The sequence below is a fragment of the Lepus europaeus genome, chromosome 7, assembly GCF_033115175.1.
Source record: "Lepus europaeus isolate LE1 chromosome 7, mLepTim1.pri, whole genome shotgun sequence".
Classification (NCBI taxonomy): domain Eukaryota; kingdom Metazoa; phylum Chordata; class Mammalia; order Lagomorpha; family Leporidae; genus Lepus; species Lepus europaeus.
The window spans coordinates 91,304,653-91,376,741 of record NC_084833.1 but is presented as its reverse complement, the minus strand read 5'-3'; the positions used below and the strand labels follow the sequence as shown (position 1 = coordinate 91,376,741).

Here is a 72,089-nt window from a genome sequence, read left to right as displayed (position 1 = left end):
CTGTTTTAACACAGAAAGAATATAAATACTTTACATATATTATCTTATTTAATTCTCACTTATGAAGTAGATATTGTTAAATCCACTTTAGAAGTATAGGAGTTGCAGCTATTCTAAGAGGTATAATTCCTTAAGGTCATGCAGAGTGTAAACGGCAGAGCCAGAAATCTGATCCATCTTGTCTGACATCAAGCTTATGTTGTGTCCACTCTGCTGCCTCCCTATTCTTTGTACTGATGTGAATTGACCTATTAATGTGATTATTAGTAAAAGAGACAGAGCATAGAAAAGATTGTCTGAAAAGGCAGGGCATGGCTGACACTTTGTATCAGGTTGAGTCAAAAAGAATAGATTGAAGTGGTTTAGGAATACATACATGATACAGACTTTGATAATACCCTATAACTGCCATTTTATATTATTTTTCCTTTTATAAAAGAAATTTTAAGGCAAGTAAAAATATTTCATGTGTGTCTAAGTTATTGCTAATAAGCAATAATTTCATAATTCAAAAATAGTTATTAATTTCTCAGTTAAGAAAAGTCCATTAAGAAATTGCTGAAAACTCTGATACTAAAGAAAAGGCATGAATTATCAATAAAACAGCAACGTAGAGAGCCTCCATGTTCCTGGAGTGAGTTTTTCATCTGAAAATAACAATTTAATCCTTAAATTTTTCTGCATGTGATCTTCTTTTCCCACAATGTTATAATATATTACTCTTTCACTTTGAGGTAGTTATGTGGTTTTTGTCTTAATGCTCTCAGCCCACATCACTCTTGTGACTAATTAGATTCAAATTACATCCTTGTGAATGAGTGGACCAACTTAGGAGGAGAGTTGTACCCACAAAGCTACACTTTGCAGAGGTTTAGGTCAAAATTCTGCCATGCTATACAGGAACAGAAATGCTTTCTACCCTTTGGACACTCACAATTTTGGAGTGATATCACTGGTATGGAGGCAAACATAAAGGTCAGGAAAGGTAAGAGATATTCACTTGTTTCTTCATCCATTTCTTCCCTTGGGTATACTAAGTACTCAGCCTATACAAGCACACTGCTGGCAGCTTGGAAAAGTCGGTCAAGAAAATAAAGTTCTTCGCCTTCTTAGAGCTTACATTCAAGCAAGGTATGTGGACAATAAGCAAGAAATATAGCCAATAAACACATTTTAACATGTATTAGTAGGACATAGTACTTTGGAACAAATTAGAAATGTAGCATGAGTTAAAGTTGTAAGTGAAGGAAGGACAGTCAAGGTGAGCCTCACTGAGAAGGTGACTTGGAGGAGGTGAGAGAGCTCACCCAGTAAAGGAGAATTCCAGCAGATTGAATACCTAGAAGGAAAAGTCCTGGGCTGTCATGTGCTCAGGGTGTTCAAGGAACAACAAGAGGACTACTTGCAGCAGGAAGTAAGTGGACGAGGGTGGGAGTACTAGAGTACAAAGTCCGAGATGAAAATTGAAGGCGGGAGCAATTCATGGGGGATTATTGATTAGAAGTGAAATGGGGAACCAGTGGAAAGAATAGAACAGATGAGCCCCCAGTGCTGTGCTAGGTTCCTTAGTACAGGAGTAAGAGCAGAAGCACAGAGACATTAGGAGGCCGTTGTCGTATTCGGGCCAAAGTAGATGGTGGCTCAAACCAAGAAGGTAGCAGTGGAAGCTATGAGAAGCTTGTACGAAGAGGAAGAATTAGCAGAATTTAATGATGAACTGGCTGTGAAATATGAGACAATGAGGATGGTTTAGGTTGACTTCAAGTCTTTTGGACTCAGCAATTGGTAGGATGAAGCTGCCAAGTTGTCATCACCACAGATGTGGAGGCCAGAGGGTGAAGCATGGTTTGAGGAGAGGATCAGAGTTCAGATCTGGACATATTGTATATTTGAGACGTCCACATGAATCCAACAGTGACGCCCAATATATGAGTCTACAGTTTAAGGAAAAGGCTGGATTGCAGAGAAATATTTTGGAGTTATGGGCACATATATAGTTTTAATGTCTTGAAATTGGATAAATTTAACAATGAAGCAAGAATATGGAAAAGAAGAAGTCCACAGATTAAGCAATGGGGCACTATAGTACTGAACTAAATGACACATGTGAAATATATATATATATATATATATATATATGTATATGTATATATATATATATATATATATATATAAAACCAGCCTTCCACCGTACTAGAATGTAGCATCTAAATCGTTAAATAAAAGGAGGATAACGGCCGGTGCCGTGGCTTAACAGGCTAATCCTCCGCCTTGCGGCGCCGGCACACCGGGTTCTAGTCCTGGTTGGGGCGCGGAGTCTATCCCGGTTGCCCCTCTTCCAGGCCAGCTCTCTGCTATGGCCCGGGAAGGCAGTGGAGGATGGCCCAAGTGCTTGGGCCCTGCACCCGCATGGGAGACCAGGAGAAGCACCTGGCTCCTGGCTTCGGATCAGCGAGATGCGCCGGCCGCAGCAGCCATTGGAGGGTGAACCAGCGGCAAAAAGGAAGACCTTTCTCTCTGTCTCTCTCTCTCTCACTATCCACTCTGCCTGTCAAAAAAATAAAATAAAATTAAAATAAAAGGAGGATAACAGGTATATTATAATCTGTAAATATAGATTGCCTCTCTTGCTATTGGTGAGAGTTAACAGTGTGAGTTATTATATTACATAAATGTGTCTGAATGAGGGAAAGGAAGAGGTGATGTTCTGGTGTTCTGGAGGCATGGGCAGTTTGGGACAGGAATGTGTGAGCCCTGGAGATGATCCAAGGATGAGCAGGTGATGAGTGGAGGAGGGTTTCAGCAGGACAAGGAAGGAAATAGGGGAGAAACAAGAGGAGAAGGGAAAAGATTCAGGTGACAAACCATAGAATCACATTAGCAAAGTCATCTGGATTGATCATGTAGGACATGGGCAGGGAATATGGAGGAGATAGGTGTCTGGAGAGAATGATTATCCAGTGTCCCAGTATTGAGACTAGTGAACTTGCAGGAAGGCCTACCTTCTGTGAGGCCAAAGAGCCAGGAAAACCTTGTTCAGTCTGTCTACAAAGCAGAACCATACTTAACCTTCAAATGCTGACAGAGGTACTTGGTAGTGATCTGGTTTGTATCTATGTCATTTATTCATTGATTTATTCATTTCTTAAACAGATATTTACTGAATGTCTATGATTGCCATGTCCTGTGCTACAAATAAAGATACATTTAGATGAGGCATCTGCTTAGACCCTATTGGAAAAGACACAAAAGTGAACATTAAGTCAGAACATAGATGGAAAATGAGCACTGCCCAGGGCAATCACACAGAGCTTGGGAAACACAAAGCAACTAATTCACTTTGGGGAGAACAGGAAAAGATTTCAGAGGAGGCACATTTCAGCTGAGCCCCAAAGGGCACCTCCTCAGTGAGTCAATGAGAGGAGCAATGATAGTGAATGTGTGAAGGGTGAGAAGGGAGACAGCTTGGCTTTTTATCTTGCAACTCTTTATCAAAATATCAAGGCTCTTCTTAGTGTCTGCCCTGGTCACTGCTCTATCTCATCTCTCAACATGTCCTACCCAAAATACTATACTCCAATCATTCTGAATCACTTGAAACTCCCTGAATGTCTCAAGCTTTCTTCCTCAGCCAGCTCTCAAATTTCCTGTGCCCATGCCTAGAACACTATAGGTGACATACCTAGTATGTTTGCATGGTTTCCCTTCTCTAGACATGTCCTCCTAAAGTCATCATGGAGTTGGCAGGCCTAAGCATCTGAATTTGCATCAGTAATCACATGGTTATAAACATAACTGACAAAATAATAATATAGAGCTTATCAAGTGCTCACTCCCAGAATTAGAAACAACAACAGGGCTGGTGTTGTGGTGCAGTGGGTTAACGCCCTGGTCTGAAGCGCCAGCATCCCATATGGGCACCAGTTCTAGTCCCAGCTGCTCCTCTTCTGATCCAGCTTTCTGCTGTGGCCTGGGAAAGCAGTAGAAGATGGCCCAAGTGCTTGGGCCCCTGCACCCACGTGGGAGACCTGGAAGAAGCTCCAGGCTCCTGGCTTTGGATCGGCACAGCTCTGGCTGTTGCGGCCATCTGGGGAGTGAACCATTGGATGGAAGACCTCTCTCTCTCTCTCTCTCTCTCTCTCTCTGCCTCTCCTCTCTCTGTGTAACTCTTTCAAAAAAATAAATAAATCTTTAAAAAAAAAAAGAAACAACAGACCCAGAATATATGGTCAGACAGTATTAGGGACTATTTGTGATATCATCTAGGATTGGAGCCATAATTAGTACTACAGCATGCACAGGCTGATATGGGGGAGCATCAGCTTTGAAGAGGAGGTGGTCTACAAAAAGAGGAAAAAACCACAGTTACTCAGGGGGAAGGCTAAGAATATGTAGCAGAGAGAGAGAGAGCACGCCTATACTCTTCCCATTTCTCAGGAAAGATGTCCTGATATTGAACTCCATGGAATTTCTCAAGTTCTTTATCATAAATCCACTGCAAATAATTTCCCAACTAACCTCCTGGTTTTAATAATATGCCTGCAAGAGCTACTCATCCAGTTCAGACATAAATTACTAGTGGTTGACAAGCCTTGGGCCTTCAGAGAATATGTTGAACTGGCTGTAGGGTTCCAGTATGGCAGGGGACAATGTCAGGTTAAAGTGAAGCCACTGGTCTTAGGGAGAGGAGTAAGCTTCTGACTTAATGGCCATTCATATCAAACTAGCTCCTGGATCTCAAGCCATGGGCCTCCTGAAGTTGAAGTTTGAGGGTGTTTAGATGAAGAGTAAATGTCTAAAAGTGTTGAATATTTTTCTTCATTTAAGTCTATACATAAAGTGGCATATGAGGGGTCTTCAGGAAGCTCACAGAAAATGCGTATTATGAAAAACCTATTATAAATTTCAAAGTTTTTACCAAAACAAATTTGTCCTCTAATTCTGTTTTTTTAAAAGGTTTATTTATTTTACTTGAAAGTCACAGTTACACAGAGAGAAGGAGAGGCAGAGAGAGAGAGTTCTTCCATCTGCTGGTTCGCTCCCCAGGTGGCCGCAACAGTGGGAGCTGCGCCAATCCGAAGCCAGGAGCTTCTTCTGGGTCTCCCACGTGGGTGCAGGGGCCCAAGGACTTGGGCCATCTTCTGCTGCTTTCCCAGGCCATAGCAGAAAGCTGTATTGGAAGTGGAGCAGCTGGGTCTCGAACCAGCACCCATATGGGATGCCAGCACTGCAAGCAGAGGCTTTACCTGCTATGCCACAGTGCCGGCCCCTCCGTTTTTCAAAGAACTTTGTAAAATACATGTGTATTACAACTCATATTTCCTTGCAGAAAATAAGTAAACTAGAAAAATATGTAAAAACTGCTAAGAAGCCCTTGCAGTCTGTTACACATTATCAGACTGCCCAAGACACATTCAGAAGTTATTCATGCACCTGGCTAACTTGTACCGCTTGACTGCTCGTGCCACCCAGACACTAACTGGAATAGCAGTGTTCGGAGTGATGAGAAATGGGATGGAGGTCATTGAAAAAGTTGATGGAGGTGTTTACAAAAAACTAACTCTACCTGCCCAACCCCATCTTGCAAAGTAGTTCTTATCATGGGTTCCATGAGATTCCTCTGATTCTTTTAAACAAACCTTCTTTTCATTTTTCATTCAGCTTTTCATTCCTTCTATTCAAATGATTCTTTAATTTTTTTTATTTCTTAATTAAAACAAACCTGACATTCTCACAGTTCACATGTATTTGATGACCCAGGAGTCACCATCTGCATACACTGCTCTCTGGCTGTGTTCAAGCTTCCTCTAAGGTACATCCGTTAGAGCCCAGTGCATTGTAACTTTCCATTCAACTATATTCCCACAGGGCCCATTAGATGGTGCTCAGCACCATGCTTGTGATGTAGTGTTCATTACACTTCCAGTGAATGACCGAGTAACATTGTGAAAGAAGTAATGCTTGATTCTAGTTGTGAAAAACTCAAGAATCGACTAGGCAGAGTGGAGAAGGAGAGGACAGCACAGGCAATGGCATGAAAATATGAGAGAACATAACTTACCTAGTGGACCACAAAGAGACTGAGTAGAGTGAAGGGAGAGATGATCTTTATTCAGTTATACTGCGGAGGCATGGATACACTGTTATACTGTAGGGAGAAGGATACCAAGTAATTTACTAATTATTTGATGAAGAACATTAACCTTCTTTTTTAAATTAAGTTTTTAAAATATTTTGATGTATTTGAAAGGTAGAGTGAGACAGAGAGAAGAGAGAGATATTCCAACTGCTGGTTCACTCCACGAATGCTCCCCATCCCCCACCATCACCAGGCAGAGCTAGACCAGGATGAATGAAGCCAGGAACACAGAACTCAATCCAAGTTTCTCAAGTGTGGGGAGATCCAACTCATTGAGCCATCACCTACTGCCTCCCAGGGTATACATTAGCAGGAAGCTGGATTGAAAACAGAACAGGGGCTCAAACTCAGGCACTCTGGTTTCTTAACCATGCAGCCAAATGCCCACACCTAAATTTCATTTAATAAATACAACAACTGATAAAATTCTCCCAAAGCACATCAATTCATTATTAAGTGAGCAATTATTCAGTTACAGCAGGACATCCCTTCTGAAAGTATTCACACTATAAATAACAAGGTAAGCTATTAATTTATTAGTCAACCCACTCTGCATACAAAGTAAATTTCAAAAGCATCTCTGAAATAGTGTTTCAGAAAGGGCCACAAAATGCTGAGGGGTAAGCACCTGGTGTTCCAAGGATTTACAAGGAGAATCCACGCAAGTCATGTAATCCCTGTAGGTCTGGAGGTTATGATCCTGATAAATGACAGATCACAGAATAAGAGGAAGCTAATTCTTAATGTATAAATATTAGTCCAGAAAACCTGCTTAGCCTGATTAAGGGAAAATTTTCACTTTTCTAAGATTAAAAGTGGACACATGTTTAACATGACTTCCGGGCCATGATTTATACAGCCAAGGAATATGTTATCTTTGCATTAACTCTTAGGCTCACATTTAGCTCATTATAATGAAAATAATGGTGATCATGATGATGATATAACACCTTACAACATGTTAGCTTTGCTGGTAAGATTCCAAAATTAATTAAGTCGGTAACTCGTTGTATTGGTTTATGATGTGTGTTTAACAAGAAATTGTGTTCCAGTTGGGTTGATTTAATCCACTGCATAAATATAATTTCCTCAAGAATTATGTTTAGTTCACATTACAGATAATCCTCTAGTAACAATATTGAGTGTATTGAAGCATTTTTACCAAGACACTTGAACCACAGTTCTAGCAGTTTTGCTTCTAACTCAATAAAAACAAATGAGAATTCAGGGGTTCACATTGCCCATGTCCAATGTAAGAGGGTTATAGTAGGTGGCTTTAAGTATCTTTTCTCAGTAGGTGGAATTAATATCCATTGAGCATATATTTTGTGATAAGCATTATACACATTGCATTTGGAGATTTAACTATCCTCAAACCGTTATGGAAGATCTTAATATTACTCTTTCCACCAAATATACGAAAAAACAGAATATGAGAGAGGTTGAGAAACCTAAGAATACAGGTCTAAATAAGTTACAAAATACATTTTGAATCCAAGTCTTCCTTACATAAAAAAATCAGATTTCTTCTTCACACCAGAATGTTGTTTCCAATTCTATATTCTGTTTCTGTGTTCATTTGATAATTCTACATTTTCAGCCAATTTACATATTGAATATAAATAAGAATATGTAGAATTTGTAATATATGTATAGAATTTTGGTTAGTAGTCTAAGGAAATAGTTCTTCAATTAGCTCAAGAAAACACTTAACTGTAGGCTAAGAAAATAGGCTATCAGTGAATCCCTCCATTTAACTTCTATTGCTACATAGTGCCTGATCACGCAGACTGTCTTAAAGGTTAGAAGGTAACAACTGTAATGTGTAGTCATCCAATCCACAAGTACCTGTAAGTTCCATTATGTCATAAAGGAATGGATGAGGCATTATTTCCTTTCTGCATGTAACATCCAAGATCGCAGATAAGATCAAGTCAGTGAATATGTGCAAATTCTTCCTGTGATAATTTAAATAATTTTAGACCTCAGAGAGTGGAAGAAATAAAAGCCTAACCATAGACATAGGACTTCTGCAGACAACTGAGCCTAATAAGAAACAGTTCTTTTATTTAAGTATCAATTTATTCATTTGGTCATTCAAGAATCATCTCCCAAAAGCTACTAAATTGAGGTAGTAAGAATAATTACAATTTCAAGAACTTTGTAAAGGGAATAAGGGAAATTGAGTGGTACTTTGAAAGGGAAGATTCTTTCAGACCTGAGGGACAAGGTGGTGGTACGAAGACTTCACTGCAGACAAGAGCAAGTTAATATAATAATCCTAAGGTCCGGAGACATTGTCTTTCTGTTCGGGAAGCAACATTTCCATACCATGTGTGTGTGTGTGTGTGTGTGTAAGAGAGAGAGATGCCTGGACTGGAGTCTCAATGACCTGTAATTCAACAAGTGACTCTACCACTTATCTGCCATATGACCAAGGACTCAAGACTGATGGGCCAATCATTTCTACCTGGAGGGTAACCATGAGGACTAAAATAACAGTGTGTATCAGGTATCTGTTTAATTGTCTCACACACAGCATTATCCATAAAAGTGCCACGTGCCCATATATGGGGAGAATATGGAGAGTGGGATTAATTTTTCTCCCTTAACTCTCAAGACAAAACGCCATTAAACATTTATAAAGTTTCTGGCTAAAGATCACTTAAAACTTGAAGGACAAAAAAAAAAAAAAAAAGAAGAAAAGAAAAAAAAGGTGCTCAAATGAAGCTATAAAGTTAGAAAAGCTGAATTTCCAAGAGAGGCAAGACTGAAATTCCAAGACAGAATTGGATATGGAAAAACACCAACATAGTTGAGGCCTCTTACACAGCAGCAGCATGAAGCAACCAAGAAAATCACGGAAATAATTTGCCTGCTTGGAAATAGTCAGGAGTCAGTTGACACAGCCACACTCACAAGAGCTCTCTTAAGCCTGACATTCTCTCAGGGAAACGCAATAGAGGAATAATTTCCACAAAATCCCATTCAAAAGGGAATTATCGGGGGAAAAGGTACTTCCATATTTTGAAAATTCATCTGGACATGAAGAGTAAATACAATTCTAGCATCTTTTTAGCTCCTTGGGAGCTACACTAAGTCCAGGCATTGTAAGGGTCTGGTTGGGCTTAATCTCCAATTTCTGTTTCGGATTTTTGTTTTCTTTTTTTACTTCCAAATAAGTTACACCCTAGCACTAGCTCAGAAGTTACATGTATTATATTAGAAGTTTTGCTATGAATAGCTAAGTGGAAATTTCAAGGTTAGGGCCATGTGAATCTACGAGACTGACAGCTTCACAAACATTTAATTTTAAATTCTCTGTTGGGGCAGATGTTTGGCACAGCTGTTGAGATGCCCACATCCTGTACTAAAGTGCTTGGGTTCAAGTCCCAGCTCTGCTTCCAATTCTAGCGTCATGCTAAAGCACACTCTGAGAGACAGAAGTTGATCATTCAAGTACTTGAGTCCCCACCACCAACATGAAAGACTAAGATTGAGTTTTGGGCTGCTGGCTTTGACCTGGTCTGGCCCCAGCTGTTGGTAGGCATTTGAAGAGTGAACCAGTAGATGGAAGATCTCTTTGTTTGCCTCTCTTTTTTAAAAATTTTTTTTCTTAAAGATTTATTTACTTACTTGAAAGTCAGAGTTACACATAGAGAGAAAGAGAGGCAGAGAGAGAGGAGTGAGAGAGAGGTCTTCCATCCGCTGGTTCACTCCCCAAATGGCTGCAATGGCCAGAGCTGGGCCGATCTGAAGCTAGGAGTGAGGAGCTTCTTCTAGGTCTCCCATGTGAGGAAGAGATTTAATGAAAAGTTGTTTTAAGCAACTGATTTTCAAGCCATGTCAGCAATCCTTTTATAATTAAACACTTTGAGCAAATAAGGTAATAGCTTGGGACTCAGATAAGCAGAAAATGGTGGGTTCTGCAAGAGAAGAAAGCCCATATGGGCCTGGTGTGAATGGGAGTCAAAACCCCCCTTCCAATTGCCACTAGAGAACTTCCATTTTAATCTGATTTACAAACTGGTTTCTCCAATGGGATTTTGTTTAAGTCAAGAATACAACAGTTTATAAAAGCTTGGAGAGTTCTAGAACAGAAGATGTAAATTCTTCCCGGATCAGACATTCTAAGAGACTCTTTCAGAGTGATAACTGCAATTTCTTGCGCAATCCCAGATGGTCATCTGCTGCTGTCTTGAGTTAACCTAGTGACCTGTTCCCCAGGCCCCAGCTGGCTGGGGGCAACCTCTTCACACTGACCAGGCTCCCCAGTAGTCAGAGTATATCTGCCACCTCCTGACTTTGTTGTGTTCAGCCTCTAACAGAAAGAGCTCCTGTCACTATTTTCCTTGCCTGCATAGAGTCCCTTCAATCTTTGTGTTCTTCAGTTTCCCCCCTGCTGTCCCTCTGATTCCCCTGAGAAGAAGCAACTTTGGTTTTCGTGAGAGCTTCTGCCAATTCCTCTTACCCTCTCACACACATATCACTCCATATAGAGAAGGAAGCTGTGGTTAAATTAGAGAAAATAAGTTCTTTAAACACAATCTAGGATATGCAGAAACATTACTTATGCATAAGATATGGCTCTTGGCATGGTAGGGAAAGCAGAAATCCATAAGGGAAGAAACATCCGGAGAAAGCAAACCTGATTCCCGGGAAAGCACCATAAGGTGCTAGACTGGAAGAATGGAGGTCAGTGCTCCTCAACATTATGTCTGATTTAAGCACTTCCAAGGAAGGAGTGTGAGGCCTGTTAAAGGAAGCTATGGAGACAGACTAACTGTTCTTGCCAAGGGTGGTATGGATAACACCGGTGGCACCCAAGACAATTTGGTGTGGAGCACAATTACACGAGTATACATCTTCCATTCCATCGGAGGAGATGTTTAGAACTTTTGAATGAAGGCATGCACAAAGAAATGAATGGATTGCATGCGTGAAAGAACAAATATGAGAATGCATCAAGAAGTTCATGGAAATCCACGCACTGATTTTTCATAATATGCATTTTCATGTATCTTTCAACGACCTCTCATACATTTCACCTAGTCCCGAAAAGCAAAGATGTATTCTTATCAAAGGGAACAAGATGATTAAAAATAAGACTCCAGAGTCAACTTGGTCCCTCGGCACCCTCTGCTGCACCTCCTACATTCTGACAGGCTTCAGAGAAGGATCCTATTGGTCCCATGATGCTGATGGGCAGGGTCAGCACAGACAGGGAGCCGTCTCATACCTCATTCAAATCCTAAGTCTGAATAACAATTAGGGGAAGCATGGCACTCTTGCAGTAAGCTATCCTGTACCTTGGCGAAAACAGAAGGGAACCTCAGAGAACCCCCAGGGGCCACTTTACAGGGAGTGTTTGAGGGACTGAATTTCTGTCAGGACAAGTGCTAAACAGCCAAAGGCACACAAGGTTCATAAGTTTACCCTCTGCCCTGGGTGCCAGGTGTGTGCAGACCACAGGAGCACTTGACAACCAGCAGAATCAAGCAAGGAAATCCATTTTTTTAAAAGGCCATGGAGTACTCTGTGCCGGTATATGTAAGGGGAGCATTTCTCAAATAGGATGGAAATGAAATAGAGAAAACAACTGTTTACATGGTGGAGCTTGTCTCCTACACCACGTCCTGTTTGATATTAATCATGAAATTGCAACACCAAGCTAACCCAAAAAAATCTGCTGGGAGTCACCGTGTCTGATGATTGCTCAGGCTATTCATTGTTAATCAAGAGGATGTTGTAAAGCATGAGTCACACAGCCTTCAGCTTTGTAAAAGTGCAAGGACTCGTATATAAAGGAGGAGGTTCCTAGAGGATGCACTGAGGCTGCAAGCAGGTAGGGAGCCCGTGGTTGCCCTGCACTGAGAAGGAAGACAAACACCAGCATGCCCGGCTTGCCTCTGCTGCTGCTACTGCTCTGGGGAGTGGGGTCCCACGGCTTCCCAGCAGCTTCAGAAACACGAGAGCAAGATGTGGAGATGGTCCAGGTAAATACTGCACTACACATGCCAGAAATGCATGTCTTTGCTTTGCATTTTACACAGTAGTATAGCGAAACTTGTGTAAGGATGGATTTCCTAGAAAAAGATTTTTGCCAGAAACAGTAGTCTTCCAAAATATGTATCTAGACATAGATAGGCTCTCCTTGTCGAATTGAACATAAGAGGGAACTAACGGAGCAGTATTCAAATCCAGCTCTACAAGTTATAGATTGGCAGCAGTTTGCCAATCTCCCTCTACAAATCTGGCTCTACTATGATGTTCTGACTTCATAGTAACAAACAGTAGGAAAATTTCCACTCTGAAGCTGCATTTTTCCACCAATGATAAAGACAATAAGAAATACAAAATTTAAACAAAAGTATAGTTCTCTGAATGGGAAGTTAGCCTAGTGATTAAGACACCCACTCTCCACATCGGATTCCCAGTTCTAGTTCCTAACTCCACCTTCCGGCCAACGCTTACCCTAGGAGGCAGCAGGTGATGGCTCAAGTAACAGAGTCCCTAACCCCATGTGGGAGACCTGGATGTAGTTTGCAGCTCCTGGCTTTGGCCCCAGCTAAGATCTGGCCATTGCAGGCATTTGGGGAGTGAAGCAGTAGACAGGAGTATGTGCACTCTTGTCTCAAATAAATAAATTTAAAATAAGAAAAAATATTTGTGAGAAAACACTTTAAAGATAGTCCTCTATTTTGCCTAAAACTTCATGTGTCAATTTTTAGGAAACGAGAAAGATTTCCTATCCAGCGTTTCACGTCATTTTGTCTTTTATCAGAAATACCTGGAAAACTACTACAATCTGAAGGATGATTGGAGGAAAATTCCAAAGCAGAGAGGCAATGGCCTAGTAGTTGAAAAGCTGAAGCAAATGCAGGAATTCTTTGGGCTGAAAGTGACTGGGAAGCCAGATGCTGAAACCCTGAAGATGATGAAGCAACCCAGGTGTGGCGTGCCTGATGTGGCTCAGTTCGTCCTCACTCCGGGGAACCCTCGTTGGGAACAAACACATCTGACTTACAGGTAATCGGGCTGAGCACCAGGAGAGGGCTGCTGCTTCCCACAGCCTAAGAAAAAAGGTCTAATGTGTTTCTGTTTTCTTTCATTGTAAGGATTGAAAATTACACACCAGACCTGTCAAGGGCAGAGGTGGACAATGCCATTGAGAAAGCTTTTCAACTCTGGAGTAATGTCACACCCCTGACATTCACCAAAGTCTCCAAGGGTCAAGCAGACATCATGATATCCTTTGTCAGGGGAGGTAAGCTCTTTCTCTAGAAGGATGGTTTTCTCACACGAACTTCAGCTTCTTCCTAATTCTCTCCAGTCTCACAGCTGGAATTCCTTGTTTAAGAGGACTGTTAATTTTATGAGCTCCAGGAGGGAGCTGTATCACATTTGATGGAAGTCCGTTGGCTTTCTAACAAAGCTGCTGCTTGCCCTCCTGGATTAGCCAAAGTAGGAACCAAGAGAGACCTTTGTTGCACCCTCTTTCTTGTAGATCATCGTGACAATTCTCCCTTCGATGGACCTGAAGGACAGCTCGCTCATGCTTTTCAACCAGGCCCAGGCATTGGAGGGGATGTTCATTTTGATGAAGATGACAGGTGGACCAACAATTTCAGAAGTAAGTCAACCAAGTTTGCTCCTCTCATTGCCCCACTATTTCATGATTCATGTAATGCTGACCGGCTTAGTAGAAAGAACACAGTAACAGAACTATGTATTTTCTGCTACCACTTAGAAAATTAATGATATACTTAACAACATGAGGTTATTCCTTTATATATAACATTGCATGGGTGACAAATAGGCCACTCTAAAACTTATATTTCAACATTAACATCGAAAACTTTAATGTTTCACTTGCATACATCTTTATTGAGTCTTTTTTACTGGAAGGATACAACAAAATTTAACAGTGGTATAGCTTCTATGGAAATGAAGAGAGATAACTTGTGTTTTCCAAATTTGTTCATATTATTTATCAGTTTTGTAAATAATAAAGAGTGTTAATAGAAATGTATTGCTTCTCAGTGAAATTATACCATCTACTCATTAAGATTGACTAATCATGCTAGACTCTCAGATGAGTTTGTTTTTTAATTTTGTTGATATAATCACTGGTTTTAGACTTTTACTATTAATAAATGCATACTTTCCACCCTCAGAAAAAATGTATATTTATTTGAAAAATTCATTGAGAAAGTATGAGCATAAATCTTTGTGAAGTTGTAGATTAATTCTTAATTAAATGCCTTAAAATTGACTGCATTTGACATTAATACAAGTGGGTTTGTTGTCTCTTTTAGATTACAACCTGTATCGTGTTGCAGCTCATGAACTGGGCCATTCTCTTGGACTCTCCCATTCTACTGATATTGGGGCTTTGATGTACCCCAACTATATGTTCAGTGGTGATGTTCAGCTAGCTCAGGATGACATTGATGGCATCCAAGCCATATATGGTAAGTTTAAAGAAAAATATCATGGACAAGGGCCTACTAGTCTTTATACTTGTTCCAAATAAAACAGTCACTAGCTGTATCCTGTAACAAGCTGTTTTTCAATGTTTATGTAGTTTTCTAATACTAAGCAAAACTAAATCTAGGTCTCTTATTTTCTTTAGGACCTTCCCAAAATCCCAGTCAGCCAATAGGCTCACAGACCCCAAAAGTGTGTGATAGTAAGCTGACCTTTGATGCTATAACCACAATTCGGGGAGAAATAATGTTCTTTAAAGACAGGTAAGGCATCAGGTTTTCTTTATGTTCTTCATTTGTAATAATAACAATATTCGCTACCATCAGCGACTAATATGCTTCATGTATTATTCTAATTTGTTTACATTTATAATTATATGGTAATGATTTCTTGCGCTTGTACAACACAATGTACTTAAACCAACTTTGTTTTCACCTATTATCATTTGACTCTCAGAAAATGCCAGTTATTGGTCTTCTAACCCAATTCCCAAGCTCTTTTGGCGTCAGCATTGTTTATGATGGTATGTAATCAGCCCTTTCCACAGCACCATCACACTGAGCATGGCAAAGATGCCACTCTCTAAGGATCACCCCTCCTGTGCTCCCAAAGCCTGAGACCATAAGGATCTCTGTTGCCCTCTAGAAGCTGGGAGAGCAGCAGGGAAGGAGCCGCTGCTGGGGGAACCCCATGACATTCCATGAGATGCCCCTTGGGATACAGGGGCAGCACAAGGTGGTTCTTCCCTCCTCAGTGGAGGACCCTGTGCACTGAAGCTGTAGGGGCCCTCTCGCCTGCAAGGAGCAGGCCTGCTGTACTTACCATTTGGTTCCTAGGGAATTTGGCAGAAAGAAAGATCCATACACAGGAAGCAGGGGCCCTCTGGGAGACTCCCTCCTCCTCAGGCTTGCTTTGTAGAGTGATATGGGTGCTGTCTTACTACTTTGTGGTCCTATCTGTCCCAGAATGCAGGATATCATCTAATGATGCCTTCCATCCTCTTCTTTACTGTGTTTGAGTATGAAAGATAAGGCAGGATTACCTCATACAGGATATAGTGCACTGCTGGGAATTATTAAGGAAACACATGTTTTTAAAGGAGAGCGCTCCATATAGCAGGGCACACATATCAAAGCAAGTATTCAGAGGATTACTCCAAGGAGCAGGTCAAAGTCTCCACAACCGGAAGATGTGGAAAGCAAGAGCTAGTGACTGACTTGCAAGGGTTGTAGCCCAGCAGAGGCAGGACAAGACCTACAAGTCAGGTTTCTCAGCATCAAGGTCAAAGTCTTCCTCATGGCTAGGACTCCAGAGAATTCTGTCATCCCGCATGACATCACACTGTGCTGTACCCTAAAAACTGTAGAGTCAACTTTATTTATTACCAACTGAAGTACGGCAAAGGGTGTGGCTGAGTTTAAAGTTCACTCTTGCTTCTTATCAGCTGTGGTAGCCTTAGACACCTCCCACAGCTCCCCTGACTTCGATTCTCACCTATGAGACAGGAGTAATATGGTCTTGTAGCTTTTTTCTGAAAAGACATGATGTAGGGGTAGGCCCTGGCATGTTGTAAGTACTCTCTAAGGGTGGCCCATTTATTGCTGTTGCATTCCAGCAAAGAATGCACTGCAGCTGGCTCCTAATGGCTCACCAAAGCCAGCTGTTACATTCTGAAGAACTTTGCAAATTGACAGTGTACCCCGTCATTATCATAAATTACATTATACACATAAAATTAAATTCTATTAAAACCAAAAGTAGCAAAAATAATCTAAACTTATCACTGTAATTATTGTACTACATGATATTGTTTATATTCTTGAGGTCATTGATGTCTAGTGTATCATATGGTAGAAACACTATACGATGGTCCTCTACTGTAACTCTTGATATTCACCACACTGGGAGTATTTCCACCAAGGAAATATGCGAATGCTGCAAACCAGGACTTTCCAAGCCCCGCCCTCCTTGCAGAGCAGATGATAAACATGGACCAGCACAAAAATAAGGGCTGGATGTCAGCCAGGGATTACTAGCCATTAAATCTAAGCCTTTTTTTTCTTTTTCTCTTTCTTTTTTTTTTTCAAATCAGGTTCTACATGCGGGCAAATCCCTACTACTCAGAAGTTGAGCTCAATTTCATCTCTGTTTTCTGGCCACATCTGCCCAATGGACTTCAAGCTGCTTATGAAGTTGCCCACAGAGATGAAATTCTGTTTTTCAAAGGTAATATTTTGATCATTTTTTACTGTTTTTATGGGTTAATTTTCATCCGCTTTTGGGCTAAGCCATAAGGGCATTAGCTACATCCTCTTTGTGGTTTTTTGAAAATCTGAGTTTCACCAAGCAGATCAGTGGGAACTCATAAGCTTAATTAAAAGTTACATCATGAGTTTATGAGTCATTTTAATTGAAGACAAAAGACTGGAGATACAAACCTTCTGGCCTATTTATGAATTGAGACTTGTAAAAGTGTGTTCTGTACAAATTATTTATGTATTTAAAATCATCTCTATTTCTGAAATTGCTCAGGAATAAATTGAGACTTGGTCCAATTCTACAGAGGACAGAACAGAAAGATATTGTTTATATTTATTTATGTTCTTCAACCCTATCTTACTAAGAAACACAAATGAGAGAAAGCACCACTAGGCAGTCAGATGGGGGCGCTGCAGCCTTGCTATCAAGCAAGGCCCTCAGATCAGCAGAGTTGGCATCAAGGGTCAGTTTGTTACAGAATCTTGCAACCCATTGCAGGTGCTCTTTGACAGAGTCTGAATTTTAACAGGCTTTCTAGTCAATTCTTATATACGTTAAAGTATGAGAATACCTGGTTATTGTGAATCAGACAAACTTCTATCAGAAGGAAACACAGTGCAATGATAGGTTCTAGGCTTTGAAGACACTATGCCAAACACAAATATTTTTGTGAATATGTGTTTGGCATAGGACATGCAAACATTAAGGCACATGAGTGAGTCATGAACTAAAGGCAAAAAAAAAAAATGTAGTTGAGCTGGGCAAAACCCCTTAGAATTTTAGTCTTCGTATCATGAAATTAAGTAAAATATCAGGTGCACACAATCCAGCAGCACTCCTATCTTTTAGTGAAGGTGAAATAACCATATTGTGCAATGAGAACAATCCCGGCTTCAGAATTGTGATGTGTGACTTCCTGAGTATAATAAGCATACAGAATCTGCACACAGCATAAATTCCAATATTTAGATGTAATGATTTAAACCCAGGGTTGCAAGTCATTACAGGTTGTGAATCATTACAATGCTTTCTCCTTTTGGATCTCAACGTTGTGTGCTCTTCCACAGTCCCTGGGCAACCTGGAGAAGTGAGCTTTCTATTACTGAGAGGGCATGGTGGACTGGCTCTTTGCACATCTGGCTTTGCCCCTGCTATCCTATAAATGTGTCATTCTCAAAGCTGGTGGCAGATGAGAATCACCTAGGCAGCCTCAAAAACTGTAATCATTTAATTGATCTGAGATGGGATCTCAACAATGGGCTCAAAAATCTCTCCAGCTGATTCTAATCTGTAGCTAGGCCACTGCACTAGCAGCTGACATTAAGAACTCAGCTGCAAACCTGTTTATTTGATTTTTTTAAACAGATTTTATTTATTTGAGAGGTAGAGTTACAGAGAGAGCGAAAGAACGGAGAGAAACATTTTCCATCCATTTACTTTCTAAATGGCTCCAACAGCCTGAGCTGGGCCCATCCGAAGTCAGGAGCTAGGAGCTGCTTCTGGGTCTCCCATGGGAGTGCCGGGGCCCAAATACTTCAGCCATCTTCTACTGCTTTTCTAGGCCATAGCAGAGAGCTGGATCAGACGAGGAGCAGCCATGACAGGAACTGGCACTCATGCTAGGTGCCGGCAACGCAGGCAGATGCTTAGTCTACGATGCCACAGCCCCAGCCCTGCAAAGCCATTTATCATCTATTGGAGCCCTCGGCCTGTGTTTCATCTCTGTTTCTTGATTGCAGGTAACAAGTACTGGACTGTGCAGGGGCAGAATGAGCTACCAGGATACCCCAAGGACATTCACAGCTCCTTTGGCTTCCCTAGCAGTGTGAAGCATATTGACGCTGCTGTTTCTGAGGAGGATACTGGAAAAACATACTTCTTTGTTGCTAACAAGTATTGGAGGTAAACACGGAGTGCAGAAAATGTTAGGGCACTGGTTCTTTCTACAGAGAAAGCCCAACATTGAACAAATTTCAAGATGCGTCTTACATTGCCTGGGTCAGCTGCCTTTTCTGTGAACAGCTGTGGCCAGTCTATCGTTCATCTGTTCTACTGACCAACAACCACCCTGGGATGGCTGTGCTGGGAATCTGGGGAGAATGTGGGGCTGGATGTTAAAAAAGGTGCAGAAATGAAAGCATGCCTCTTCAGAGAGCTGCCTGTTACCTTGCACAGCATTTTGTCTTTCTTTTAAAATTATTTTAAGATACTTTTATTAGCATAGAATGCTTGTACATTTTTATGGGATACAATGCAGTATCTCAACATGTATGCACAGCCTAAACCAATCAAACCAGGCAACTCAGTTTTTCATTTCATTATCTTGTATTTGGAGCCTACCAACTCCTCTCTTCCGGTTCTCTGCATTGTATATAAAACATGTATTATGAACTATAGTCATTCCAAAGTGCTATGGAACACTAGAAATTATTACTTCTGTCTGAATGTGTTTGGGTACCCCTTATTCAACAACATCATTCTACTCCTCTTCCTCCTATCCTTCCCGATTTCTAGTAATCACTATCAAATCAATTATTTTTTATAAATTTCCATGTGGTATTTGTCTTTCTATGTCTGTTTTATTTCATTTAACAATAATCTCCAGTTCCACTCATTTTTCTGCAAATTTCAGTATTCCATTATTTCTTATGGCTGAATAAGTCCATTTTGCACACATGTCATTTTTATCTATTCATCTGTTGATAGATAACTAGTTTGATTCCATGTCTTGACTATTGTAGACAGAGCTACAATAAATATGGGAGTGCAGGTATATCTTTCATATGTGGGTTGTATTTCCTTCAGATATATACCTAGAAAATTGGGTACCTAGAGAATTGAGATAGCTGAGTCATACAATAAGTTTGTTTATTTGTTTGAGAAATGTCCATATTGTTTTCCATAATGACTGTCCTAATTCACATTCCTACCAACAGTATATAAGGATTTTCTCTTCTCTACATCCTCACCAGAATTTGTCTTTTTGATAAAAGCCACTTTAACTGGAGTGAGATGATACTTCATAGTGGCTTTGAATTACATATTCTTGATGGCTAATGATACTGAGCATTTTTTCATGTACTTTTTGGCCATTTGTATTTTTTTCTTTTGAGTAATGCCTGTTCAGACCCTTTGCTCATTTCTTAACTGAATTATTTGGGGGTTTTTGGTGATGGTGGTGGTGAGTTTTTCTAGCTCTTTATATATTCTAGATACTAATCTTTTGTCAGATACATAGTTTGCAAACATCTGTCTATTTTTGCTTTTGTTGCCTGTGCTTTCAGGATCTTACCTAAAATTTGTTGTCTATGCCAACATCTTGAAGTGTTTCCCCTATGTTTTCTTCAAGAAGTTTCATATTTTTGGTTATTTCATTTTTTCTTGGATCCATTTTGAATTGATTTTTGTATAGTGTGAGAGCTGGGGGTTGGGGATCAAGATTCATCTGCATATGAATATTCAGTTTTCCCAGCGCCTCTTATTGAATAGAATATTCTTTTTCCAGTGTCACATTTTATCTTAACAGGAAATAGTGTGGAATCTTAGCAAATCTTGTAAATGTAAGCACCAATATTTGACCTTGCTTTATCCAATCTTCCATTTTACAAACGATCTCTAGAATTAGAAGTTGTTAAAGTCCAGTTGCTGAATTCCTTTGAGTGGTCTTGATTTGTCTTGCATGTTTAGCAACCAATTATGATACTTCTAATCCTCTTTTTGACCAGGTATGATGAATATAAACGATCTATGGATGCAGGTTATCCCAAAATGATAGCACATGACTTCCCAGGAATTGGAAACAAGGTTGATGCTGTTTTCAACAAAGATGGTAAGTATATATACACAGTTCCTCCTTTTCATTGCCATGGTAATAACATCAGTACTATTATTTGGAACAGCAAATGCCAAAAATATTTGTGTTCACAAATAACTTGGCTTTCTCAAGAATTCAAGTTAAACCTATAAGCTACTTGTATAATATATAACTATCTTTTTCCCTCAGGATTTTTCTATTTCTTTCATGGAACAAGGCAATACAAATTTGATCCTAAAACGAAGAGAATTCTGACTCTCCAGAAAGCTAATAGCTGGTTCAACTGCAGGAAAAATTGATCAAATATTGTGAAGTTGAATGAAACAATGTACTTTGTGAGCCCAATGTACTTTGTGAGCCCAATGTATTTTGTGAGCCTAATGTATTTTTCTAAAGAGTCATCCATTTTTCAGTATTGTATTTAACTCTTAGAATCACTCAGAACTATTATGTATAATGTTATTTATACCTCATTTTTCATAACTTTTGTACTAGACTTAATATTTTATGTACTGATATAATTAAGTTCTATTATAAATAATGGCAAAGGAAGGTCAAGTTCATGGCTGATGGATTCACATGGACCAGTTTTGCAAAGAAAATCTTTTGAAAGCTACCTTAGTGAAGAACACATGTTTTCAAGAGAGAAAAAGAGAGACAGGAGCCTTCCCAAGAGGAAACGCAGATGAAGAACACGGGAGCAGTCACTCGCATCATCCTGATATGCAAGAGACAAGTCCTTTTATACCCAATAAAATGTTGGATATTTGGAATAAAGCTGCCCTTGGCTGTATTATTTTAAAACTTTCTATTATAATAGTTATAATCTCCTGACTTAAACCCATATTTACAGAAAATAGCTTTCAAATTTAAAATGGAAGTAGATAACATTTAGTATATTGATATGGGAAATTGAGATATAGAGAAAGTTGAAATATTCTGGACTCTTGTGTAATTGATATCATATAGAGGGGAAAAACACAGTTCCCTTATCCTATAAAAGGATTCCAAAAGTGGTTTAGGTAAAATCAGTGAGATCATGGTGGTGCTTTCTAAGTGCATTGCTTTCTCTTCTTAGTACAGGGAACGGTTGCATTTTTCCACAGTCCAACTCCTTGCAATTGGTGGGGTGGTTACAGGAGTTGTGAGCACGGTGGGTAGCAGGCATCTGGCAGTTCTGGTCAATAGATTGTTCAAAGAAGTGACAAATATCACTTCTAAACCAAAACATTTGATTGCTGGTACAAATTTCTTCAGTGATCTGCTCTCCTACAGAAGCACTCAATGAGAGAATTGCCACAAAAAAAGAAGCCGGAAATACTGGGCTACTACTCCAATTACCCTAAACTTCAGTTAATTTTGCATAACTAAAAAATAAACTTTTATTGTAGTAAGCCACTAAGACTTTCAGATTTTGATAATACTGCATAATATTTCTAGATAAGGATTATTTAGTTTATCATGACTGATTTGTGTTTTTAATTTAATAGTTTAATATTTCACTGAATAAGAACTTTAATCAGTTAAAAGCAAAAACACCCTAGTCCACTGGAAATACAGACAAGAGCTATAAACAATAATTAAATGGAAAAATGACCATTATACCCACATATAGTCAACTTTAAAGTAATCCCAGATCATTAAAACTATAGTAGTACAACACTGTTAATCATTAGTTTGACAAAGATATAAAGCAAACAAACCTATATTTGCAGCAATACTGATATACACAGACATTTCTTTTTGTTTGTTTGTTTGGTTTTTAGATTTTTAGCTCCCACATATAAGGGAGAGCATGCGCTAATTAACTTTCTGGATCCAGCTTATTTCAGTCAATATGATGTCTTCCACTTGCTTCCATTTTGCTGAAATTGGTAGAATTTTCATTCTTTTTTTATAGCTGAATAATATTCCTTGTGTTATATACATCACATTTCCTTTATGCATTCATCTGGTGATGGGCACCTTGGTTGATTCCAAATTTTGGTTCTTGTGAATAGTGCTGCTATAAATATGGTGCTGTAGGTATCTCTTTCATACATTGTGTTCAAGTCTTTTTGGGTATATACCCAGTAGTGGGATTGCTGGATCACATGGCAAGTCTATTTCTAGCAAGAGCTAGATTGGAGGAGGAGCAGCCAGGACTAACCAGTGCCCATATGGGATGCTGGTACCACAGGCGGAAGCCTAGCCCACTAGTGCTTCAATACTGACAATCTATGTAATTGCATACTGCTTTTGCTGTATCCCACAAGTTTTGATAGGCTGTATTTCCATTTTTATTTATTTCAAGAAAGTTTTTGAGTGCTGGTGCTGTGGTATAGTGAGTAAAGACTCCGCCTGTGGCACCGGTATCCCATACAGGTATTGATCCTAGTCTTGGCTGCTCCTTCTGATCCAGCTCCTTGTCAATGTGCCAGGAAAAGCAGCAGAGGATGGTCTAAGTGCTTTAGCCCTGAACCCACATGAGAGACCTGGAAGAAACTCCTGGCTCCTGGTTTCAGATGGCCCCAGATCTGGCTATTGCAGCCATTTGGGGAATGAACCTTCAGAGTCTCTCGCTCTCTTGCTCTCTCTCTCTTTCTCTCTCTCTCTTTTATTTGACAGATAGAGTTAGAGAGACAGAGAGAAAGGTTTTCCTTCCATTGGTTCACCCCCCAAATGGACGCTATAGCCAGAACTACACTGATCCAAAGCCAAGAGCCAGGTACTTCCTCCTGGTCTCCCATGCGGGTGCAGGGGCCCAAGCACTTGGGCCATCCTCCACTGAACTCCCGGGCCACAGCAGAGAGCCGGGCTGGAAGAGGACTGGCGCCTATATGGGATGCTGGCGCTGCAGGCGGAGGATTAACCAAGTGAGCCATAGCACCGGCCCCATCTCCCTCTCTCTATCTCTCCCTCTCTAACTCTGCCTTTCAAATAAATAAATAAGCCTTTTTTAAAAAGTTTTTGGTTTCCTTTTTAATTTCTTCAATGTCCCATTGATTTTCAGTAGCATGTTGTTCCCTTTTAAGTATTTATGAATGTTCTATTGTTCTTGTCATTGATTTCTAATTTTATTCCTTTTTGGTCTGATAAGATACATGGTATGATTTCAGGCTTGATTTGTGGCCTAATACGTGGCCTATCCTAAAAAATGTTCCATGTGCCTATGAGAAGAATGTGTATTCTGTAGCTGTTGGCTGAAATATCCTGTAAATGTCTGTTAGGTCCATTTGCTTGGAAGTATTTTTTTTTTTTGACAGGCAGAGTGGACAGTGAGAGAGAGAGACAGAAAGGTCTTCCTTTGCCATTGGTTCACCCTCCAATGGCCACGTGGCCGGCGTGCTGCGGCCAGCACACCGCGCTGATCCTAAGGCAGGAGCCAGGTGCTTCTCCTGGTCTCCCATGCAGGTGCAGGGCCCAAGCACTTGGGCCATCCTCCACTGCACTCCCAGGCCACAGCAGAGAGCTGGCCTGGGCAGAATCCGGTGCCACGAATGGGACTAGAACCCGGTGTGCCGGCGCCGCAAGGCGGAGGATTAGCCTATTGAGCCATGGCGCCGGCCAAAAGTATGTTTCAACTCTAATGTATCTTTATTGATGTTTTTACCTGGATGATCTGTCTATTGATGAGAATGGGGGGTTGAACATGCCCACTATTATTGTATTGGGGTCTATTTTTCCCTTTAGGTCTAATAGTATTTTCTGTATGTATCTGCATGGTCTTCTGTTGGGTATACACACACACATACACACACACACATATATATACATATATATATATATTATTTTATGCCTTCTTGCTGAATTGAATGTTTTAATCAATATATGATGTCCTTTATCTCTTTTTGCAGGTTTTGATTTAAAGTCTGTTTTATCTAATATCAGGATTTGCAGGCCTACTCACTTTTTTTCCATTTGCCTGATATTTCTTTTTCCAACCCTTTACTTTCACACTGTGTGTATCTTTGTGAAGTGAGTTTCTTGAAGGCAGCATATAGTGAAGCCCTGGTTTTTTATCCATTCAGCCAAACTAAGTCTTTTGGTTGGTGAATTTATCTACTTCCATTGAAACTTAGTATTGATAGGTAAGAACTAAGGCCTGTCATTTTGTTGACTGGATAATGGTTCTCTTAGTAAATTTGGTGATGTCATGTATTTTCATGATGTTTACTCCTAATGCAGATGTCCTGCAAAATTTCTTGTAGGGCTGGTTTGGTGGTGCTGAATTCTCTCAGTTGTTGCTTATCTGGAAAATGCTTTATTTCTCCTTCAGTTTTAAAGGATGGCTTTGCTGGATATAATACTCTTAGTTGGAAGTTTTTATTTTCTTTTAATATCTTGACCATATCATCACATTCTCTTCTGGCCTGTAGGGCTTCCACTGAGACGTCTGATGTTAATATAATTATCTTTCCTTTATGTGTAATTTGATGCTTTTCTCTTACTGTATTTAGGATTCTCTCTTGTCTTTAACTTTTGACAACTTTACAATATGCTTTGAAGACCTTTTTAGTTGAGCCTGCTTGGGGTTCTTTGAGCTTCTTTTATCTGGATGCCCATGTCTCTTTTAAGACCTGTGATATTTTCAACTATTACTTCATTTAGCAAGTTCTCAATGGCTTTATTCCTTTTCATTTCCTTCAGGAATGCCTATACTATGAACATTTGGTCATTTAATGGTACCCATTTTCATGTAGACTTTCTTGATTCCTTTCTCTTTATTTTTGTCTGCTTGGGTTATTTCAAAATTCCTATCCTCAAGATCAGAAATTCTTTCCTCTACTTGGCCTATTGTTGTTGAAGCTCTCAATCATATTTTTATGTTACTGATTGAAGAATTCACCTCAAAAATTTCTATTTGGTTTTTCTCAATGAGTTCTATCTCCTTAGTAATATTTTCATTTGTGTCACTCATTGATTTCCTCATTTCTTTAATCTATCTGTGTTCTATTGCATCTCATTAAATTTCCTTACAATCATTATTTTCAATTCTATTTTTTTTTTCAATTCTAGATCTGTCATTTCATAGATTTCCTTTAGTTCAGGGTCTAATTCTAGAGGAGTATTGTGTTCCTTTGGAGGCATCATGCTGCCTTGCATCTTCTTGTCTCCTGTGTCCATCTGCTGTACTCATTTTTTTATTGTGTAGGTTTTATCAGAAAAGAATTTACGGTTTAGCTGGAATGCAAGGTATCACTTGGCTTGTTGCTTTGTCTTTGGTTCTAGGTGAGCCCGTGAGTGTCGTCTCTGAGTGGTTTCTTTTGTATTAGTATCAGTTGTGTCTATAAGTGACACAGTGGTCTAGTCTGCTGCAGTCCTTAGGAATATAATTGTGGCTTTGAGATGAATAAGGATTTCATTAGGTGTGCATCTCTGCTCCACAGAGAGTTCAGTGTCAGTCTTCCTGGCAAATGTGATAGTCAGGACCTTGTTCTTGGTGTTAAGGGAGATAGAGGTGGCTGCCCCCTTGTCCTACTGGCAAGCCTGCATCATGCCAGGGCTTGTGGCACCAACTGCTATGGCTCTAGGACTGTGTGATATGGATGGACCCATCCTCACTTTCTGCTAGGAGAGTGCAACTTTGTGCTTTGGCTTATAATACCAACAGCCCTAGTCCTAGGACTGTGGACCCTGCTCCAGTCCTACAGGGTGACTACAAGGTGTATAGATTTTACTCTGTATGGTATGAGTCCATAGCCACTGAATTCAGGTGAGTTCTTCCCTATGTCCACCAGGTGATTCCCTTGGCCTCAAGAAATTTAGCCACAGCTCAATAGGCTAATCTTCCACCTTGCGGCGCCGGCACACCGGGTTCTAGTCCCAGTCGGAGCACCAACTCTGTCCCGGTTGCCCCTCTTCCAGGCCAGCTCTCTTCTGTGGCCAGGGAGTGCAGTGGAGGATGGCCCAAGTCCTTGGGCCCTGCACCCACATGGGAGACCAGGAGAAGCACCTGGCTCCTGCCTTCAGATCAGCGCGGTGCACCGGCCGCAGCACGCCAGCCGCGGCGGCCATTGGAGGGTGAACCAATGGCAAAAAGGAAGACCTTTCTCTCTATCTCTATCTCTCACTGTCCACTCTGCCTGTCAAAAAAATTTAAAAAAAAAAGAAATTTAGAATGAATTGTTATAGTCCTTGTGTTGTAGGGTATGGTGAGGTCATTACCCAAATCTCCCAGGGTGGGAGCTGACTTTTTATTGGATGCTGCAGATGTTAGCCCCTAGAAGCTAAGGTGAATCCCTCTTGCTCACATCGAGTGCTTGACTGTAGCCCTGGGGTTAATGCCCCAAAATTCCCACAGTTATAGGATGTAAGTGATCTGTCCTTTATCCCACATGTTGCTTTGATTCTGACGATGATGCCAGTAGAACAGAGGCACACTGTGAGACTTTTCACTGCCACATATGGTGCTCTGTGGGATTGGCTTCCATACTCCAAGCACAGCATTTGTTCAGTTTAGTCAGTTCTCCAGACTGAAGTAAAAGTGGGTGACTGTGGAATTCCTTCTTAGCTAACACTGAGCAGCAGGGTGCATGGTGATTTCTTCCCACTTTGATGTAAGATGGCTGGCTGCACCACGGAGCTGGTTGCAATGGTGTCTTTCTTCTCTCCTCTTGTCCCATGGGGTCTTTATTGTTATTGTTGTTGTTATTGTTTCACTTGTTTGTGGAAAATTTTCCTCAATTTCCATCAGTCAGATCCCTGGAAACGAAGTCCTTCTTTTGTTCTTTTCATATCACAGAGCAACGTAAGTCAGTGTAGCTGTATCCTATTCAGCCATGTTGGATCTCCCCTATCATGACTGATTTGGGGGGAGGTCAATGTACACAGAAGAAGTCTTTTGCTTCCAAGCTCCATGAGTTTTATAAGCCATTCAGGGGGTGCTCAAGGACAGTTGTAGCTTTTCAAAGTACATAGAGATTCTAGAAAACTGTTATGAAATATTCATGGTTCTGAGTCAGTTCCCAATTCAAGATTTTAGAGAATAATATCCCTTCTCCTTTGGCTTTGCCCAAGTCAATATCTCTCTCTGTAATAAATCCTTTTGTATTGATGTATAAAAAAATTATAGGGAAAAATATGTATATCATAAATGTTCTATGAATAAAGTCATAATGTTAACAAACCCATGAAATTCTCAGCCAGGTCATGAAATAGAACATTACCATCACCATGGAGGTCCCTTGAGGCCCTTCCTGCTACTGCTTAACTCTGCCTTGGGTGTTCACTAGACCCAGACCCTGAAACAGGAATTCTTTGGTAGGTCATCGGGGTAAGAGTGCTCTCCAACAGAAGATGAGTAAGGGAAATATTTGAAAGCAGAAAAAAACTAAAGAGCGTGGTCTCAAGCAGAATTTCTCTGATTTTATGAGAAGGCTATGGAGCAAAAACTGAACCACAGAATGAGTCCTGCCTTAAACAAAGGGGCCAGACCTTTCTACATCTGTGTCAATCAATCATGGATCAAGATGTGGTTATGCAGGGGTGGGAGGCATAGCTTCCCAGGCAAGATGCCTCCATTTGACAAAGGAATGAGAGATGACTGTGACTTATAAACAGCCAGCCCTCATAGCAGCCAGGGGGCTAGGTGCCTGGGTGCTAAAGGAAATCCACAGAGGGCACCAACAGTATCTGCTGCACATTCCCTGTGTCCCGAAGGTAACTAACTCTCTGCTGACTTCTAACACCTTCGGTTAAGTTCGCCTATTTTGGAACTAAATTGGATCAAATTTGTGCTCTCTTGTATCTGTGTTCAGCACTTCATGCAGTATTAATGGACTTTGGTTTATTACCATTTGGAGCTTTCATAAATAATGCTGAATGTAGATACATATTTCTTTGATTTTGTACCTAAGAATGTAGTTGCTGGATCTGAGATTGTCAGACATCTCTTCATATTCTCTCTCAGCCTCACCTATGTTCTGTCCCGGCTTTAGCAGTGGCAACTGATTCAGTACCGGTCCTAATCCAGCTTGGAATCCAGTGCTATTCTTGCTAGGCCTATGCAATGTACTTCTTGAGTCTTACTCTAAAGGTTTTTCTCGTTTTCCGTTGATGTTACATCAGGAACTGCTGTGGAGCTCACTTAGAACTCATGCGCATATAACCCAGAAGAGCAATTATCCATGGAAGAAGTATTTTACAAACATGAGAAGAATGGGTAAGCAGACGCATCGCCCTTTTCTTCCCAAATGGCTGTTCCTGGGATGTCTTTGAAGACCATGTGCAGACACGTTTGACCAACGTGTTTCTTGTATCCCTGTCCAAGTGACTGTCCCTCTTGACGTTGTCTCCCCTTTCCCTGCTTTGCTCTTCCTGTTCTACCACCAAGCTCCTGGATCACAGACCCCAGTCAGCACTTGTACTTATGTTATTGTTTCAGGCTCTGCTTTCTAGTAATTGCAGAGAAAGATAATTTGTGTTAAAAGTGGGGTGGTGATACCTGAATATGTAGTGGCATCAGAATTACTAAGCCTCTTATCTGTGATTGATCCTAAAGAGATAAAGATAAATAGTAAGGAGCAGGCTGGTGGCTGAAATACTTCAGTAGGACAAGAATAATAATAAGTATAGGAAATGAGGAATAGGATGGTAAGTTCTGGATATTTGATAAGACAAAATAATATGTTCAGGGGCACTAAGTATCAACTCAAGATACACAGAGAGGCCGGCGCCGTGGCTCAATAGGCTAATCCTCTGCCTTGCGGTGCCGGCACACCGGGTTCTAGTCCCGGTCAGGGCACCGGATTCTGTCCCGGTTGCCCCTCTTCCAGGCCAGCTCTCTGCTGTGGCCCGGGAGTGCAGTGGAGGATGGCCCAAGTCCTTGGGCCCTGCACCCCATGGGAGACCAGGAGAAGCACCTGGCTCCTGCCTTCGGATCAGCGCGGTGTGCTGGCTGCAGGGCACTGGCCGCGGCAGCCATTGGAGGGTGAACCAACGGCAAAAGGAAGACCTTTCTCTCTGTCTCTCTCTCTCTCTCTCACTGTCCACTCTGCCTGTCCAACTCTTAAATAAATCTTCATCTATTGTTGTCTATGCTAAAAATCAGTACCAAATCTATTTGCAAAACTGAGCACTTCCCAACTGGAACAATGAGAAGGCAAACTTGAAAATGCTGAACACTTAAATTTCCCTAAAAGTTCCGCACAGGCAGATGCAGTATCTCCTTAGTCCCGGAAGGAAGCAACTTGCCTTGCACAGAAAACTGACCAAGACCTTACCAGAGACAGTACCTGCCACAACAGTGCTTGGGCTTCCATATTGCCTTCCCCACTTTGCACTGTTTTCAGCAAATAACTAAGATCAGGTCTTAGCACAGTTCAAATACCAACAGCAGAAAATAGCTGACAATCCAGATGAATTATTGAACCTAGGCATTTAGTACCATCACGAACCGAGGGAGTGTGTGTGGGAGTAGATCTTAAAGATATTTGATTGACGTGAGGGGATACAATGTTGTGCAGGAAAGAATTTACTGACATCAGTGCCTGCATTCATGACTTGGGATTCAATATTCCAGACAGCTTGCCTAGCAGTTTGCTGATATGAATTCTCAAATCTCGGACACAGTGAGGTAGAGATAGCAGCATTTCTGTGATATGGTGTTGGAAAGGGAGTCAGAGATATAGGAAAATGGGAATCCTGGAATGAGAGAGAGAGAGTGGCAGAGAGAGAGAGAGAGAGAGAGAGAGAGAGGTCTTCCATCTGCTGGTACACTCCCTGAATGGCTGAGATGGCCAGGGCTGGGCCAGATTAAAGCTGGGAAACCAGAACACCATCAGCCGCTATCACATAGGTGGCAGGGGCCCAAGCACTTGGGCCATTTGATTGCCTCTGTCAGGAGTCCAGACCATGCCTGTATAGACCTTAAATACTAAATCTTACTATACATAATTCTTACATTTGTTTTATAATTGCTGCAGTAATTTTGTTCCTAAAAATACTGCTGGGGCTGGTGCTGTGGCATCCCCTATGGGCACGAGTTCGAGACCCGGCTGCTCCATTTCCTATCCAGCTCTCTGCTGTGGCCTGGGAAAGCAGTGGAAGATGGCCCAAGTCCTTGGGCCCCTGCACCCACATGGGAGACCCAGAGGAAGCTCCTGGCTCCTGGCTTTGGATTGGCACAGTTCTGGCCATTGTACCAATTGAGGAGTAAAGACTTCTTCCATCTGCTAGGATGGAAGACCTCTCTCTCTGTCTCTCCTCCTCCTTCTGTGTAACTCTGACTTTCAAATAAATAAATAAATCTTTATTTAAAAAATGCTGCTAATTTTGTTTACACCATGCCAAACTGGTCAAGTGACTTAGATCATCATTTTCAAAAATATGTATACCTATTTATGATATATATAGTGACCTTTCTCAACAAGAATATCTCCCCTTTGATCAGATAGCTGGAAAACAAAAGGACAATACCTCTTTTTTTTTTTAAACTTAATATTGTTTTATTCTGCTGTCATCAACAATGGTCTATTTCTCTTTCATGTGTCCAATGAGGCTGCTTTTTTTTTTTTACTTTTTTTTAAACTTTTAGACAATAGAACAATACACATTAGAACAATTTCTCTTCTCTCTTTACACAAAAGTTGAGGCTCCAGCAAATGAAAAGTCAAGGAAAAATTTATACAACTTCTCATACCATCTAGATTAGACAAGATCACACAAATATCCCCCACCCGTGTAATCCTACCAACCCACCTGTCAATCAGATGACCCCTCCCCAAGATGCACTCCCCTTACCTGGGACCTGGGGGCAGTACTATGTAACCACTCCCCTTGTCAAAGCTCATAAACAGCGTGGTGAAGGGCAGGGGGATCGCTCTCTCCACCTCGTGTACTCAGGATGAGCAGGGCAGGGTATGAAACTCTCCTTTTTACCTTTCTTGCCTCACTCTCCCTAAATGAAGCCCTCATGTACCTGTGTATTCTTCTCATTTTGTAAATAAACCTTATCACACTGAATAACAAAAGATCACACAAAGATATTTATATCTATATATATATATCTACATCTATATCTATATCTATATCTTTTTTTTTTGACAGGCAGAGTGGACAGTGAGAGAGAGAGACAGAGAGAAAGGTCTTCCTTTGCCGTTGGTTCACCCTCCAATGGCCACCGTGGCCGGCGTTCTGTGGCCGGCACACCGCGCTGATCCGAAGCCAGGAGCCAGGTGCTTCTCCTGGTCTCCCATGGGGTGCAGGGCCCAAGGACTTGGGCCATCCTCCACTGCACTCCCAGGCCACTATCTATATCTATATAAATATCCTCACATGACCTGTTTAGTTGGCTACTCTGAGCAACATGTTTTGCTCAGGATTGCAAGATACTGTCCTGATCCCCATGGAAATTCTGACTACTCTCATTGTCTTCAAATTAATCATGTTTTCCTTTTCTAAATGTTTACTGCAGACCCAAACTAAGATCATGTTGTTAACTGTCACATGCTGTTCCTGTGTGTAATTCTTATCGGATGTTACACTAAAAAGGAAAAAGCCAGATCATGCTAGCTAGTAAATTAGAGATAATTTTAATGAATTTTATAATGGTTAGTAGGAAATATAAAACTTGGATTTCCTAATGTTCCTGTCACACTCGAGAACAAGACCACAGGGACATCAATTGGTGGTCATGGTATGCAACTTCAAGTTGATATATGACCACAAGGGGGACCTTGTGCACTTAAATGGTGACTACAAAAGCCTAAATTAGACAAAACATTGTCTGTGCTGTGAAAATACACTATAGTTGCAACAGGACTTTTCGAGGAAGCTTAACTGTGACCAGGAAAACCTCAGTGTGGGGAAGGAAACATCTACTGTGGCTCAAGGAGCAGTCAGCTTTACTTAGAGACATTGCCAGAAGAGTGATTAATGATCCCATTTTTGACCTCTTATTGCATACAGATAAGATCCCATATGGGAATGAGAGTGGAAAGGTAACATACCTCCTTAATCAATAATCAAGTCTGTTAGCTATTACCACGTGTTCTTCAAGTTTCCATGAGATATTCTTCAATTTCCAATATGACTGTTAACTACACATTAATCTGTCTTGTTTTATCCTGACTCAGTGCACATGCCTACCCTGAAAGTAAAGTATAAAACCTATAACAGTTCAGGCTTGGGTTATATCCAAGTCAGGCCACTGTCTGGTTGTTTCTGGGTTTAAATCCATGACTTGACTAGCTGGATAAACTTTAATTTTTATTTTTCAACTAGACCTTGATCATTCCAGTTAACCATTCTCAGTGAAAAAAAAAAGTTGCAAAATACTGATTGATGTTATACCACAGATGATCCAGAATCATGTCTGCATTGGGAGTCTTAATAGGTTATTGGCTATTGGGAATTGATAGCTAACAAGTTTTTCCAAGAAAAGTAAGGCGTGACGCATTTCTTAGTCTTAAAAGTTGTGATGGGTTGCAGACATATGAGCATACTTCAAAAATTTCATGTAAACACTGATTTTACAAGTATGTTTAGTGAGTCAGGTGCTGAGGGACTCTTCAGACACGTCTGGTGGCTCCATGGATTATAAGAGAGAGCTTGGCAGCCCAGAGGCAATGGCGTCATTAAGAGCAGCCACAATGAGATTGTTGATAAGCTTGGTGATGTGCATTTAAAGGAGCCTCATCTTCAGGTCACCCACACCTATGGTTTTGAGAAGCCTTCAGCTATTCAGCAGAGAGAAGAGTAGTAAAGATCTTGTAATAAAGATTATTCCTTGTAGGAAATATGTAAAAGGTAATTCTGACACTTGGAGACCATCTGGGAGCAACTTTGTCCTGCCTACAGTGGTGGAACAAACGTTAGAAATGGAACACAAGAAGTGCAAGTTCAAGCACCACATATTATGGTTGGCACACCAGGGAAAGTAGTCAATATGTGGAACAGAAGGTGCCTTTCTCCAAAATGAATTAAAGTATTTGTTTTGAATGAAGCAGATGAAATGTTGATTGAGGGTTAAGGTTCAAATCTATGAGGTTTTTTTCAAAATTTATATATAATTATTCAGGCAACATTGCTTTCTTTCACAACATCAACTGATATGTTGGAAGTGATAAAAATCATGAGAGACCCAATTTGAATTTTGGTGAAGAAGGGAAAATTGACCCTTCACCGACCAGAGAGTCTTATATTAATGTTGAAAGAAGGAATGGAGGTTGGATGCAATTTGTGCTTTGTATGAACACTAATCTTGATGCAGGCTGTTATTTTTCTCAAGACAAGGCACACAGTATACTGCCTCACTGAGAAAATGCGTGCTCAGATTTCAGTTTCTGCTCCACATGGTGACATTGACCAAAAGGAAAGAGACATCATCATGGAAGAATTCCAAGCAGGGTCAAGCTGTGTCCTTAACATTACTGACATGTTGGTCATGGGAGTGAAGTGGTTATAGTCTATGACCTACCAATCAGTCATGAAAACTGCCTTCACAGAGGGTGATAGCAGCAGCGGACGACGAGATGGCACTCACAAATGGCACTGATGTGATTTAGGATGTGAAATCCTAAGTGAGGCAGCACATTGTTTGAAAAAGGAGCAAGCTGAATTGGCAGAGGGAGTTGATTTGAGAGGAAACATGTGGCTATACACTTAGTTACTGAGGAAACAAGGGGATTCTTTGTGATACCAAGACTTTTTCACAATACTACAGTAGAGAAAATGCTTAAAGATGCAACTGGCTCTATTTATTTCCTGGGACGAGTTGTCTTGAATGTGGTACTCACTGTTGCTGAGTAGGCAATCACAACATGTATTGTGTGGCTCTTTCTTTGGGAATATCAGAATTTTGTCTCAGTGCTAACAATGGATCAGAAATGCAGGGTTTTTTTTTTTAATTTTTTTTTAACTTTTATTTAATGAATATAAATTTCCAAAGTACAGCTTATGGATTACAATGGCTTCCCCCTCCCCATAACTTCCCTCCCACACGCAACCCTCCTCTTTCCTGCTCCCTCTCCCCTTCCATTCACATCAAGATTCATTTTCAATTCTCTTTATATACAGAAGATCAGTTTAGTATATATTAAGTAAAGATTTCAACAGTTTGCCCCCACACAGCAACACAAAGTGAAAAAATACTGTTGGAGTACTAGTTATAGCATTAAATAACAGTGTACAGCACATTAAAGACAGAGATCCTACATGATATTTTTTTTAATTTATTAATTTTCTATGCAATTTCCAATTTAACACCAGGTTGGTTTTTTTTTTCCATTTTCAATTATCTTTATATACAGAAGATCGATTCAGTATCTACTAAGTAAAGATTTCATCAGTTTGCACCCACACAGAAACACAAAGTGTAAAAATACTGTTTCAGTACTAGTTATAGCATCACTTCACATTGGACAACACATTAAGGACAGATCCCACATGGGACATAAGTACACAGTGACTCCTGTTGTTAATTTAACAATTTGACAATCTTGTTTATGGCATCAGTAATCTCCCTAGGCTCTAGTCATGAGTTGCCAAGGCTATGGAAGCCTTTAGGGTTCGCCGACTTTGATCTTATTCCAACAGGGTCATAGTCAAAGTGGAAGTTCTCTCCTCCCTTCAGAGAAAGGTACCTCCTTCTTTGATGGCCCCGTTCAGAAATGCAGGTTTTGATAGCAAAATGATGGTAATGATGAACTCCTGTGAAGAAAGTCATTGGCTTTTTCCTCTTTAGACTGTTGGAGTGGGTATAAAAGATGAAATCTGTAAGACCTTTCTTTCTTAGACATTTATTTCTCAATTCTGTGGAAATGGTTGTATTAAATGTTCTCTAACATTTAATAATACATTGGTTGACTGAAAGATATGAGTGACTGCATAAAATCAGTCAGGTTAAACTAGAATAGCTGTCCTTACTCTATTTCTTATTAACTTGAATAGAAAGACCTTTAAAAATGATTTTTGAAAGCATATGAGTGCATTTTATTTAGTATTATATTTATTCAATTAAATATTTAATAAGTGCTAAGTGTGAACTGGGCCCTGTTTCAAACAATTATATCTTAGGTAGGGCTAAACTGTCAGTAAAATTGCCATATTGCACATATTTTGATACAGTTTTTTGTTAAATACATTATATATTCACTTTTTATAAAGGTTTATTTATTTATTTGAAAGGCAGAGCTACAGAGAGCAGAGCAAGAAAGAGAGAGAGAGAGAGAGAGAGAGAGAGAGAATCTTCCATCCACTGGTTCAGTCCCCTGATAGCCACAATGATCCAAGATGAGTCAATCCGAAGCCAGGAGCCAGGAGCTTCTTTGGGGTCTCCCACATGAGTGCAGGGGCCCAAGGACTTGGGCCATGTTCTACTGCTTTTCCAGGCCATAGCAGAGAACTGGATCAGAAGCAGAGCAGCCAGGTCTTGAACTGGCACCCATATGGGATGCAGAACAGCAGGTGGCGGCTTTACCCACTATGCCACAGTGCCAACCCCCTGCCCCCCAGTATGATGATTCAGCGGATGTCCTAAACAGCACTCTGACCTCAGAATCAGCCCTTAAGGCATTCAGATCTGGCTAAAAAGCCCATGAGAGTATTTCAAGTATGGAAAGCCAAGGCACTCTGGCAAAAAAAAAAAAAAAACAACAACAACAAAAACACCTAAATGAAAGAAAGATCTCCATGAGTGAAATCCCAGTGGAAAGAACGGGCCATCAAAGAAGGAGGTCCTTTTCTCTGAAGGGAGGAGAGAATTTCCACTTTGACTACAACTTTGTCTAAATATGATCAGAGTCAGTGAACTGAAAAGGCTTCCATAGCCTTGGCAACTCATGACAAGAGCCTAGGGTGATTACTGATGCCTTAAACAAGAGTGTCAATTTGTTAAGTCAACAACAGGAGTCACTGTGCACTTACTTCTCATGTAGGATCTCTGTCCTTAATGTGCTGTACATTGTGATTTAATGCTATAGCTAGTACTCAAACAGTATTTTTCACTTTGTGTTTCTATGTGGGTGCAAACTGTTGAAATCTTTACTTAATATATACTAAACTGATCTTCTATATATAAAGAGAATTGAAAATGAATCTTGATGTGAATGGAAGGGGAGAGGGAGCGGGAAAGGGGAGGGTTGTGGGTGGGAGGGAAGTTATGGGGGGGGAGCCATTGCAATCCATAAGCTGTACCTTGGAAATTTATATTCGTTAAATAAAAGTTAAAAAATAAATCACAAACATATTCACTATTTTACAACCTTCTTCAAAAGTGGTGTCAAAACTCTATTTGCATACCTATAGACTGAGGCCCAGATACTGGCCTTGACAAAACAAAATACTGTAACTATAACATCTGTCTTGTACATGATTCTTCAACAACAGTTTTTTGCACTGGGGCCATTGTTGTAGCACAGTGTATTAAGCAGCCTCTTGCAATGCTGGCATTCCATATCAGGGCACTGATTCAAGTCTTGGCTGATCCGGTTCCCTGCAAATGTGCTTGGGGAAAGCAGGAGAAGATGGCCCAGGTACTCAGGCCCCTTGCTCATGTGGGAGACCTGGATTCAGTTCCTGGCTCCTGGCTTCTGCCTGGCCTGGACCTGGTTGCTGTGGCTATTTGAAGAGTGAACCAATGGATGGAACCGCACTCTCTCTCTCTCTCTCTCTTTCTGTGTGTGTGTGTGTGTCTATCTTTCTGTCACTCTGCTTTTCAAATAAATAAATAATAAATCACAAAAAAAGAAAGAAGAGATGAAAAAATAAAAAAATAAAAAAAGAAGGATAACCTTAAACATTAACATCACATGATGGATGTGGTTCAGTGTTTAGTTCATTATAATCATAGCTCTCATTGTATCATTACCACATATTAAGGTTCATCGGCAGGATGTGCCAACACCAATCAAATTGTGACTCAGACAAAAATGAGGTATCTCAGAGGTTGTTAAGTCGGTGCCTAAGGGCATTGTCATTGATTTGTCAGGCCAGCAAACTTTGTCTGTTGAAGGTGTTGAGTGAAATAAAAGATTTTATCCCCACATAAAGCATATTGAGTTACCCTATAAGTGAGGTTGTCTCCATTTTTGCAGTTAACAAAATATTGGCTTAGGGGCTGGCGCTGTGTGAGTCCTGGTGTCAACATCCTTCTAAGTTTTAAGCTGATGTCCATTCCGGGCTACCCATTGAGAAGCAAACTCCTTGGTCACATTAAGCTACAGATTGGCTTGGCTGGCTCAGTATATGCATCTAAGCTTCTCCCAGTTCTGGCTTGCAGGTCTCTGAGCTTCCTGGTTCCTACCTGTCCACGTAGGTGAAAACAAAATAGTGGCAGCAGCATTGGTGCTAAATGAAAGCAACAAATGGAAGTTGTGGGTGATACTGAAAAGATCATTCCTACACACCTGTTAAACTTTGTTTCCCATTACTTTGAAATTCCATATTTCAGGTATGGTAGAGTTGATTTGTGTTTACTGAGAGAAATCTAATTCTATACTAGAAGAATTTCAGAGTCCCTTATAATAATAGGTTGATTTGGAAAAAAAAAAACAGGTATTGCAAACTTTCTATTTTACTATGTGAAAAGTACTCTATATGGCTGAGAAAACAGAAAAGCAAATGCTATTCATGGACAGAGAAAGGTGGTTAGATACATGAAGGAAAGGAGGATTTCAACTCTTTCCCAGTTACAAAACTCAATCTGTCTCCTCCTTTGTACTTTGAAAGGAGAAAAGAAAATGAAAAGAACTTTTTAAAGTAGTAGATGAGAGGAAGAAGTTAGGTGGAGTCCTTCATCCTAATATGCAGGCTAATAATTTTCAGTTTAACAAGTTTTTAAAGAAACAATTGTTATGAACATACACTCCATTCTGAAATGGACAATGAATGAATGAATGAATGCCAAAGGTTCCTTCCCGCATCCTTCTCACAATGACCCTTCTCTGAGACCAGGAAGTCCACCTGAAAGTCAGCAACAGCTGATTTAAACAGGGACTCCAGAAATGATCTGTTGTAATATCTTCCTAGAGAGCAGTTCCCACATTTAGACCACAATGATGTTTGGAACTTCTTCCCACTAATCTATTTCTTTCCACTAATCTTTCCATTAAACCCTTTTAAAAGAAAATTGCCCTGATTTTGTAATGTATAAACATTCTAAATCTGACTTCTTACTGGGTTCGTCAGCTCGCTCTCAGTACACATACAGACACGACTTATCAAGCCAATTCTTTTTTCTCTTTACAAACACAGAAACCATTTCCTGAGATTAATCATCTTTCAAGTTTAGAAGGTGGAGGAAAATTACTGATGTAAGCTGTATCCTCTTTAATTTTTATGAGCACTCCTGCTGTCATTCGGGTTAAAAATGCACACATTTGAATCATTCGGTTGTTAATCTAAACATTGTCTACCTATAAAAGGGAGGTCACCAAAGGGTACAGATAGAAGCCAGTAGCCAGAAAAGGCATTTTTCCAAAAGCCACATCATTGAGAATGAACCATCTTGTCCTCCTTGTGCTGCTGGGTCTGTCGGTCTGCTCAGCTTACCCTCTGAATGGGGCAGTGAAGGAAGAGGACCCAAACATGGAACTTGTCCAGGTAATTAACAGTGGCATCTATTGCAACCACGGACAGCCCTGGAGGAGAAATAGGTCTGCTTGCTTGCTCTTTCAAAACAAAGCAGAGTGACTTGGTTAGAAGGACTGTGTTGGGATAATTTAGCATCAGTGTATTAAGTGCTGAAGGTGGACATTCTCTTCATTTTAGGACAGAAGGAAAGAAAGGCATAGGCAGGAGCGATACTTCCTGAAGGTGAAAACAAAATTGTGGAAGCAGCATTGGGGCTCAATGAAAGCAACAAATGGAAAACACTTGCCACTCCTCTGGCTCTAGAAATTCCTGGTTAAAATAACTGGAGAAGGGTAGCATGCTAATTTTGAATGCCAAACAATATCAGTTAGTAATATTTGTATTATTACTTGTCATGTTTGACAAATGAATTTGTCTTATTTTAGTCTTGAACTAGGTCTTTATTACCATTGTAAAGTGAAAAAAATATTATTTTCCCAAAAATATTCACATAATCATGCCAAATTTCTTACTTGGTTAGCTAATTAAATTACAGTGAAATATTGAAATGAAACATCTTAATGAAAAATTAAGGATTTTAGCTACTTTTGTCTTAGTTAACTGGAAAATAATTAAAATAGATTGTAAAAATTGGGTAAATGATTAAAATCATAAGAATGAATAAAAACTACTTATTATTCCACTAGCAATACCTAGAAAACTACTACAACCTCGAAAAAGATGTGAAACAGTTTGTTAGAAGAAAGGACAGTAGTCCTGTTGTTAAAAAAATCCAAGAAATGCAGAAGTTCCTTGGGTTGGAGGTGACAGGCAAGCTGGACTCCAACACCCTGGAGGTGATACGCAAGCCCAGGTGTGGCGTTCCTGATGTCGGTCACTTCAGTACCTTCCCTGGCACCCCAAAGTGGACAAAAACTCACCTAACTTACAGGTAATGGGTCCAAAGAGGTTTTCACATAATCCTGAAACTTTGGGCATTACAATGGCAGGTGCAAATGTTACCTTCAATTTTTCTCCTGCAGGATTGTGAATTACACACCCGATCTGCCAAGAGATGCTGTTGATGCTGCCATTGAGAAAGCTCTGAAAGTCTGGGAGGAGGTGACTGCACTCACGTTCTCCAGGAAGTACGAAGGAGAGGCTGACATAATGATCTCTTTTGCAGTTAGGGGTAATGAAATAAACTCTATTTTTATGTGATGTCTTAGTCACTTCAGGCTTCTATCCCAAAAATCAGACTGGGCAATTTATAAACAGCAGGAACTTATTGCTTACAGTTCTGAGGGCTGGGAAGTCCAAACTCAAGGTGCCAGCAGATCTGATGTCTGGTGAGGGTACGTTCTTCATAGATGGCACCGTCTGCCTCCTCACATGGCAGAAGGAGCCAGGAGCCTCCCTCAAGCCTCTCTTGTAAGGGCACTAATCCCATTCATGGAGATTAGAGCCTGCCCACCCTCTGATGTCCCTGCCACTGAATACGGTCACTTTGGAGATCTGTGAGGTGATATCAACATTCAGACCATGGAATCAGGTGTTGTCCTATTGGACAGAGTAGAAAGAAATTCTAGACACTTAATTTCCATTAATTTTCTGCCCCTGTCAGAACACGGAGACTTTTATCCTTTCGATGGACCGGGATCCAGTCTGGCTCATGCCTACCCACCTGGGCCTGGGCTTTATGGAGATGTCCACTTTGATGATGATGAAAAATGGACAGAGAGTACATCAGGTGAGTCATAACCCTCTCAGGACACCTTTGGGAATATTTCTAGTCCTATCTCCAAGAATAATTTGATTAGCCAGAATGAACAATCAGAGGAACACCTAATAACTGAAATGTCTGATTATCTGAACTGTAACCAAAAGTACTTTTCCTTTTCATCACTGTTGAATTGTATAAACTCTCTGCTTTTCCTTCTTTGCCTCCACCAAGAACAATCTGGTAAGCACCATTCAGTCCTATCTCCACAACTCCAAAGCTTGTGAGTGTTTTAGGACCAGTGTATTTAGTAATGTTTTTCATCACTTTACCTGAAAATGATTGGAACAGAACAGGATCCCATTGAGCCTATGTTGACCTTTGGAATTTTTCCTGTCTTCTCTTTTGCCTCCTTTTCTCCTTAAGGTAAATGACAGGAGAAAATGTTAGGTTTTTCCCCCTGAATTGATTCTGAAAGGCTTTACAAAGTGTAAACATAAGGACTAAAATTAATTGCATGCTGCTTACTTATTTTTTGAATGGTCTCTGTTTTGGAAATACATTGTTTCTGAGACTATTTGGAATCTCTAACACAATGCAAAGAGTATCTTTGCTAAGAGGACAAGTCTGGACTTTGTACAGCATGAATTGAACTTGTTTTACTTGAACAACTGCTCTTTTCTGCACCATTGATTGGAGCCTTGGTTAAATAATTTCTACTACTAACTTCATAAAACTTCTTCTTGTAAATATAAAGAAAACTGAATCCAGCTGTGTTTGCACTGCAGAAAACTATTTAGGGAAATGTTTATATTTTAAACTGAAGATTGTGTTACTGGGGAGATTTTTGACAACCAAAATTTTTTTTGATTAAATGACCACAAAGAAAACAAATCAGGATAAATCCTCACTGAAAATAACCAAGTTCCGGTGCTCAAAAGTTTGATGAATAAAGCTTAAATACTTTGATTAATTTCAATTGAGGTTGTATCTGTACAAATTACAAAATTTGGATAATTGTTATTTTTAGATATGAGGAGTTGTATTTATTGACATGCGATTAATCTTGATAGCTTCAAATAAATATTTTTTGGAAACATTTTTATGAGTTTAAATATAAAAAAAAGACTTAGTTTTTCTGACCAGGGAGGACCTAGGGAAGGATATAATGAAAATTTATCTTAAATATTGATTTCAACTCAATTTTGAAAATCACATGACTTTCTGTAAAGCATGGAATATGCCAGTCAATGAGCCAATCTACAAATAAGGCAAGGACAATGTATGATTCCAAGGAAAGCCTTTAGAGCTGTTGTGAACTAGAAGACTTCAAAAAGTTTGTGGAAAGTGGAATTGAAACATAAGTTTTTTTAGTTCCAAAAAGTAGAAATCCATACTGTACATCAGTCTTTAAAAAGTTCATGGAAAATGTATATTGTGAAAAGAAAACTGGATTTCAATTTTTTAATTTATTTTATTTGAAAGAGTTACAGAGAGGCTGAGGCAAAGGCAGAGAGAGAGAGAGAGGTCTTCCATCCGCTGGTTCACTCCCCTGGCTGCAACAGGCCAGAGCTGTACCAATCTGATGCCAGGAGACAGGAGCTTCTTCTGGGTCTCCCACGCAGGTACAGGGATGTGATGACCTGGACCATCCTCCACTGCTTTCTCATGTCATAGCAGAGAGTTGGACCAGAAGTGGAGCAGCCGGGACTTGAACTGGCACCCATATGGGATGTTGGAACTGTAGGCAGTGGCTTTACCTGCTATGCCACAGCGCCAGCCCCTGGATTTCAATTTTTTCACCAAAATAAACTTATCTGCTCATTTCATTTTCCATGAATTTTTTGCAGCACCCTTGTATGTGTATTTGTGGACTAAATAATTTGTTAAACTCTGAACATTCATGGTTTTTCAAATAGGTACCAATTTATTCCTCGTTGCTGCTCATGAGCTTGGCCACTCCCTGGGTCTGTTTCACTCAGCCAACCCTGAAGCGCTGATGTACCCAGTCTACAGCTCCTCCTTCACAGACCTGGCCCCGTTCCGCCTTTCTCAAGATGATGTGGATGGCATCCAGTCCCTCTATGGTGGGTGATACTGGCAACAATGCCTATTCTTTCTCACTGGTCTTCAGCAAGTTTTTACAGTGATGGTCTTTAGGAGAGCTTTCGATACTACATAATGTTTCATTTCAAAGCACCTGTATGATGTTGGGAAAGCATGTAAATGGACAGATGCTCCACATGTTTCCTAATGTTTGTATCCCCAAATCTGTCCCCTCAGGCCCTCCGCCTACCTCTCCTGGTACTTCTGTGGTGCCCACAGAACCCATCCCTCCAGCATCTGGGACACCAGCTAAGTGTGATCCAGCTTTGTCCTTCGACGCGATCAGCACTCTCAGGGGAGAGATCCTGTTCTTTAAAGACAGGTCAGACCAGAAAATTGTGTTTTCCTGTCTGTCATTTGATGTAGAGTGTTTAGAAAGGAAAACAGAAACCTGAGAGCTTCTTAAACACAGTATTTCCTCTACATTTAGAAATCATTCAGATCTGTCTTCTTGTATTTTTATTACTTATAATAAACTGTATTTTCATTGATATTTTACTGAACATGATTTTTAAGCTGTACTCTAAGATGAAAAAAAGAACACATAGCCTAAATTTCATCAAGTGATTTTATTATGCCCTGTTGTTCCGAGAGCGGCAGGGGGTTTCAGGGCCCCCAGCCAGGGTTGGCACGCTGCCTACTTTTGCATGACCATTGATCCCATAGTAGCAACCAGTGCTGCGTAGCCAAACCCAAAATGGTGTGAAGGCACTAGTGAGCCTGTGTCCTTCTGCACTGTTGTCCTCTCACTCTGTCCAGGCAGGGCCAGAAATGTTCTCCCAATGTCCTGGGCTGCAGGTGGAGGGCATGCAACCCTGAAGAGAGGAATCCTTGTTGCATTTTTAAAACCTCCTTAGAATTGTCCACATCATTTCTATAGACTTACACAGGATGATTCTTGATTATTAGAATATAAGTTTGATGAAAGCAGGAGGCTCTATTTTGCACACTTTTAAAATGTCATAGGGGATAAAACTTTTTCAAAATGCACCACTGGATCTTTAGAAGCAGGGTGCTGTCTTTGCCTCTGCTAACAAATGCTACTATTTAAATTAATTAATTTGAGAAAAAGTGATATATGCTGATGGCACAATATTCACACAGTACCAAGAGTTCAAAGAGAAATCTCTCTCCCATCTCTGACCTCTAATCTCATAGTACCGTCCACAAGTGCAACCAGTGCTACCAGTTTCTTTTGTCTCTTTACTAAGAGTTATAATCACATACAAGCACAAATAGGTACATAGCATCTTTTAAAAATACTACCAAGTATTTAAATGCTATAACTAGTACTCCAACAGTATTTTTTTCACTCTGTGTTGCTATATGGGGGCAAACTGTTGAAATCTTTACCTAATATATACTAAACCGATCTTCTGTATATAAACAGAATTGAAAATGAATCTTGATGTGATTGGAAGGGGAGAGGGAGCGGGAAAGGGGAGGGTTGCGGGTGGGAGGGAAGTTATGGGAGGAGGGAAGCCATTGTAACCCATAAGCTGTACTTTGGAAATTTATATTCATTAAATAAAAGTTTAATAAATGAAAAAAAAGAAATATAGACTAAAATAAAATACACTTACTACTGAAAAAAAATACTACCAAGTGCATTCTCTGTGCACAGTTCATAGACTTAGACTGGAACCAAGCTACATCTACCATAGATTTCATTATACTGGAATCACATGCAAATGGAAGCCCAGTTACAGACTTCTACAAAAGGGAGAATTAGCATTGATTGAAAGAAAGAAAGAGAAAGAGAATTTCCAATAATGTCTGTGTATTACAGATACTTTTGGCGCAGATCCCACTGGAGCCATGAACCTGGTTTTCATTTGATTTCTTCATTTTGGCCCTCTCTGCCATCAAATTTGGATGCTGCCTATGAGGTTAATAGCAAGGATACTGTTTTTATTTTTAAAGGTAGGTACTATATAAGAATTTTTGATTTGTTGAAATAAATCTTATTATAAAACTTTCATTTACGTTAGTTTGCTCTGCTACATTAAATTTTAGATGATATGTTAGGGTGAGACCTAGTGTTAATGCTTAAAAGAAATATATACAAAGAATATTATAGGTTTCATTTTAATGTTTATTTATTCAAAAGGCAGAGTGACAGAGAGAAGGAGAGAGAGGAAAAGAAGAGAGGGAAAGAGAGACATTTTCCATTCATTGATTCATTCTCCAAATGGCCACAACAGCTAGGGCTGGGCCAGGCCTAAGCCAGGAGCCAGGAATTCTGACTGGGTCTCCCACATGGGTAGCATGGGCCTAAGCACTTGAGCCATCATCTGCTGTTTCCCAGGCACATTAGCAGGAACTTGGACTGAAAGTGGAACAATTAAGATTCAAACCAGCACTCCAATTTGGTATGCCAGCCTGGCAAGTGGCAGCTTAACCAATTGCAGCACAAGACCAGCCTCATCTTTACTTGGAAACATTCACTAAGACTTCTTAGATAAATAGATGACATCCAATATTAATACTCAGAAAAATTCAATGTAATAAAAATGCTCATTTATCTATAGATATAAGACATTTCCAATTCAAATGTGAAAAAGATTTTTCAAGGAATTTGACTCGTTCCATAATTTGTAGGGAAGAGCAAAGGCCAAGAATATCCAGGGTATTCCTGGAGAAGGATAAGATGAGGAGAGAAGTCCTGTGTTACAAATCGTTAATCTGTAAGGTATTGTAGTATCAGTACAGGGGCACATGAACTAATCGATGGAACTGTCCATACCTGAGATTCCTTTGTCACATATTTTAAATTACTGTTTCAATTTGTTCTGTTGGTGATACACTATTTGAGCCCCTATTACTTAGTTTTGTTAGCATATTTTTTTAGTAATTTGCCGATTTTCAAATAAATTGGTACAAAGTTTTCAGAGTATTTTTTGTAATTAATTATTGCTGAAGCTCTATGTGCCTTTTCATTCTGCATATTCAATATTTCTCCTTTCTTTATCCATCAATGACATAAGATACTTAATAATTTTATTAGTGTTCTCCAGGGACTAACTTTTGGCCTTGTTGATCCTTGCTATTGTATTTTGATTTTTTATTTAATTGATTTCTATTTTTATCATTGCCATCACTTTTGTTTTCTATGAATTTATTCTGTTATTGTTCTTATAATTCAAGTATGACACTTACCTTATTGCAGGCTGTTTTCTTTTTTAATGTAAGCATTTATGTCTATAGATATTCTCATCTTTGCCTTCATCTACAAATTTTGATATACACTATTTTCTCTTCATTCAGTTTTAACAATTTTATGTCAGTTCTAATATTTCCCTTGATTCTTAACTACTTGAGAATATTTTTAAGTGTCAAACTGTATTGGAATTTTTATAGAAATATTTATTTCAGATAATTTCATTTTTGTGTAGATTAAATGAAATAATATGAAATCACATTTGAAATGATGTGGTTACACAACTCTAAAAATTGCTGCTATGTATTAATATATCTAACATTTATTCACAACTTGCAATGTGGTAGGCACCATTCTCATTAGTGGAGAAGAAAAAGGGGCTTATGTTACACGGGGAGTAGCAGAGATGACACTGTGAGCATATCTTATGACAAACGCTGTGCTTGGAGGGGAGGAAAGGTGCTATGGTGACCTATATCTATTTTTGGCTCCACAAAGATCCTTGAGAGAAGGTAATATTGGAACGAGTCTTGAGGAATTTTTGCTATGTAGAGATAAGTGATATATGCAGAAAGTGGAAGACTCTATAAGGCAGAAGGAACTTTTTATACAAAAGTGTTTATCTGGATTGCCTAAGACTAGTACAAGTTTTCCAGTTTCAGGTGGAGTAAGAGAGATATAGAACAAATTGGCATTTTAGATCAGTTATTCTGGCAGTGGTGTGAGGAAGGGATTCAGACTTGAAGTAGTGAGAGAGTGGTTTAAGTAAGTAAAGGCAGAGAGATTGATGTGATTCCATTGTCCTTGTTCACTCAAATTTGAGTGGATTTCTGTAGTACTCAGCTTGGGGACTGTGATTTATCTAAGAGGAGGTGTCCGGTAAACAACTGACCTACGAATGTGAAGCTAGAACGAGAAGTCTAGGCTAGAAATTTAGATTATTACCAGCAATTACAAGAAACAGCTAGAACAAGTCACATAATTTATAGATAAAAAATATAAGATGCCGGCTGTTGAAATCTTTATACTAAATTGATCTTCTGTATATAAAGAGAATTGAAAATGAATCTTGATGCAAATGGAAGGGAGAGGGAGCGGGAGAGAGGAGGGTTGCGGGTGGGAGGGAAGTTATGGGAGGGGTAAGCCATTGTAATCCATAAGCTGTACACTGGAAATTTATATTCATTAAATAAAAGGTTTAAAAAAAAAGAAAAGAAAAAATATATATAAGATGCAGAAAGGGAAGTGAACCAGAGATGTACACTCACTTATTTGTTCATTTCATTCATTTGCTCACTCATTCAGGGTATATTTATTTAATATCTGCTGTGAACTGGGCATGTGGTTAGTGGTTGAAATTTAAACTGAGAGTCCTTTGCCAAAACAATGCATTACAATCATTTCTGAAATCAAAGGCTTCACTCGAAACTTCTTGGGTTTGTTTTTTGAATAGGAAATAAGTTCTGGGCAGTCAGAGGAAATGAGGTACAAGCTGGTTACCCAAAAGACATCCGCACCCTGGGTTTCCCTTCAACCATAAGGAAAATTGATGCTGCCATTTCTGATAAGGAAAAGAAGAAAACATACTTCTTTGTAGAAGACAAATACTGGAGGTGAGATGCAATAGGAAAGACTTTGAACGAAGCTAATTAGGAAAATTATTTTCTCTCTTTAAGACTACACTCCCCTCCCCCATGCCCACACTATACCTTCCTCTAGCTTCAGACTCTGAATAGGAAAAAGACGGCTTGTAGTTTTTCAAGTTCTCAGACACAAAAGGCTCCCAGACACTGAAAGGGCAAGAGAGCCACCTAAGATCCAAGGGCACGTGTACTTCTTAGCCCACAGCTAGTCACCACGTGACTATAATAGGAAGTGCTGGTGTGACAGACTACAAGGTCCCAGCATGACAGAGAACCCCAGTGTACTTTTAACCAAATGTTAATTTACCTTGTATCTTTTTTAAAATTTATTTTTTTTATTTATTTTAAAGACAGAGTTACAGAGAGAGGAGGAGAGACAGAGACAGAGGTCTTCCATCCACTGGTTACTTCCCAAATGGCTGCAACAGCCAGGGCTGGGCAAGTCCAAAGTCATGAGCTCAGAGCTTTCAGGCCTCCCATGTGGGTGCAGGGGCCCAAGCACTTGGGACAAATTCTGCTGCTTTCCCAGGCACATTAGCAGGAAACTGAAACAGAAGAGGAGCAACAGGATCTTGAACTGGCATCCATAAGGGATGCCCAAGTCACAGGCAAAGGTTTAACCTGCTTCACCACAATGCCAGCTCCTTGCTTTGTATGTTATATGTTTAGTCCTCATGTGTATGTTACAGAGAGGTGCTTGAGTTCCATGTGTACAGACTTTTAAAAAATTGACCTCAGACATACGTACAGAACCTCGGTAGGCTAGCTTAATGTCCCTATTTCCAGGAAAGATATTGTTTATGTGCTAAGCTTGAATACCAGAAACGTCCTAAAAATGATTAACACTTCTTGGCACAACTTGAAAATTTTATCTAGGGATTCTACACTGGAAGTTACCAAGGGATCACACCATTACATGTAACGGGACCTCTATGAAAGGTTGACCTGTATTCCTTTCTTGGTGCAGATTTGATGAAAACAGCCAGTCTGTGGAGCGAGGCTTCCCCAGACGAATAGTGGATGACTTTCCAGGAGTTGAACCAAAGGTTGATGCTGTATTAGAGGCGTTTGGTAAGAGGAATCTCATTTCACTTCCACCCAAGGCGCTTGCAAAATGTTTATGTTATCAAAATAACTGACAGATCAAAACAACTTTCAAATCATTCACTCTTGTATCATTTTTGTTCCACACTTCTGAAAATTTTAGCTTTTCAAGTCTTACAATTTAAGTCTAAATGATGTTTTTCTTGAATAATGTCCAAGTCTCTGTTTCACACTGTACATAAAAATAAAGACCTCTTCCTCACACTTCAGTCATTACCAGGTCACTCTTCATATAAAAATACAAACAAGTGTCAACTAGGTTTACTAATAGTTGGTGTCACTCTCCACGACCCCATCCTGTTGTCCCTTTTCTCCTATGCCACCACAAGGAACCATGTCTGGGTTTCTGTTGTGGTCTGAAACTGTCTAGTCATTTCTAAATAGATCATAGCCCTGCCATGTGCTCAGAATAGACAATAGATCCCTGGTAACAGGAAGAAAGGAAAGCAAAATTTGTGCTTGCAGACTGGGAAGGAATTTCCTAACAATGATAATATTTGTGAAGTTGTTAATCTTGTTACTAAAATGACTTGACTATAGTGTATACAAAGCAGGAAATGGACCTCCAGTGCACGTTATCACTGATCTGATTGTCTTGGAACAACTGTCTCTACAGCTGTGATTTAGGACCTAGTAGGAGAAGAGAAGTTGGGAAGAAAAGAATTTAAACGAAGGTTTTCAAATATCCATAGACTTCTATCTATTTGGAAGCCTTGTAATCTAATGTTTAAAAATACCGTCTTTGAAGTCAGACGGATGAGACAGAGTCCTCCTTCTATGTTTCATTATAGATTTTATCTTTGGAAAAATCACAAAATCTTCATAATTTTCAGTTTTATCTTCATTAAGATCATGTTACACTTTTAAAAGCAAGGATAGATGAAAAAACATATAAAATCCCTTAGCACAACGCCTGACACAGAGAAATCACATAAAAATGTCATTCATTATGAGTTTGCTCTTTATTGTAAGTTATACATATTACAAAATTTGAAAAATGTCTCATTGTTTTTCCTTATTTACACTTGCAGGGTTTTTATACTTCTTCAGTGGATCATCGCAGTTTGAGTTTGACCCTAATGCCAAGAGGGTAACACATATATTTAAGAGTAACAGCTGGTTACTTTGTTAGGCAAGATAAAGATAAGACATTTGCAGGCATTTTAAATGAATCTTGTAATTATTCCCCTAATTTATTATGCACCAGAATGATTAGTTATTCCTGCATATGCTGTAGCTGAAGAAAATGGGCTCTGCAGACATCTTCATGTATCCTGGATCATTTGTCTGGACCGCTTGACTTGCTCCGGGGTTCCACTGAATAATAGTGAGAAATCCAGAGACGATGTATCTCTATAGGTGTTTTATTTATTATTTAATAAAGATTGTTATTTTGGACCTGTTTTTTACTTTCTAGAGTAATTCATGTTTAATGCACTGACTGCACTGTGGGCTAGGCATTTGACAGATGCTCTATCATTAGGTGTGATAAGATCATGACTCCAGTATGGGCCATATGTCTGCTACATCAGGTTCCTATTCTCCGCACAAACAGCATAGTTATCTCCACCTCACAGATATTATAAGTATACTTATATACCTAAGGAAGAAAGAGAGAGTCAACAGTTGTCCTGAATGACTGGTTCTGGGCAAATTAGGGAAATAGAATTCCAGAATGTTGGAGCCTGGGAAACCAGCATTTTATCTAGTCTACCTTAAAATTTTACAGATCAGGAGACAAAGCTAGTTTGGAATCAGTAACTTCTTGTTTTAACTGAAATTTTTCTTTAGTGGTACTCTCTATATACTCTAGAGAACAAATTTTTCACATCATCTTGTTAAAATAATCTCTCATTGCATTTTGTCTCTCTCAGTTTAAAGGTGGTAAGAGTTTGATATGATAATTATTCAAGGTTACTTCAGAAAGTTCATAGCTAATGGAATTAAGACATAAATTTATTTTATTATCAAAAAATTGAAATCATGCTGTAAGTAGTCTTTAAAACATTCAAAAAATGTATATTATGAAAAAATATGCATGAGTTTCAAAATTTATTTTCACCAAAATAAATTTATCTTTTAATTCCATTTTTACATAAACTTTTTGAAGCTCCTTCATTGGATAAACTCATCACCAGTAAGTTATCTGCCTTACACCAAATGAAGTACACTATAGAAACTTGTTCATTCTTTAATTAATACATTTAGAAGATGCCAACCAGTCATAGGTGCAAAGAAAACACATGTAACTCAATCTCATTGAGTTCTTTGTAGTGAAAAAAATCAGACAAAAGATCATAAATTTATATATACTTGAAAACTATGGCAGTTAAGTTGTATTAAAGAAAAAAGTGGTAAGAGAGAATAATGTTGACAGGTTGATTGTTAAGTATGGTCTCTCTGGGACAATAATGGAAACATTCAGTTAGCCAAATAGATGGGTAGAAAGAGATTCTAAGAAAAGAAAATGCAAAATAGTTTTAAGGCCCATGGTGAAAAACTTTTCAATATGCTCAACGAACAGAAAAACTTAGGTATCTAATCAGAGATTGGTGGGTAGATATAAAACAAGATGATATTAGACACGTGAGTAGAATCAAACCATCCAGGGTCTTTTAGACATACTAAAAAGCTATATTATTTTAGTGCATTGTGGATTCATTGAAGGAGTCTTAAGCAGAGAAGTGACATAATTCATTATGTAACTTGACTGATTATTCTAGTCTAGAAAAACTGAATGGAAGCATGATGAATGTTGGAATACAGATCAAGGAGGCATCACAAATGACATGAAAAAGTGTCAGGGAAAGGGGTTTCAGGAGATTGAGAAACATGATTGGGCTTGAGATATGTTTTAATATCATCAGATTCAATAATGGACTAGATGAAAAGTTCTTAAGAAAAGACGGTGTTAGGAAAATCTCCTAGAAATCTGACTTGAAAGACTTCTTGGTTGGCAGTGGCTTTGACAGAGTTGGGGGAAGATTGGCTGAGAAGCAATTTTGTGGGATAAGGTGAAGAGCTAAGAGGAATCATCTCATTTTTTAGATTTAGAAATTTCCACGAGATTGCTAAGTAAAGGCATTAATGGATCATTACATAAAGGAATCTGAAACTCAGGACAAAGTAGACAAAACTATGAGAGTTCAGAGACACCAGGCAAGTCACGGGATAAATGAGGTTACATGAGCAGACTGAAGAGATAAACATGGTCTAGGATCACACCCTGTAAAATGAAGTATCACAGGTTAGACTAGCTTATGCTCTGGTAACAAACACTCACCAAATCTCAGTGGCTTAAAGCACAAGTGGTTCCACTGGGGTCTTTACTCCAACCTGTCCTCACTTCAAGACCCAAGCTGATCCAGCAGCCTCAGCTTCAGAGTTCTGCCCTTCATTAGGGCAAAAGGAAAGAGTTATTGGTAAATTTCACAGTAACTCCTAAACTAGCTCTATGTAGAAAATAACAAGCATCATTCTTTTCATGTTTCATTAGCCAAAGGAAAAGTCATTGCTTTATTTAGCACCAAATATGGGGAAATGACAACTTGTTAGGTGCCCAGGAGGATAATCAGAAATATTCAGTAGAAAACATTAATTATAATCACAAAGGGCTTTTTCTTCTTTTAAAAGGAGTAACATTTCTTTAACTATTTTACATGGAAATCCATTCCAATGATCTCCAAGAGGAAGGAAACACTGACTTAGTAAAAGTTTTTCTCCCTGTTACATCATTTCAATCACTAGCTCTTTTCAGAGGTAAACAGGTTACTGATATCTTATGAATCCTTTTATCTACCCTATGCATTAATGAGCACAGCTAACAAGCCTTTTTTAAATCCAAAGTATAGCATACTGAGTGGAGTGGCAAGATGGCAGAATAGGAAGGGAGCACACTGATAGTCCGGGAAGAGACAGTTTAATGAAAGTGGAGATACTGCAGGTTCAAGAGAGTAGGGGAAGAAACAGCAGAAGAAACTCTTCTGGAACTAGTGATTCACAGTGGACCTGTGTGGAGAGTGTGGGAGCCCAAGTTCGGAACACCAGTGGCAGAATCAACACACCAGCGCTGGAACGCGAGGTGAGCTGAACCTCCATAGCCTGAGACACCGGCAGGCAAGCAGAAAGAGGAGACTAGAGGGAACGAGGCTTGAAACTCCGTGGGGAAAAGTTCACCAGGCTAACTAGAAGAGAGAGAGAGAGAAAAAAAAGTGACCCATATGGACATGACTTTCTCTCTCTCTGCTCACCCCTCAAAGGCGAGCAAGACAAAGAGCAGGCGCCATTTTGGACATACGTCATAAGCAGGGCGACCTCAGATCTGCACCCGCCCTCAGCCAAGCAGAAAAACCTGACTCTGGGGGGCTAAAATAACAGGAGATTAGGACCTAGTGATTATGTGGTGCTGGTGAACTGAGACTGAAAAAAGAGACGGTGGGGGAGAGAACTCATGGAATTCACGTGAGTACTCTCCAGAGAAGCTACAATTCGGTAACCTTGGCAACCCAGTGGGAGACTGCAGGAGAATTTGAGCCCACACTGAGGGTAGCACAGATTCCCTGTGTGGTCCTTGGGAAAGAGATTCTGATCGCTGGCTCCTGTGGGTATCATTCGCCTGCTAACTACCTCCAATTCTGCTCAGCTGTGCAGAATTACTTCCCTTTTGAATCAAAAAAAGAAAGAAAGAAAGAGAGAGATTTACCTTGCCTAACCTGGGAGTGTCATCTTTGGCACACCCTTAACCGTGAGGAACCAAACAGAGCTCTCAGGCCACACCCATCTCAAGCCTCTAAGGCTCCATCCAAAGCAGACTGTCCACTTAATACAGTCATAGTATAACGAGAAAAAACACCACAGCAAGGGAAGAAGAATCCAAAGAATATCTGTACAATGCCAAGCAACAAATGCAGAAACCATGGAAACAAGAACAAGGAAGACATTATGACGTCCCCGAATGAACAAGACACCCCAAGCCAAGATTATGAAGATGATGAGATGGAAGAAATGCAAGAATCAGAATTCAAAAAATTTATTATAAGAACAATTAGAAGTTTTCAAAAACAAATGCTTGAGCTACGGAATTCCTTACTGGACAGGATAGAAAATCTCCTTCGAGAAAATGAAATCTTAAGGAGGAATCAAAATGAAATGCAGAAACTAGCAGAACAGGAAAGTGTGATAGGAATAGAAATCATAATGAAATGAAGAATTCAATAGATCAAATGACAAACACATTAGAGGCCTTAAAAACAGAATGGGTGAAGCAGAAGAGAGAATATTAGGCTTAGAAGACAGAGAACAGGAAAGGAAACAGGCAAACCAAAGAAAACAGGAAATTAGAAATCTAAAAAATATTGTTGGGAATCTACAGGATACTATTTAAAAACCCAACATTTGGATTCTAGGAGTTCCTGAAGGCATGGAGAGGGAGAAAGGATTAGAAGGCCTTTTTAGTGAGATACTAGCAGAGAACTTCCCAGGTCTGCAGAAGGACAGAGACATCCTAGTACAGGAAGCTCACAGAACCCCTAGTAAACATGACCAAAAGAGATCCTCACCACGACACATCGTAATCAAACTCACCACAGTGAAACATAAAGAAAAGATTCTAAAATGTGCAAGAGAAAAACGTCAGAGGATCCCCAATTAGACTCACAGCAGACTTCTCATCAGAAACTCTACAAGCTAGAAGGGAATGGCAAGACATAGCCCAGGTGCTAAGAGAGAAAAACTGCCACCCCAGAATATTATATCCTGCAAAGCTCTCATTTGTGAATGAAGGTGAAATAAAGACCTTTCATAGCAACAGAAATTGAAAGAATTCGTTGCCACTCGTCCAGCCCTGCAAAAGATGCTTAAAGATGTGTTACACACAGAAACACAGAAACATGGTCATCAATATGAAAGAGGTAAAGGAAGGAAACCTCACAGCAAAAGATCACAGGGAGTTCAAAGCATATATTAGAAAATATCTTTGGCAAATGGCAGGGCAAATTTACTACTTATCAATAGTCACATTGAACGTGAATGGCCTGAACTGTTCAGTTAAGACACAGACTGGCTGATTGGGTTAAGGAACAAAACCCATCTTTTTGCTCCTTACAAGAAACACATCTTTCCAACAAAGATGTCTACAGACTGAAAGTGAAAGGCTGGAAAAAGATACACCATGAAAACAGAAATGAAAAAAAGAGCGGGCGTAGCCATCTTAATATCGGACAACATAAACTTTACCACAAAAACTGTTAGGAGAGACAAAGAGGGGCACTATATAATGATTAAGGGATCAATTCAACAGGAAGATATAACAATTATCAATGTATATGCACCTAATTACAGGGCACTGGTTTATTTAAAAGATATGTTAAGAGACTTAAAGGGAGACTTAGACTCCAATACAATAGTACTGGGGGACTTCAATACTCCACTCTCAGAAATAGACAGATCAACAGGACAGAAGATCAACAAGGAGACAGTATATTTAAATGACACTATAGCCCAAATGGATCTAACAGATATCTACAAAACTTTTCATCCTACACATAGAGAATTTACATTCTTCTCAGCAGTACATGGAACCTTCTCTAGGATTGACCACATACTAGGCCATAAAGCAAGTCTCAGCAAATTCAAAAGAATTAGAATCATACGATGCAGCTTCTCAGACCATAGGGGAATGAAGTTGGAAATTAGCAACTCAGGAATCCCTAGAGCATATGCAAACACATGGAGATTGAACAACATGCTCATGAATGAACAATGGGTCATAGAAGAAATTAAAAGAGAAATCAAAAAATTTATGGAGGTAAACGAGAATAACAGCACAACATACCAACACTTATGGGATACAGCAAAAGCAGTGTTAAGAGGAAAGTTTATATCAATAGGTGCCTACATCAAGAAATTGGAAAGGCCCCAAATAAATGAGCTTTCAATTCATTTCAAGGATCTAGAAAATCTGCAGCAAACCAGACCCAAATCTAGTAGGAGAAGAGAAATAATTAAAATCAGAGATCAACAGGATTGAATCCAAAAAAAATTACAAAAAATCAGCCAAATGAGGAGCTGGTTTTTTGAAAAAATAAACAAAGTTGACACCCCGTTGGCCCAACTAACTAAAATAAGAAGAGAAAAGACCCAAATCAATAAAATCAGAGATGAAAAAGGAAATGTAACAACAGACACCACAGAAATAAAAAGAATCATCAGAAATTACTACAAGGACTTGTATGCCAGCACTCAGGGAAATCTATCAGAAATGGATAGATTCCTGGACACATGCAACCTACCTAAAGTGAACCAGGAAGACATAGAAAACTTAAGCAGACCCATGACTGAGGCTGAAATTGAAACAGAAATAAAGGCCCTCCCAACAAAGAAAAGCCCAGGGCCAGATGGGTTCACGGCTGAATTCTACCAGACATTTAAAGAAGAACTAACTCCAATTCTTCTCAAACTATTCAGAATAACCGAAACAGAGGGAATCCTTCCAAATTCTTTCTATGAAGCCAGCATCACCTTAATTCCTAAGCCGGAAAAAGATGCAGCATTGAAAGAGAATTACAGACCAGTATCCCTGATGAACATAGACACAAAAATCCTCAATAAAATTCTGGCCAATAGAATGCAACAACACATCAGAAAGATCATCCACCCAGACCAAGTGGGATTTAGCCCTGGTATGCAGAGATGGTTCAATGTTCGCAAAACAATCAACGTGATACACCACATTAACAGACTGCAGAAGAAAAACCATATGATTTTCTCAATAAACGCAGAGAAAGCATTTGATAAAATACAACACCCTTTCATGATGAAAACGCTAAGCAAACTGGGTATGGAAGGAACATTCCTCAATACAATCAAAGCAATTTATAAAAAACCCACAGCCAACATCCTATTGAATGGGGAAAAGTAGGAAGCATTTCCACTGAAATCTGGTACCAGACAGGGATGCCCACTCTCACCACTACTATTCCATATAGTTCTCAAAGTTTTAGCCAGAGCTATTAGGCAAGAAAAACAAATTAAAGGGATACAAATTGGGAAGGAAGAACTCAAACTATCCCTCTTTGCAGATGATATGATTCTTTCTTTAGGGGATCCAAAGAACTCTACTAAGAGACTATTAGAACTCATTGAAGAGTTTGGCAAAGTAGCAGGATATAAAATCAATCCACAAAAATCAACAGCCTTTGTATACACAGGCAATGCCATGGCTGAGGAAGAACTTCTAAGATCAATCCCATTCACAATAGCTACAAAAACAATCAAATACCTTGGAATAAACTTAACCAAGGACGTTAAAGATCTCTACGATGAAAATTACAAAAACTTAAAGAAAGAAATAGAAGAGGATACCAAAAAATGGAAAAATCTTCCATGCTCATGGGTTGGAAGAATCAATATCATCAAAATGTCCATTCTCCCAAAAGCAATTTATAGATTCAATGCAATACCAATCAAAATACCAAAGACATTCTTTTCAGATCTGGAAAAACTGATGCTGAAATTCATATGGAGACACAGGAGACCTCGAATAGCTAAAGCAATCTTGTACAACAAAAACAAAGCCAGAGGCATCACAATACCAGATTTCAGGACATACAACAGGGCAGTTGTTACCAAAACAGCATGGTACTGGTGCAGAAACAGATGGATAGACCAATGGAACAGAATAGAAACACAAGAAATCAATCCAAACATTTACAGCCAACTTATATTTGATCAAGGATCCAAAACCAATCCCTGGAGTAAGCATAGTCTATTCAATAAATGGTGCTGGGAAAATTGGATTTCCACGTGCAGAATCATGAAGCAGGACCCCTAGCTTTCACCTTACACAAAAATCTACTGAACATGAATTAAAGACTTAAATCTACGACCCGATGCCATCAAAGTATTAGAGAGCATTGGAGAAACCTTGCAAGATATAGGTACAGGCAAAGACTTCTTGGAAAAGACCCCAGAAGCACAGGCAGTCAAAGCAAAAATTAACATTTGGGGTTGCATCAAATTGAGAAGTTTCTGTGCTTCCAAAGAAACAGTCAGGAAAGTGAAGAGGCAACCAACAGAATGGGAAAAAATATTTGCAAACTATGCAACAGATAAAGGGTTGATAACCAGACCTACAAAGAAATCAAGAAACTCCACAACATCAAAACAAACAACACACGTAAGAGATGGGCCAAGGAACTCAATAGACATTTTTCCAAAGAGGAAATCCAAATGGCCAACAGACACATGAAAAAATGTTCAAGATCACTAGCCATCAGGGAAATGCAAATCATAACCACAATGAGGTTTCACCTCACCCTGGTTAGAATGGCGCACATTCAGAAATCCACCAACAATAGATGCTGGAGAGGATGTGGGGAAAAAGGGACACTAACTCACTGTTGGTGGGAATGAAAACTGGTTAAGTCCTCAGAAACCTGAATATAACCCTACCATACAACCCAACCATACCACTCCTTGGAATTTACCCAAAGGAAATTAAATTGGCAAACAAAAAAGCTGTCTGCACATTAATGTTTATTGCAGCTCAATTCACAATAGCTAAGACCTGGAACCAACCCAAATGCCCACAACGGTAGACTGGATAAAGAAATTATGGGACATGTACTCTATAGAATACTATACAGCAGTCAAAACCAATGAAACCCAGTCATTTGCAACAAGATGGAGGAATCTGGAAAACATTATGCTGAGTTAATTAAGCCAGTCCCAAAGGGACAAATATCATATGTTCTCCCTGATTGGCGACAACTAACTGAGCACCAAGGGGAAACCTGTTGAAGTGAAATGGACACTATGAGAAACAGTAACTTGATCAGCTCTTGTACTGACTGTTGATGTACAATGTAATACTTTATCTATTTTAGTATTTTTTGTTCTAGTACTATTGGTTGAACTCTGTAATTAACACACAATCATTCTTAGATGTTTAAATTTAACCAAAAAGTGATCCCTGTTAAATATAACAGTGGGAATAAGAGAGGGAGGAAATGTACAATTTGGGACATGCTCAATCGGACTTGCCCCAAATGGTGGAGTTAGAAACGTGCCAGGGGATTCCAATACAATCCCATCAAGGTGGCATGTACCAATGCCATCTCACTAGTCCAAGTGATCAATTTCAGTTCACAATTGATCACACTGATAGGTCTAAGAGTCAAAGGGAACACACAAAGAAGACTAGTGTCTGCTAATACTAACTGAGAGAATCAAAAAGGGAGAGAACGATCCAACATGGGAAGCGGGATACACAGCAGACTCATAGAATGGCAGATGTCCTAAATAGCACTCTGGCCTCAGAATCAGCCCTTAAGGCATTCGGATCTGGCTCAAGAGCCCATGAGAGTATAGTAGGCATGGAAAGCCAAGACACTCTGGAAAAAAAAAAGAAAGAAAAAAAGAAGACCTAACTGAAAGCTCTCTGCGAGTGAGATCCCAGTGGAAAGAATGGGCCATCAAAGAAGGAAGTACCTTCCACTTTGACTATGACCCTGTTGGAATAAGATCAAAGTCAGCAAACTCAAAAGGCTTCCATAGCCTTGGCAACTCATGACTAGAGCCTAGGGAGATTACTGACGCCATAAACAAGAGTGTCAAATTGTTAAATTAACAACAGGAGTATATCCTAAGGGAGGTGTGAACCTCCTAGGGGAAGGCACTCTGTTGACTTTCATTACTTGGCTGGCCTGGGAGGAGAGCTGGCCAGGTAAAGGCAGGGGGCATCTCTAACAAGAAATTTACAGTTCTGCCTGCAAAGTTGCTGACCCTACTGGGCCATCCCCTCAGCTGCAGTGGTCACTTTGGAAGTTGGGCTGAGTGAAGGGCTTTTCAGCTTAGAGCCAATAAGATCTGTGGCTCTGACCTGGGCATCTTTCGAGTCCAGGGCAGGTCCATTTCCAGTGATCCAACTCTTGGCAGAGCTGCCAAGGCTCTTCACAAGCTGATTTCTGCTGAAGCCCAGGCTTACCACATTGAAAGCCACTGCAGTGGACTGGCCTGTTGGGTCTCCTTGAGGGCAGATCACTGTACAGATCAGCCATTAATAGGCCTGCCACCCATTGCTTCTGATGCCGAGCTTTCTTTTCCTCCTGGTTTGTGTTAAAGCATACCAGAGGATGCAAGTCAAGGGAGTGCCCATGTCCCATCTCTAATCTTCGGTGGCCTGAACTACAAGTCTATAGTCACAGGCATGTTCTGTAGTAGTTTTTCTAAGGTAGACAATGCCCATGAGGAAAATTTTATTCTCACTTTAAAACTTTCTTTCCCTTTGGTCTGAAAGGGAGGTTTTTTCTACTTACTGTATACTTCGCTGATGGCGAAGTGAATCTAGCTATGAGATTATTATTTAAGTTCTTATTTTGGCTATGCTATTACAGTAAAATGTTAGCCATTTCTTTTATAAGGTCTAGAGATTAAATTGTGCGTCCTACAGACTCCTTCATAATAGAATTAGTTTCCTACCTTGAAGAGAATAGAGAAATGAAAGAACAAGTTGGGTTTAGAATAGAGAAATGAGGGAGCAAGTCCTAGATCGCTTGCTGACAATAGCAATATCACATGAATACTTAGCAAACACCTCCCTTAGGATATACCCCATGTGAAGAGATAGATAGGTCTGGGCCTCTTAACTTACAAGGCCTAAAGCCCAACAGATTATTATCAAGCCCCTTTATCAGGTTCTATTTGCCTCTCAATCAGAAAAATTACTTGTAGCTTAGACAGCACCTTTCTTAGCTCCTCTAATAATGACTCTGTCCTTTGTTCTAGACCCTGTCTAGCGCACTTGGGCCTCATTCCTTTGTAATCATAACCTCTACTCTACCACCAATGGCTCTACTCCCAACCTGTGTGTACTGATGGTCCTCTTCCCCACTTAATGCTGTATAATGGTTCAAACCTGGTAAATGCCACTCTTAGGATCATTGGTTACTATCCTCACTCTGTCTTTTATGATCTTGTCTAAATATGATCAGAGTCAGCAAACTTGGAAGGCTTCCATAGCCTTGGCAACTCATGACGACAGCCTAGGGTGGTTACTGGCACCATAAACTAGAGTGTCAATTTGTTGGGTCAACAACAGGAGCCACTGTGCACTTGCTCCTCATGTGGGATCTCTGTCCTTAATGTGCTGTACATTGTGATTTAATGCTATAACTAGTACTCAAACAGTATGTTTCACTTTGTGTTTCTATGTGGGTGCAAACTGTTGAAATCTTTATACTAAATTGATCTTCTGTATATAAAGAGAATTGAAAATGAATCTTGATGCAAATGGAAGAGGAGAGGGAGCGGGAGAGGGGAGGGTTGCAGGTGGGAGGGAAGTTATGGGAGAGGGAAGCCATTGTAATCCATAAGCTGTACACTGGAAATTTATATTCATTAAATAAAAGTTAAAAAAAATAAATAAAAAAAGAGGAAAATAAATATGCTAAGTGGAAGAAAAACACATTGTACACATTTGTTCTTATATACATTCTAATCTTTTTAAAAAAAATTAACAACAGGAGTCACTGTGTAATTATTTCTCAGGTGGGATCTGTCCTTAATGTGTTGTCCAATGTGAAGTAATGCTATAACTAGTACTGAAATAATATTTTACACTTTGTGTTTCTGTGTGGATGCAAACTGATGAAATATTTACTTAATATATACTAAATCGATCTTCTGTATATAAAGATAATTGAAAATGGATCTTGATGTGAATGGAATGGGAGAGGGAGCGGGAGATGTGGGGGGTGCGAATGGGAGGGAAATTATGGGGGGGGAGCCTTTGTAATCCATAAACTGTACTTTGGAAATTTATATTTACTAAATAAAAAAAAAACAAAGTATAGCACACTTTATATCCTATTTCAGACTTCATTTTTTCTTACTCACTGCATTATGAAGATTTTTCTGTATCCAGATTAGAGAGCTGCATCACTTTATTAGTTAGCTACATATATGAATGAGTCCATAACGTATTCTACAATCCCTCATTTGTGAACATTTGAATTTGTTTTATGCATTTTGATTGTTAAAAATAATTAATATATTTTTACACTTATTGTTTCACAGAAGTGAATGCATCTATTGAATACTCAATCATCTAAGTTCTAGGTAGAGGAAGAATTGGAACAACAATTCACTGGTTCATGACATGACCGAGATGGTAAACAATCCCGACAACAGCACTGTGGTTAGGGAGATGGAAACAGAAATCGGACCCAAGTATCCCTTGGGATCATCTTGGTACAGAATGACTTAGTAAAGAGAATTAATTCTTGAAAGTGGACCAACTGTGAAGAAAAGCCTTAAAAAGAACTTAGCTATGGATTGATTTGTTTCTTCTGCTTGAGGCTGCAACATTGATGTTTTTCCCCAAAAATGATTGTGAAGTGAAGACGTAGAAACCATGTGTAGAATGCAAAGACAATCTTAGGAAAATGTTGGCAAAGAAATGCTCATAGAAAATATTTTCTCATATTCCCAGGCCAGTTCTAATGACAATGCTTTTATTTGGTTGACAGGAGGGTAAGGGAAAAATTGAACTTCAGTTTCTAGGCACTGTTCAAGGTCCTTTATATGTGTAATTCATTTAGTCCTCGTAATAACCAAGACAAATAGTATCATCTTCACAGTTTAGAATCTTAAGCTCAGAAGGATGAATTTTCCCATGATCAGCTACTGGTGAACTGCACTACCAAGATTTCACTCCAGAATTTCCTGTCTTCAAAGATCTTGTTCATCTTGAAGCAAGGTTCACAAATCATAAATCAGCCTAATTTAGCTCAACTGTGTCTCCATCATGCTGTTATTAATGCCTTTGCTTTTCAGTGCACAGAAGTTTGATGATGTTGTTGAGTTATTTCCTCCTTTGTATCTCTGGTTCTACAGCAATCATTGTGTGAAAGTGAAAAGACTTAGGATGAAGACAAAATAGATTCTGACTCGGAATCCTGACACTGACTCATGATTCACTCTCCAAACTACTGGAAAAGTATTGAATTCATGTCATTTTTGTAGATAATTAGACTCAGATATACTAAGCGGCATCCATTAGAGAGGAAAAATAATGTAACCACTCCAGATCTGTTTCTTCTGTGGTGTTCCCTAGTTCAGAGGGCAGCAGCTCCTTCTTCCAGTATTTCCATCTGGAATCCTCAGGAATCTTCAAGTTCTTTACTTTGCTCACAGGCCATGTTCCCCAAGTTTCCCTATCTGTGCATTCTGCCTGGGTCATGCCCAGAGAGGGGGAAAAAAAAGAGATCTGGTTGGAGAATGGCAGAGTAGACAGCAGGAGGCACACATTAGAATGGTACTCAATGCTTACGATCAAAGAAAGTCTGCATTCACAATGCCACCACTGTCTCAGCTGTCTGGATCAATTACCACCTCACACATGATATCTTCCCATGTATGATGAACTTCTGACACAGATCCAGTGGGTCTTAGAGTCACTCTTGGCATGATCAGTTTTTTTACTGCAGAAGATGTTGAATTAGTATCTATTCAAACAGGGCTGGGGAAGAACTGAAGTTAAAAAAGAAAAAAAGACTGTGCCACATGTGGGTGCTGATGAGGAGTTACAGTACAGTGGGTAACACACACATTCAAAAAGTAGAAAACAGTCTAGTCCTGATCTAGTCAAGCAGAGGGGATTTGAAGATGAGTCTATAGAGGTCTCAGGAGGTGGGAGGAATACTGAAAATGATCTGGGATGAGAAGGCAGGAGGAAAGCAGTTGGTATGTGGGAGGTTGGACACCACTTATTATCTGGTTCCCAACTGTTAGTTAAAGGAAGGAGACACAGCATAAAGTGGAGGAAGTGACATGTAATAGCTGGCCTAATAGCAAAATAAGAATTTCTGAACAGGAACAAAATGAAAAATAAGGAACCCAGCCTGCAAAGGACTTTTACATTTTTATTTATTTATTTTCATCTTATTTGAAAGACAGGGGTACATAGAGAAATTTCCCTTCTGCTGGTGCATTCCCTAAATTCCTGTAACAACCAGGAATGGGTAAAAGGCAAAGTCAAAAGCCCCGAATTCAGTCCAGGTCTTCCATACGGCTGGCAGGGACCCAAGTACTTGAGCCATCCCCTCCTGCCTACCAGGGTACACATTAGCAGAAAGCTGGATCAGAAGTAGCTGGGACTCAAACCAGGCTTTCTGATTTGGGATGAAGGCATCCTAAGTGGCAGCTTAACCATTGCACCAAGTGACTGCCCCACGTGAGGACTTTTGAACAGACTTGGAAGCTATGTGAAAAAACTAAACTGTTTTCTTCTCTGTACTCCCAATCCTTCTGTCACTAGATGTGTGGGGTTTTTCCTCACACCAATCAAATCTTCAACTTTCCCAACATCAACCATGTGTCTTAGTATTAACTTGATGACATTAATGACCTGTAGTTACTGCAGACCCCACAGGTTAAGAGCTCAACCCCATAAGACTGCTCTCCTCATGTCAGATGCTAATCATACATCCAGGCCTCCTGAGCCTGTGACAGATCAACTGCAAATCAGGGGTTCTCAGGACCCCTCTGCATGTTTGGTAATTTGCTGGCATAGCTCACACAACTCATTTACTGGTTTGCTATGAAAGATATTACAATGGATGCAGATGAAGACGTACACAGAGCAAAAATGTGGGAAGGAGTGCATAGCTTCCATGCTGTCTCTGAGCATCAGCTGGGGAGCTTGCCAGGAAGTTCACCAACCAGGAAGTTCTCCAAATCCCATACTTCAGAGACTTTTATGGAAGCTTTATCACATTGCTGTGTTAGATTATTTACATAATTTTCAGCTGTGCTCCTGTGAGATCCTTGGAAGATGACGTGGAGTTGAAAGTGCCCAGCACCCAGGAAACCCCAATGGATTAGGAGTTCTGTGTCAAGAACATTAGAACAAAAGGTCTGGGGCCAGCGCTGTGGCATAGCGAGTAAAGCCGCCACCTGCAGTGCCAGCATCCCATATGGGCACTGGTTCAAGTCCCAATTGCTCCACTTCCGATCCAGCGCTCTGCTGTGACCTGGGAAAGCAGCAAAAGATGGCCCACATCCTTGGGCCCCTGCACTCTCGTGAGAGACCCAGAAGAAGTTCCTGGCTTCGGATTGGCCCAGCTCCGGCTGTTGTGGCCAATCATTTGGGGAATGAACCAGCAGATGGAATACCTCTCTCTCTCTCTCTCTCCCTCCCTCCCTCTCTGTAGCTTTACCTTTCAAATAAATTTTTAAAATCTTTAAAAAAGGTTTACCTGCCACCCTTATCTACAAGGATAACAAGAGCTCTGGGCAACCAGGGCAGAGAACAAACATTAGAACAAAAGATTGTCCTGGTACTCCTAATGCTCAGGAAATCCCAAGAGGTCAGAAGCTCTGCGTCAGGAACTGGGGGCAGAGACCAACATGTTCTTATTATTTCACAGAATCATGCATTAGGACAAGACTAACTGTAATGGAAATCTGATGAGGTAGGGCTCCCTCCCTAATATCCAATACTGACAAGTCACAGAGGCCCCCAGGAGGAGTAGACATCCAAGCGGAGAATTAAAGAAAGAACAGGGGAGGGAGACGATGCAGTAGAGGCAGAAAACTGTTGGAGGGTCAGTCTCATCTTTTTTTAGCAGTGCTTCTCAAGCTCTCTGTAGGGAAGGACCAAAGTGGTTTCTCAAACTGCCAACACATCAAAGGTTAATATTTTAATAAAACATAGTACAAAGGAATTAGAAAACGAAGTAACAAAGAAATTAAGTATATCCAAGTTGTTAAATACAATAGATGTAAATCACTCTGTCAAACAACCATAAGAAGTTCTAACTACTTATTCGCCATTTTTTTTATTCATCTAGTTTTAGAATAATAACAAACAGTTGATGGGCCAGAAAGAACCACATTTTGAGTAGCATGGATCCATAGAATACAGTGAAAAACAAACACAACAGAGAGGGAAACTCATTCCACATGTCAGTGACATTCAAGCTACTGAAAGCCAGTCCTAGAAATTAACCATGACCTGGCTGAACTGTAGCAGCAGAATCCTCACCACCCCTAACTGTATCACCACAGCTAATGTTCTGATAGAGACACTAAGATCCTGCCAAATAGAACAGGGAGAAGCAGGAGAAGCAGAGATAGTCAGGAAAAACTCTTTCCTTCTACCCCTCCTTCAAACTGCTTTATTATTGCAAATATGAATACTTACAATAAACCCTCTTTAGTTCAGCTTGGCCTTCCTATAAAGGTCTCTGGTTAAAAACACTATCAGGTGAAGAAAAACAAAAGCTCCCCTCACACCCTTTCTTCCTCATTTCTTGGCCATCCCCTTGGATGTTAGGACTCAGCTCAGAGACTACTTTGTCTGAGTCTCCCACTGTATTGACCTTGCTCTGTTGAATATCATGCCCAAGTACTCCCAATGTACTCATCCCACTCCATTTTTTTTTTAGATTTGTTTATTTATTTATTTATTCAAATGTCAGAGTTACACAGAGAGAGGAGAAACAGAGAGAGAGAGAGGTCTTCCATTTGCTGGTTCACTCCCCAACTGGCTGCAACAGCCAGAACCGCGCAGATCCAAAGCCAGGAGCCAGGAGCTTCTTCCTGGTCTCCCACGCGGGTGCAGGGGCCCAAGCACTTGGGCCATCCTCTACTGCTTCCCCAGGCCATAGCAGAGAGCTGGATCAGAAGTAGAGCAGCCAGGACTCGAACCAGCACCCATATGGGATACCAGTGCTTCAGGCCAGGGCGTTAACCCGCTGTGCCATTGCGCCAGCCCCTATTCCACTCCATTTTAACTACAGTCTCAAATTTGTCCCACACCAAGTTGGAACTTTCTTGAGTAATTTAGTATGCTCAGTTAAGAGAGCAATAACTGACATGTAGCGGGTGCTCAATGAATTACTGTTGTACAATTAAGTTAATATATAAGCCTAAGAAGGAAGTTGAGCTTGACCTTAGAGTGAAGAATGAGTAGTTGCAGGCCACAAGTTTAGAGAGAAGGGGCATTCTGGGTAAAAGGATGCAAAATGAAGGTACAGGCTAACAACACTGTGTTTGGCAAATTCCAGGATGTTTTGTAGTGTCAATAAAAGGGTATGCATTTTCATGTGTGCTTTGGATAGCAAATTATGAAGTGTACAATTCATCAACTTATAATTAAGGGCATGAAATTCTATTTATTCAGTGAAGCAATTGAATTCAATGTCTCCATGAAATTCATGTCTTAATTTAAGTATTAAATGTTTCATTAACCATATCCATTCATTTACTAATCCTTTGGTCACAGCATCAAATCTATTTTTTAAAGGATTATTTTATTTATTTGAAAGGTAGAGTGGCAGAGAGAGAGAGAGAGATCTGCCATCAGCTAGTTCACTCCCCAGATGGTTGAAATGGCCAGGGCGGGGCCAGGCCAGGAAACAGTGACACCATCTTGGTCTCCCATGTGGGTGACCCATTACCTGGCCTATCTTCTGCTGCTTTTCCAGGTGCGTTAGCAGGGAGCTGGATGGCAAGCAGGGCAGCCAGGACTCGAACCACTGCTCTGGTAAGAGATGCTGGCATCACAGACTGCTGCTTAACCTGCTGCACCACAATGCTGGCCCCTCAAATGTTTTTGAAGCAGGATGTAAATTAAAACTGATGTATTCAGTCAGTTACTAAGCACAGCAAATATGCTGTCCTACTTATGAAGGTACTAGAAATGTTTGTGGGAAACATATTAAAAATAATTGTTTTGGAGTAAAATTACTTTGAAATCCACAGCTTTTCCTACTCTGCATTTTCCATAAACTTCTTGAGACTGCTTGTACATCCTACACTTCCTCGGTAACTCAGTAGACAAGTATTTCAGTGTCAAGCGGCGGTACTGACGTGGTCTCCTAAAGACGTTCGTCAGGGAGATCTTCTGATTATTTAGTGATGCACAACAACAACACAAACACCCCTCCAGGCTTCAGTGGCTTGACACAGCAACCCCTCCTGGTTTGGGGTTGACTGTTTACAGCTGTTCCGCTCATGCTCAGGCGCTCTCATGTGGTTGCAGTCAGATTACTGGGACCGGAGTCATCGCAGGCGTGCTCCCTCGCATGTCTGGCTACAGTAGCTGCAGCAGCTTCTCCCCCCTCCATACAACCTCTCCATCTGGCTGGTTTGGATTTCCTCTAAGTGTGTGGGCCCACTGAAGTCATATTTCATACCGGGAGATTCAGAGTTCCAAAAGCAGGTGTTCTTGGGTTCATTTGGCACAACGATTAAGATGCCTCTCAGGATGTCTACACACCATATTGGAGTGACTGCATTCAAGTCCTGGCTCTGATGTACGCAGGCGTACAGGTTAACACTGATTAGGTTTGTGAGCTGGAAGACCACGCCTTCACCACGCCCCTGTGTGACCTCATGCCCCTACCTGGCCACACCTGAGTGCCCACCGGCCAATCAAGTTAATTAACCGCTCCCCTTTGGAAGTGGATTAAAGCCTGGGACACAGTGTGCCTACCCTTCCTTTCTTAGGCCTTTTGCCAGTGTGGCCTGTGTAGCCCAGCTCCTCCAGGGCACATGGCCTTTGGGCCACCTGCCCCATGCTTTCTGGCCTAGATGCTCCTCCACACAGCTGGTTCTTGGTACTCGGTATGAACCCAGATTTACCTCTCTCCTATAGATAGGGCCCTCACTCTCCTATGCATTTCTCTCACTGAATAAAAGCTTAAAAATGTACCATGCTGCCTCGTTCATTTATTTCGGTATTCAGAATTCTTCTCTGATTATTAGGCAAGAACACACATGGGCTTATTAATATTGGGAATTTATTAACCACACGGTGAGATCGTATAGCACCCCAAATTCCGGTTTCAGCTCTGCTGTAAACTCCAACTTTCTGCTAGTTGGCACCTTGGAAGCTGCAGGCAATGGCTCAGGTAGATGGAGTCCTGCCTTCCACCTGGGAGACCTAGATTGAGTTCTTGGTTTGTGGTTTTCGACCTGGTCCCAGCTGTTGAAAGCATTTCGGGAATGATCCGGCTTGAAGCCATTTTTATTTTTCATTTTTATTTGAAAAGCAGGGAGGAAGAAAATTAGAGGAAGAGAAAGACATGGAGAACTCACATTTTCTGATTCACTTCCCGAATGTTCTAAGCTGAAGCTGTGAGGAGTCAGATGGGTTAATAGGTAGTCACAGGGGCCCCAATAGAATTTGGGGTGTAAAATATCTGCTTCCTCCTGCAAAACTTATCTTTAGCAAGAATAAACGGGCCACCCTTCTTCCTTCGGAATCTCCAAATTTACCATGAGAATAGCAAGGGTGCTCTTCCGGAGCTCACAGCTTATTGAGAAAATAAGTTACCTATCCCACCGTTCTGGATAATTTTTTGTTTTATCCTGAGCAGGCCAGACAGGATAGAGAACTGTTAATCAGAGCTTTTGATGGGTTTTGTTCCCAGCTGGTAACTGAATGCCAATTTGATTTTCAAATTTTTTTCCTTCCAAAATTGTACTTAAAAAACCCCAATGCTGTGGGACCTTTTGGGTTTTTTCCTCTCTTGGAACCCCACTCCGTGCCGCTCTGGCTGGATGTCTGTGACTCTAATAAATCTTATTAAATCTCTTTGCTTGTCTGCTTGGAAATTCTTCCATGTGAGACAAAGAACTGAGATAATAATTTCTCTGCTGCCAATTTCCCATAACAAAGCGAGGACCCTACAATGGGATCCAAGTCTCCCACACCGGTGACAGGGAACCCAATTACTTGAACTATCAATGCTGCCTCCCCAGGTCTGCATTAAAAGGAAGCCAGAAGGGCTGATGTGGCCTGTGGCTCTGGCATCCTATATGGGTGCTGGCTTGAGTCCCTGCTGCTCCACTTCTGATCCAGCTCTCTGCTAATGTGCCTGGGAAAGCAGTGGAGGATGGCCCAAGTGCTTGGGCCCCTGCACGTGTGGGAGACTTCGCAGAAGCTCCTGGCTCCTGCTTTCTGATCAGCCCAGCTCTGTCTACTGCAGCCATTTGGGGAGTGAATCAGCAGATGAAAGACTTTCTCTCTCTCTCTCTCCCTCTCCCTCTGTCCCTCTCTCCCTCCTTCTCTCCCTGCCTTTCAAATAAATCTTTTTTTAAAAAATGCTTAAAAATAAAAGAAGGAAGCTGGAATCAGGAGCTGCAGCTATGAACGGAACCTGAGTACTCCAATGGGAAGCATAAACACAAGGCCAACGTCCATCCTAAGGTAAGTTTTTTTAATTTCAGGGAAAAGTTTAAGGATTCCTACAAACTTGATCTCTGCAAGGGCAGCAGTAAATACAGATCTTTGGGGAGTATCTTTCCTGGACCATGGACATGGCAAGGGATATCCAGGTTGATACTTAGAAGCTAATTTGTAAATGATTACATTGGTAAAGCTAAGTAAGATTAATGGTAGTGGTTCACAAATTGAACCAACAGTTTGGTTGTACATAGTATTTGACTTTAGGACATAATTGATTTGTCCTGGAAACGTGTCATTTCAGTAATTCTTCTTAGAATCACATTTAGCTCATGGCCATGATGATGATGCAGGAACACCTGGTCACACGGCCATCTCTTATGCAAGGTTCCCAGACTGATACAGGAGATGATTCAATGGGTAGTTTATAATGTGGTTTATAGTTATAAAGTAGTTTATAATTCTCCTAAAAATATCTTCTACGTTTTATGTCACCACACAGAAATAATTTCCTCATAAGTTGCCTTTCCATTAAGTTGAAATACACTTTGATCTGCTGGCTGTTGAATCATTTCCTAATTGTTTCTTTCTAGGAAATAAAACAGCTCAGCGTTTCGGTTTTCCCATCTCATGTGAGGGGCTTAGTTAAATCATGTTTTGGAAGATATCTTTACCACCATTCTTCAAGCAATGTGCCTCAGTGTGACATGGACTGAAATGGATGTGCCTTGTACAAGGTGCCTCAAAAAAATCATGGTAAAATGGAATTAAATTGTTTATTTTGGTCTGAAGTACATGTTTCTTTTTTTATATAATATGCATTTCCATGAACTTTTCGAAGATCCACCCCATAGGCATGGATTTCAAAAATTTCACACTAAAATAAATTCCTAATTTAATTCCATTTTCCAAAACTATTTTGAAGCGTTCTGTCAGATTTTCATGACAATAATGAAATGCCTGCAGCAGGCTAACTGATAGACAACATTCTTGGCTCCCAATCTGGAGGTTCACAGTCCGGCTGGGCAGGCTCCATGGGTTCTGCCATTTGTGATGGTGTTCTTGCCGACAGAATCAGAGGGTGCTACACAGCGTCATATGGCACGGGACAGGGAGCACGTGCATGCCTGTCTGTCTGTCTCCATCTCTTCTCATAGAGCCACCAGAGCTGTTGTGGGGACCCTACCCTAATGACCTAATCTAATCTAAAGCCAATCAATTCACAAAGGCCCACCTGTAAACACCATAATTAGCTAAGTTTCCACCCTCTTAGTGCCATTAACAAAAGATTTGGGACTAAACCCTTCATTAGTTAAGTAGACACATCCTATTTTCATTTAGCTCTCCTGAAAACCATCACTGGCATGCCCTTCATCATATTGGGCTACGAAGGAGAACACCCACAGAACTTTTCAGTCACTATTGAAGAGCAGGCCATAAAGGTGGGGTTTGGAACTGAGAAGTAAAAATATTTCTGTATCTGTATCTTTATCAGGAAAAATATGTGTTAAATTAGTTTTCTTTGTCTCTCACAAAAATAATTTGGTGAAGTGTGTTTTCCTAAAAATTATTTTCTCAAAAGTATAATGAAAATCATTTTCAAACATTGTTTTCTTTTAACAGTCATGATACCACACAATTACTACCAGACTGAAACTATTTCTTAGAAAATTTCTATGTGCAAAATTGGAGTTTGTTCTTGTTCATATTATTTGATAATACCTAAACAAATCATAATTTCATTGAGTGATCAATCATTCAACTTTGTCTATGGATTTTTCCCCCAGATATTTCAAAGAATTCTGATTGGGATAAACTCTAAAGATATGTTTGCAAAAAGTTATTTATGATCAAACCATTCAGTTCTTTTAATTCTATGTCTTTCTCCATATGGCATATCTAGTTTACACAAAGCTCTATGACTAGCGCCATCCCTATCCTGAAAAAATAATTTTCATTTAGAAAGGGA

General features: G+C 40.1%; 2 protein-coding genes and 1 pseudogene across 2 annotated transcripts; all 3 read left to right on the top strand.

Moving 5' to 3' along the window:
* Positions 1 to 11,936: 11,936 nt before the first annotated feature.
* On the top strand, positions 11,937 to 21,459 carry MMP1 (matrix metallopeptidase 1). Its single transcript, XM_062198328.1, has 10 exons — positions 11,937 to 12,135; positions 12,924 to 13,168; positions 13,258 to 13,406; positions 13,647 to 13,772; positions 14,458 to 14,613; positions 14,775 to 14,892; positions 16,722 to 16,855; positions 18,628 to 18,790; positions 20,614 to 20,717; positions 20,892 to 21,459. Exons 1-10 carry the CDS (start codon positions 12,034 to 12,036, stop codon positions 20,999 to 21,001), a joined length of 1,407 nt encoding a protein of 468 aa, XP_062054312.1. The 5' UTR covers positions 11,937 to 12,033; the 3' UTR covers positions 21,002 to 21,459.
* An 11,881-nt stretch (positions 21,460 to 33,340) lies between these two features.
* Positions 33,341 to 34,433, top strand: LOC133763890 (eukaryotic initiation factor 4A-II-like; annotated as a pseudogene).
* Positions 34,434 to 39,119: 4,686 nt separating this feature from the next.
* MMP10 (matrix metallopeptidase 10) lies at positions 39,120 to 50,059 on the top strand. Its single transcript, XM_062198327.1, has 10 exons — positions 39,120 to 39,224; positions 39,902 to 40,146; positions 40,238 to 40,386; positions 40,819 to 40,944; positions 42,834 to 43,001; positions 43,198 to 43,342; positions 44,810 to 44,943; positions 47,634 to 47,793; positions 48,791 to 48,894; positions 49,959 to 50,059. The coding sequence occupies exons 1-10, from the start codon at positions 39,120 to 39,122 to the stop codon at positions 50,057 to 50,059; spliced, it is 1,437 nt and encodes a 478-aa protein (XP_062054311.1).
* The last annotated feature ends 22,030 nt before the right edge of the window (positions 50,060 to 72,089 follow it).

Coding starts and splice junctions, on each gene's coding strand:
- MMP10 (XM_062198327.1), top strand. CDS start 39,120: ATGAACCATCTTGTCCTCCTTGTGCTGCTGGGTCTGTCGGTCTGCTCA. Junction 40,147..40,237: donor AAAACTCACCTAACTTACAG/GTAATGGGTCCA, acceptor TTTCTCCTGCAG/GATTGTGAATTACACACCCG. Junction 43,002..43,197: donor TGGCATCCAGTCCCTCTATG/GTGGGTGATACT, acceptor CTGTCCCCTCAG/GCCCTCCGCCTACCTCTCCT.
- MMP1 (XM_062198328.1), top strand. CDS start 12,034: ATGCCCGGCTTGCCTCTGCTGCTGCTACTGCTCTGGGGAGTGGGGTCC. Junction 14,614..14,774: donor TGGCATCCAAGCCATATATG/GTAAGTTTAAAG, acceptor TATTTTCTTTAG/GACCTTCCCAAAATCCCAGT. Junction 14,893..16,721: donor ATAATGTTCTTTAAAGACAG/GTAAGGCATCAG, acceptor TTTTCAAATCAG/GTTCTACATGCGGGCAAATC.